At 53.8% G+C, this 70,616-nt stretch overlaps 1 protein-coding gene across 2 annotated transcripts; it reads right to left on the bottom strand.

Moving 5' to 3' along the window:
- Positions 1-3,470: 3,470 nt before the first annotated feature.
- Positions 3,471-39,501, bottom strand: FRMPD3 (FERM and PDZ domain containing 3). Of its 2 annotated transcripts, XM_086619588.1 has the most exons (15): positions 39,458-39,501; positions 33,614-33,771; positions 33,281-33,383; positions 32,855-32,900; positions 31,491-31,595; positions 30,341-30,448; positions 29,680-29,811; positions 29,011-29,130; positions 28,729-28,865; positions 27,828-27,951; positions 27,032-27,121; positions 25,334-25,513; positions 14,355-14,499; positions 7,090-7,911; positions 3,471-6,331 (listed from the first exon to the last, which is right to left on the bottom strand). In XM_086619588.1, exons 2-15 carry the CDS (start codon positions 33,762-33,764, stop codon positions 3,471-3,473), a joined length of 5,124 nt encoding a protein of 1,707 aa, XP_086475714.1. In that variant the 5' UTR covers positions 33,765-33,771; positions 39,458-39,501. The 2 variants fall into 2 exon arrangements, with proteins under 2 accessions (XP_086475714.1, XP_086475713.1); XM_086619587.1 differs by lacking the exon at positions 39,458-39,501 and having other exon boundaries at positions 33,614-33,764.
- Positions 39,502-70,616: the final 31,115 nt, after the last annotated feature.

The following is a 70,616-nucleotide window of genomic DNA, read 5'->3' on the forward strand; positions in this document are numbered from 1 at the left end:
TGCTTATGACCATTGTTTTGTACAGTTAAGAATAGCCACATTTCCACAAAGTTCTTAAAAAAAGACACAAATGCTAGTTTGGATATTAAGCTTAATATATTTAATCTTTCTTGTTTGTAAAACAAGACATAAATTTGTGTATATATATAATTTATATTTTTTTTATTTATATATACTATATACAGATAATAAAAAAGTTTTCCTCTGTATTAGACTGAGAGATTTATGGAGGAATGATAGAGGCATAACTGGGAGCTTGAAGAAACTCAGGGTTTCATAATAGGTAATTCATAGGGAAAAGAAAAACACGGCTCCCTGTCAGTCTTCAGCATTATAACAGGCTTTGCCCACCGTGGACTGAAATCCGAATTGGCTCTTCCACTGTGTATTTGCTACATGGTTCTTGAAAGCAGGAGGCTGTCCCCACAGCAGGATCCTCTCTGCCTTGGCCGCAGTCCAGGACAGCCATGAGCCAAAGGTTGTTATTGCACTCGGTAGAGGATGCGCATGTTAAAAAGCACATTGTGCATTTCCATAACTCCTATGGAAGAACGAGAGATTTTGAATGTGCGTATTTATAAAAAATAATAGAGATGGGAAGCGACTGATCATACGGAGATCCCTGATCATCCCCAAGCACTGGGGCAAGCTGGCTGGGTTTGACAACCGGTCTCACTCCTGGCACTCTAGAGGCCAATGCCATGATCTCCCTTTCCAGCTGGAGGTGGGTGTGATGGGGAGAAGCGCAGGGACCTCAGCAGGACCTGCTCTCCCCGTGCACACGTTAAGCGCAGTGGGTGGCAGGGTAAGGGCAATGCAATGTGTAACCTTGCATTTTTCTCCTCGCTCTGTTTTGGAAGGTGGGTGACTGCAGTGAAGCACCAATTAAGGCAGAATGATTGATTAGGTCTAGAAGCTACACTGGGAGGAGGAGAGGAACCTTGGGGTGCGAAGGGAAACAATTAGGAAGCATTTTACCATTCACCTGGCAGTGAAAAAAACCAATCCAAAAACCCCAACTCCAACTAAATAACAACCACACAGTACTAAATAATGCTTCTTATGGCAGTCAGTCTGGTGGAAACAGGAAAAGGACCCCAATGCCCTGGCAAGGAGGGCAGCTCCTTTGGCCAATGGCAGTAGCACTGCCTGGCTTGGGGGGCAAGCTGTGGCTCATGGACAAAGCTCATCTGGGGTTCCTCTCTAATGGGCATGATGAAAGGAAATAGGAGAGGGTTTGAGCTGAGCCTTGGAGGCTCTGGAGAATGGTGTGAAAGAGGTCTCTTCTCAGATGCTAGCCCAGCTTCTGGCTTGCAATTGTCAAAGATCAATCTGGGTTCCTTGCAGGCTCTCCAGTGTGGACACAGCCATCCAGCGGAGGAAGGGGAACACAGAATCATAGAATCAAAGAATCATTTAGGTTGGAAAAGACTCTTACGATGATCCAGTCTAACCATAAACCTAACCGCCAAGTCCACCACTAAACTATGGCCCTAAGCGCCATGTCTACATGTCTCTTACACACCTCCAGGGATGGTGACTCAACCACTCTCCTGGGCAGCCTCTTCCAATGCTTGACAACCCTTTTGGTGAAGAAATTTTTCCTAATATCCAATATAAACCTCCCCTGGCACAACTTGAGGCCATTTCCTCTTGTCCTGTCTCTTGTTACTTGGGAAGAGACTGACATTCACCTCCCTAGAACCTCCTTTCAGGTAGTTTTAGAGATTGATAAGGTCTCCCCTGAGCCTCCTTTTCTCCAGACTAAACCACCTCAGTTCCCTCAGTCGCTCCTCATAAGATTTGTGCTCCAGACCTTTCACCAGCTTCACTGCCCTTCTTTGGACACACTCCAGCACCTCAATGTCTCTCTCGTAGTGAGGGGCCCAAAATGAACACAGCATTCAAGGTGTGGCCTCACCAGTGTCGAGTACAAGGAGACGATCACTTCCTTAGTCCTGCTGGCCACACTATTTCTGATACAAGCTAGGATGCTATCGGCCTTCTTGGCCACCTGGGCACACTGCTGGCTCATATTCAGCCAGCTGTTGACCAACACCCCCAGGTCGTTTTCCACCAGGCAGCTTTCCAGCCACTCTTCCCCAAGCCTGTATTGTTTCATGAGGTTGTTGTGACCCAAGTGTAGGACCTGGCACTTGGCCTTGCTGAACCTCATACAATTGGCCTTGGCTCATTGATCCACCCTGTCCAGATCCCTCGGTAGAGCCTTCCTACCCTCAAGCAGATCAACAATCCTGCCCAACTTGATGTCATCTGTAAAGATACCGATGGTGCACTCAATCCCCTCCTCCAGAGCATTGGTTAAGATATTAAAGAGAACTGGCCCCAGTACTGAGCCTTGGGGAACACCACTTGTGACCGGCCACCAACTGGATTTACCTCCATTCACCACAGTTCTTTGAGCCCAGCCATCTAGCCAGCTTTTTACCCAGTGAACAGTACTGTGCAAGCCATGAGCAGTTTCTCCAGGAGAATGCTGTGGGAAACAGTGTCAAAGGCTTTACTAAAGTCTAAGTAGACAACATTCACAGCCTCTCCCTCACCCACTAAGCGGGTCACCTTGTCATAGAAGGAGATCAGGTTAGTCAGGCAGAACCTGCCTTTCATAAACCCATGCTGACTGGGTCTGATCAGCTGGTTGTCCTGCACGTGCTGTGTGATGGCACTTAAAAGGATCTCTTCCATAATCTTCCCCAGTACTGTGGCCAGATTGACAGGCCTGCAGTCCCTTAGCTCCTCCTCACTCGCACGCATTAAGCCCTCGCCTTTTGCACAGGCAGTGTCTCTGCTCAGGACCAGGGTACTGGTGCCTAAGCTGTGCGAGGAGAGCCTGCTTGGGTGACCTAGTTCTGCCCCAGGACTATGGCGTGCTGCCCATGCTAGGACAACTTCCCAGGCCCTCGCACAGCAGCAGGGACTCACACTCCAGAGATCCCTTCTGCTGCTATATCCTGTTGCATTTGTGGGCCAGGAAAACCCTGGAGTCAGAAGAGCTGTTTACATGGCAAGACACTGGCTTGGCTCCAAACTGCCCAAGTGAAGCCAGGAGATCTCAGCTCAGTTCCTGCTAACTCACTGTCCCACCATACACCGTGACAAAGGTCTTTGCACAAGTCAGGCCCAGAACCGCATGAAATCAAACTAGTGTGGAGATGGGATGAGTGTGCCCCCAAGTACCGTCACCAACAAGCCAGCATGGGGGAGCAAGCAGAACAGCTGCTTGGGACCCTTTACGAGCTGACTGCACAGCTTGCAACAGGGCATGAATTTACCCTTCAAAAATCCCACCAACACCACCATCCATTCTGCAGAGATAGAAGAGCGTTTTGGCTACTGCAAACCCTGGTAGATGTGGGCCTGTAGACACGCATCCTCACCAGAGCTATGTGATTTGAGAACCACCAGCACATGGCCTGGCACACACTGGCTTGTTGGTTTTCATAGCTGGCTTACTTATTAATCAATGTCTTTAGGGAGCGTGTGACCGTGCTCATGACAGTGGCAACTGTGGCTGACTGACGGGCGAGCTGCTCCACCGTCTGCTGGTGGCTCAGTGTTCTGGACGTGGACTCTTCCGCAGCCTTCAGGAGGAAGGTATAGTTTCTCACCACTTCCTCCACCTTTGTCAGCAGCTCTTGGCGCTGGGATTCTGAGCGCACAACGTACACCAGCCTCACAAATGTCTCGATGAGGCTGCTTAGCACCTGGAAGCTGCTCGTGATGGCAGAGAGCATGTGAGCCGGACTCTTGTCGACAGCTGCCACGCGGCGGCAGGACGCCCGAAACTCCTTGAACTTGACAGCAAGCTCTTGCTTGTACTCAGACAGCTGGGAGATGTAAGGTTTGCAGTCCCGGATGTCAGGGCTCACCACACACTGCCTCAGGATAGTCAAGAGCTCATTGGTGTCCAGCTGCACTTGCAGAAACCCATTGGGAAAGCTGTAGGCATGGCCTCGTAGGGTGTTGATCTTTGCCAAGCTCCCCTCAAAACTGGAGGTTCTCAAATCTATTTCCTGGGTCTGACTGTCATTGGGACTGCTACAAGCTGTTGCATCTAGGACCTGAAGAGTCCTGCTCATGACTGGGACCATCTGATTGTCCAGCTTCATTCCTGGGAGTATCTGCATGGGGATGGAATAGGACAGCTCATCCTTTTCACTCCCATCATCTGCAACATCGCATTTCCTGTAGTAGAAGCAGTATCGGATGGAGCAGCACTTCTCATCCTCCATGTCTTCATCCTGCAGCTCAGCAGGACTTGGATACATCTCCTCCTGGACAGAGAACACTGCTGAACCCTTCTGGTTCTTTTTCTCCTGTGCTATGTGGACATAGGAGGGCTCAGCCACTCCAGATGCTTCCTGGATTTTGCTTTTCAGAACAGGACAAAGGATGCTGGGCTCAAGCTCTTTCTGGGGACCTTTCTGCTTGGTTGTGTACGCGTTCTGGTAGATGTCAGAAGACAAGGATGTCCTATCAGTCTTATCTATTTCACTGACACTGTAGCGACGCAAGAGCTTCCTGTAGTGTGGAGCACGCATGCACTCCCCCTGGGAAGTGCACGTTGTCAAACAGGACATGCTGTTCTCTGGATCTGACCGGTAGTCTCTGGACTCTAAACTTGTGGATCGTATCCGCTTACCTTTGGAAGGGCTGCTCACGCTTGTCAACCTAATGGCTTCTGCCTGCTTCTGGTCATTGGTAACTTTTTCCCTCCCTCGCCTGTCCAGTTCTGGCATCACAAACGGGTTAGGGGGTGGCCTCACCCCCCTGCAAATCCGCTTGCAGTCGCAGCTGCGCCTTTGCTCCCTGGACATCCCTGGGACTTTTTGCACAGGACTGCTCCTCAGCTGGCAGCTGCAGCGCCCAGGGGCAGGAGGGTGCAGATAATCCTGTGGTGGGAGATCACCTTTGCTCTTTGGCTTGAGCAGTTCTTCAAGGAATTCCAGCTCATACTGCTTCACCTTCTGCAGCTGGGCCTGCCGCTCATCCGTCTCCTTCTTCAGCCGGGTCGGAAATGTTGCAGAGAACAGGTTCCTCAACCTGAAGGGAGCTTTTGGAGCTTTAGGTTTAGCTAGGACATCAGCTTCTTGTTGAGCCACCTCCAGGACTTTTTCTACTTTTTTGGAAGGCACAGTACTGATCTGCAGGCTCTCGGATCTGGGCACCAGCTGGATTGGCCCTTTAGGTTCCTCACTGGTGCTCCTGAAAGTGCTACCAGGTGATGGAGAGTGCAGATTGCTACTCTCAGCTTTCAAGCTTCTGGCTGAACTTTCCTGCTGCATTTTCTGTCCTTGGTTAGAAGGAACTGTGTGTTTTAGAAAGACGAGGCTTGTGGCTTCCCCACCTGCCTTCTGACCCGGCTCTCCACTTGCAGCTTTTCCTGGAGTGTCTCTACTCGCTTTTTGCTGGTAGCTTTTAGAGGCAAAAGTCTTACCGGGCATCGTTTCCTCACCTGCTGAGGTGAGGTGGAAAGCTTCAGCCTTACTGCCATGAGCTTCTTTAGGACTTGGAGAAACTTCACAGTGCTGCTGCGGAGATTGCTGCTGCTGCTGACAGTTGCATAATGTCTCTGCAGTTTGTGGACCTCCTTTAAGTTTCAAAGGCTTACTGCTGGCTGATGTACAGCTGCTGGTACTGTTCATGTTCTTGTCTTCTTTTGAGGCTGCTGCCATTTGGGGAGCGGAGCCTTTTGCATTTGCCACTTGCTGCAGAGCAGCTGAAATGATGGCTGGAGTTATACCACTTTTTTGATCCAGGAGAAGCTTGGAGCTCAGCTGGACCTCTTTGGGCATCTTCTCTTGTAGATCGTGTGCCTGCTCCCTGCTTGGGGCTGCTGTGGCATGCAGAGATACCTCAAAGGCAGCTTTTGTGTGACCTGCATCTTTGCATTCAGAGCCTGGTACTGGAGCCCCCATGTTCTGGTCATTAAGCTGAGGGGTCAGCACTGGCTGGACAGCCAAGGTGCAGCTTCGCTCAGCATGCTGCTGCTCCTGTTTGCTCTTGCAATTGGTAAGGTTGGGGCTTTGGTGAGAGAAAGCTGGCTTCAATGAAGGGCTCGGCTCCTGGCAGCTGAAGGGGTAGGGTGAGGTGAGAACAGCCTGGGCAGCACAGCTCTGGATTCGGAAAGGCAAGTCCTTTCTGGCCAGGAGGTTTTCTTTGTTGATGCGTTGAGCAAGGAAGTAGGCTGCATTCTGATGCTGCTTCATAGCAGAGACCATTTCCGAGACATCAGTTAGCTCTGAAGAGTTGGTTTCATGGCCAGAATCCAAGGATGACTCAGGAGTGATGGCAGCCAGGACAATAAGACCTGAGGAGGGACACAAAGAAAACCCCACAACAACACTCACACCTCCACGCGGCAGGAGGGTCCCAGGATCACAGGACACAGTATCCCATCAGAGAAACTTTAGTGACTTCCCGCAACTAAGAGTTAATGCTTTTAAAAGAGATCACTTGTCAGCACTGAGCTGGCTTGCTAGCTCAATTCAGCAAGAGCTCTTGGCCCAGGAAAAGGTCCTGGGAAGCTTTCCCGTGTTAGCGATAGCAGAGTGAGAGGGACATATCTGGAGCAAGAAGGAAAATTGGGCAACAGCTACTCTGCCACAGTGAGTAGGGCAACCAAGGTGGGGTGAGGTACAAAGGACTGTGCTGCCAGCAGGCTGGTCCCAGAGACACCGATCTGGCAGCAGGTTTGCCCTGTGAAGGACTCACACACTTGAAAACCTGGGTGGGAACCTGTGAAGACTGAGGGCCAAAGGTACCAGCTGAGAGGGGTCACAGCAGGGAGGAATTCATGCTCACAGTACTGGTTTGTTAGTGTCTTATCCCAGCATCATGGCATGTGGACCATGGCAGATACGGGATAACCAAGAGACTCCTTAAGCCACTGTCAGGGAAGGGAGTCCCACCTCAGCTTCTTAGAAATCTTCTGAGCAGCAGCTTGGCTGCTTCTGCTAGAGCCTATTGCCACAACTTCATTTTTACTAGAAGCTGCTCCACAATCACATATAGGATGGGAGAAGGAAAGGCTATAGGGAAAAATGAAAGTCATGGCCACTGAAATACCTGCTGTCTGCTGCGGTGGGGGATGCGGACAATCCTCTGAAGCAGCCAAGGCTTCCAGTGCCTGCAGGGTAGACACCAGGGCATCATCCAGCTCTTGGGCATGGTCTCGGACTGTCCGTGGTTGCACGTTGTCTATCAGTGTGACAGGGATCTCATCGTAGAGGATGCCACAGAGGTGTCGGCCCTGCTCCTGGCTCTGGGCAGCTGCCCGGCGCTTGGGATCGTCCTCATCTGAGCTGTTGTCTCGGAAGCCGGGAGGGGGGGCGGCGATGGCAGGGAGCAGGGACGTTGTCTCATCTTCTTCCTCATCGCTCCCGGGAGGGGGAAGTGACATCAAGTCCACCATATTGTCTCGGGTGCTGCTGGGCTTGCCCCCCTTGCATGAGGCCAGACGGCTCTTGATTGTAGCTTGGCAGGACTCGCAGTAGAAGTGCGAGGCGTTGCTCCGCAGGTGGGTGTCTATGGTGTGTGCCCTGGCCCTGCTCACGTGCCTGTCTTGGTCAAGCCCATCCAGGTTGTACTCATTAGCTGCCCCGTTGTAGCCTTGGCCAGAGCTTTTGGAAGTGGGATCAGATTTGGTCCTGGGACGAGTTTCCTCAAAAAAAATCAGGTTTTCATTGATATCCATCCTGCTCTCTCTTTCCTTCCTCTGCTCTCGCATGTGCAGGTAGCAAAAGCTGATGAGCTCCGAATCGGAAGCCCGGGCGGCTGGAGCCCCAGCTGCTCCGGTGCTGGCAGCAGAGCCACCCACCAGCCCGCTCTCTTTCTTTCCTGTGTGCCCTGCCACAGCAGGCCGGTGGAGGTTGTGTGCGTTGATGTAATCTAAACCAAAATCACAACAGGCACATTAGCAGCAGCACCCAGGAGAAGGGAAAACAGCATGGGGAAGCTCCTGCTCACCCTGGAGAAGCATCCATGTGCTCTCTGCCCTCCAGCCCTCGGCATGCCAGACTGCAGTGGGACATGCGTGTCCCCTGAGGCACCGCCAGGCCACCTGGCTAGTCTTTGAAAAACTACCTTCAGCAACCCGCTGGGCCTATCTGCCAGTAATGAGTGCACGAAGAAACGTCCTGCACGTGCAGATCACAGTATCATAGAATGGTTTGGGTTGGAAGGCACAGTTAAAGGTCATCTAGTCCAACGCTCCTCCAATGACCAGGGACATCTTCAACTAGATCAGGTTGCTCAGAGCCCTGTCCAACCTAACCTTAAATGTTTCCAGGGATGGGGCATCTACCACCTCTCTGGGCAATGTGTTCCAGTGTTTCACCATCCTCAGAGTGAAAAATTTCTTCCTTACATCTAGATTAAATCAACCCTCTTTCAGTTTAAAACCATTACTCCTTGTCCTATCACTACAGGAGTAGTAGTGGAAACTACTCATGTGTAGTGTCACTACACTAAAATGTTTGTCCTTATCTTCTTATAAGCCCCCTTTAAGTTTTGAAAGGCTATAGTAAGGTCTCCCTGGAGCCTTCTCTTCTCCAGGCTGAATAACCCCAACTCTCTCAGCTTGTCCTCCTCGGAGAGGTGTTCCAGCCCTCTGGTCATTTTCATGGCCCTCCTCTGGACCCACTCCAACAGATCCATGTCTTGTAGTGAAGACTACAGAGCTGGACGCAGTACTCCAGGTGGGGTCTCACCAGAGTGGAGTAGGGAGGCAGAATCACTTCCCTCGACCTGCTGGCCACGCTTCTTTTGATGTAGCCCGGGATACAGTTGGCTTTCTGGGCTGCGAGTGCTAGCTTGTTTCCAGCTTTTCGTCCATCAGTACCCCCAAGTCCCTCTCTGCAGGGCTACTCTCAATCCCTCCATCCGCCAGCCTCTATTGATATTGGTGGTTGCCCTGACCCAGGTACAGGACCTTGCACTTGGCCTTGTGGAACCTTATGAGGTTCACATGGACTCATTTCTTGAGCTTGTCCAGGTCCCTCTGGATAGCATCCCATCCCTCAGGTGTGTCAACCGCACCATTCAGCTTGGTGTCATCTGCAAATTTGCTGAGGGGGCAATTGATCCCACTGTCTATGTCATTGATGAAGATGTTAAACAGTACTGGTCCCAGTACGGACCCCTGAGGGACACCGCTCGTCACTGATCTCCATCTGGACATTGAGCTGTTGGTCACTACTCTCTGGATGTGACCATCCAGCCAATTCCTTATTCACTGAACAGTCCATTCATCAAATCCATCTCTCTCCAATTTAGAGAGAAGGATGTTGTGGAGGACCATGTCAAAGGCCTTACAGAAGTCCAGATAGATTACCTCAGTAGCTCTCCCCTTGCCCACTGTTGTAGTCACTCCATCATAGAAGGCCACTAGGTTGCTCAGTTGAAGCCATACTGGCTGGCTCGAATCATTTCCCTGTCCTCCATATAGCTTAGCATAGTTTCTAGGGGGATCTGTTCCATGACCTTCCCAGGCACAGAGATGAGGCAGGCTGACAGGTTGGTAGTTCCCAGGGGCCTCCTTTCTATCCTTTTTTAAAATGGGTGCAATGTTTCCCTTTTTCCAGCGACTGAGGACTTGACCTGACTGCTATGACCTTTCAAATATCATGGAGAGTGACTTTGTAACTACATCAGTCAATTCCCTCAGAACTCTGGGGTGCATCTCATCAGGTCCCATAGACTTATGTATGTTCAGAAAACTGAGCAAAAAAGTTTTTGAGTATTATTTCAGCCTTTTCCTCGTTTATTTTTACCAGTTTGCCAGTTGTGTTCATCAGGGTGGGTACATTTTTTTTGACCATCCGTTTCAGGCTGACATACCTATAGCAGCCCTTATTATTATTCTTCGCGTCCCTTGTCAAGTTCAGCTCCACCCATGCCTTGGCCTTCCTGACCCCATCCCTACACAATTGGGCAGTGTCTCTACACTCCTTCCAGGATACTCGTCCCTGCTTCCACTGCCTGTGCATTTCCTTCTTACCTTTTAGATTGACCAGCAGGTCTCAGCTCATCCATGCCAGTCTCTTGCCTTCCTTTCCTGATTTCTTACACCTGGGGATCGAGAGCTCTTGTGCTCTATGGAAAGCATCCTCAAAGACCTGCCAGCTCTATTCTGTTCCCTTGTCCCTGAGGGCAGTTTCCCAAGGGGTCCTATTGATTAAGTCCTCAAACAGATCATGGGCTGGAAGGGATTTCGGGTGATCAGCTTGTTTGTACCCCACCTCTGATGCAGGAAAACTGTAACTAAAGCAACTTTCATAAACAGGTGTGAAGGAGTGGAGCACATTCCCATAGGCAGCTTTGTATGCACCACACTTGCCCTGGCCTCCCCACCCGAGTGCGTGGGTCTCTCTAGAGGAAATGGTTAAGCTCTGAGGGATAGCATGTGTGTTGCCACCAAGAGCAGGAGGGGACTGCTGACACTGAATACCAGGGACCTTCTGGCTCTGAGACACCAAGCCCTCCCTGCAATAAGGAGAGAAGGGAACACTTGGAAGAGGCAGAAGGGAGAGGGACAGAGATTTACATGTGGACGTGGAAGGTGGCCAGTTCAAAAAAAGCCCACGTGGTATCAAAGAAGCTGACGTGCCTTTTTTTCCTAAATCAATAAAATCTGGATTGCCATTAACAAAGAGCTGTTGAAAGTGTTTAGTGAGGCCCTTAGGTGTGGCTGGGGTACAGCGATGATGGAGGCCAGAAGAGCCTAGAGGGTAACTGGACAGGACTTAGGCACAGTTGAGCTCCAGCCAGCAAAAGCCCTGTGACACACCGATGGAGCAGGCCACGTCCTCATGTGGTTTGCTCCATTGTCTCCAAAATGATTATGTGCTATAGAGTTTAATCATATAAATTTTATAAAGTTAAGTATTAATGACATTTCTGATAAGAAAGTATTGAACCTAAAGCTGTTTTTTTTTGTGAGGAATTAGATCAATGACACCATGGACCAGCAGCACAACTGATCGGTGCCCTTTTACTAACAACTTTTAGACATGAGAAATATTGTCCTGTTCCTCCCGCTCCATCTCCCCACACGTCTCTCTTCTAGACTAACCACAGCAAATGCCTTTAACCTTTCCCGACAGGTCTGTTTCCTAAATGTCTTCGCTTTCTTACTGCTCTGGTCTGGACTCCATCCATGCTGGCTACCTGCGAAAATGTCTTGTTTCTGTGCTGCGTTACAGCAGCAGGGAGCGGTGGCAAGATTCCAGTAGCTTTCTGGGAGGCACACCTGGGCAGAATCAGAGGAGGGCTGGCCAGCACAGTGGGCACTGAGACATGGGGATGCGGGTGCCGCATTACCGAGCCACCAGCTATATTCAGAGGGAACAGGGAGCAGCCTGGCTGCATGTGTGAACAAGGACCTTTAGCCTCAGTCTGCCAGTTCACATGTTACACGGCAAGAAGGAATTGTTGTCACCATTTTTGCATAACCATTTTGCACAAGCAGTTTCCTCAGGAGACTGCTAAACGTGGTGCAATATTGCCTTTCAGGGAGACATCCAATGTAGCTGGGCTGACTAAGTGAGACACCTCTCAGTCCCTTGTCCCTCGCTGCCCATGATCCATGCATTGCCTCTGTCTGTCTGGCAGCTATCAGATCAGGCTAGTTCCGAAAAATCCCTCTGCTCCTGCTGAGCTTGCAACAGCTTCCCCTTGCTCCCTTGTGTGAGGCAAGGGTCTGAAATATTGCTTGAACTTCTGGCCAGTGGTCCAGCCCTCAGGAGGGGCATCTGTCTGCATTACAGGTTGAACTGTGCAGCTGTGTGGACAATAGTTGCCAGGGGATGCAGGCTCCATTTTACCAAGTCTAAATTAAATAAAATAAATCCCAATTAAATTCATTAGCTCAACAAATTGGACAATTCGTCTCCCCAAACACACATTTGTATTATACTGTTCATCACCTGCAATGCTAAAATCCCAGTCAAAACAATATCTCTCTCACTTATGGACATACCAGTACTCAGATATGACAGCTGTGTGAGTGAACACAAGGCTGCTGCAAGCTGGGGATGTGTGTTCCGCGCTGGGCTGTGGTGGGGTGGCCTGGGCCAAACCAAAGGCTTTCCCAAAGCCAGACACCTCTGCTGGGTCATGCCAGCAGCCTGCCTCGCTGGCTGCCTATGCCCAGCTAGGGCCTGTTTGCTGAATGGGACCAAAACCCTAAAATCTATAATCCAGCTGCCGGATGCTCTGGGGAAAAAGGTCCTGATGAAGAGCTGAGAGCAACCAAGGGCACAGAGCTGCTCTGCTGACGATGGTTGCTGGTGGGAGCGGGAAGAGGAAGGGGCAGGGAGGTGAAGTGCCTAGGCAGCTCCAGCACGGCACAACCCTTCCTGCGGAGGGCAAAGATCTGGCATATGGCTCTGCAGGGAAATGCGGAGAGATGGATCTAACTGACAGCATCCAGACAGACTGTGCATTTCTAAAAATGTCTGAAGTTCAGCAAGAGACTTTAATGGGCCTCAGGGAAGAGGGATGTGCTCCTCCTCTAGGCAAAAAGCACGGACCAGGGCTTGATTTTACATTTAAGATTCTGGCACAGCCTGCCTGCAGCCTGGAAAGTCAAAGCCTGGGCTAAATTGATTCATCCCAGTGAGGTTTTCTTATAATTCCTCTAGAGATGTGCTAATTACCAGCAGTCCCTGCTCCCTATGCTCCGCCTAGCTCCTAACAGCTCAGCCTGCAGCTGTAGCGAGACCAGAACTATATGCAGACTTCGTTTTCTCAACACACACTAAATTCACTCCTTCTGAAGGATGCCTGAGTGGCTGGGATGAGTGCACTGGGTCTACAGGGAAACTGTTCCACTCCACTGGTCAGAGAGGTTTTCATTGCACCCCTGAGGATAGACCAGGCCATCCAGAGAAGGGCTAGCTCTTTGGTATGAAGACCATGGATCCATTACTCCATCACTGTCCTACCCACACTGTGACCTTCCCAGCACAGCCATGTGCCCCTTGTGTCCCTGTGGCCCATTTCAGTGTGACGTGACCCAAGGAAGGACCACTCTGATGATAGCCAGTTGAGCTGGAAACATCCTCCACCCATAGCAAGTTGTGACTAAATGTGTTTCTGTAGGGCACCCAGAGCAGAGACCACAGTGACAGCTGTCAATAAGAGGTGCAGATGAAGAAACAAAAGGAAATCACGTGCGTGTTATACTTACACCAACATCACCTGCTAGGTCTTTCCCTGGATTCACTGAGGTTGACGCAGATGCTTTCCTTATGCCTCTTGTGAGCGTGTCCTCCCACATGTGCTAAGTCCGTGGCTGGGTGACTACCTCAGAGGCACTAAGCCCCTTCCCAAGGATCCTGCTAGCTCTTGGCACTCCTCCCACCTCCCCATGCTAGTCCCATCTTGAGGAGGCAGTTTTGACACTCTGCCAGCTAAGCTGAAGACTTGTCACAGCTCTTGGAGCTGCAGTGTCAGTTGGGAGGTCTGGGGGCAACCTTTCAGAGCTAGCTGGGTTGGTATTTTGCCCATCTCCAGCCACTGATCCTGTATTTTATAATTCCCTATACAAAACATATTTGATGTGAACACTTGCATGGAACAACAGCATGCAGCTCATGGTTGGCTCTTGTCTGAAATCACTCTTGAGAATCATCCATCATTTTGAGCGTGACTCACACCTACAATGCATCCTCAAGAGCATCAGTGCCTGGGGTCACAGAACCTGTCTTTAGCTGTTCTGGTCTCCCACTTCTTCCACTGTGCCTAGACAGCCCTCTGCTCCATGCATCAGGCTGGGCACCTGAAAAGCTGGGACACCAAAGTTTCCTTCCTGATTTAGGAAATCAGCAGAGCAGCCGTGCTTGCAGAGCTGCCCAGATCTCCACCGATGAAGGCAGCAGCGTCCAAAGGCAGCAGGAGCACAGTCCCTAGCGGAGTGCATGCACCCACGTTGGTCTCCAGATGCCGGCCAAGGATCATGTGCTACAGCCCTGTTGCAATGCACGGGCTGCTCTGTGATGACCCAGCATTTAGGTGGCAGCATTACAGGTCTCTTCAAACAGCACCTCCTGGATCTGCTCTAGGAGCTGCCAGAATGACACCTGCAGCGAATGTTTAGGGCCCAAGCTGACACCACAAGTCAGAGCTTATCCAAAATGAGGACTTGTCTCCCTTCTCCTTGTTTTCTGGTTAAAAGAGGGTCTGCTGGTTCTGCAGGGGGAATGGGAGCAGGGGGGAGATGCCAGAGAAACCTTTCACCTTTCTAATGCTACAGAACCCTGGGTGGAGAGAGGAGGAGGAGGGGGACACTGGGGAAGGGGCTCACACAGAAAGCAGAGGCTGAAACGTACCTGCCTTGATAATCTGAGGTGGGAGTGGCTGGCTGGGGGCCCTGGACAATATCATCTTCTTGGAGTCCACCAGGAGACGGCAGTAGCCTGCGATCAGACAGGCGAAGTTGGTGGCTTCAGGCCACTCCATCAGCAACACCAACGGCTGGAAGGCAAGAGAAGCAAAGCACGTGAGGGCCACGCACCTCAGCTGACCCAGGACCAGTGCTCCAAACGCGTTGCACTGGGGCCCTGTTCTCATGTAACTGGTGAGGTGGCTGGCACTTTTAGCACCCACACAGGAAAAACCAGCCAGGTGCACATCCTTGCTCCGGATCACCCAAAAAACGGCTGTGCACAAGAAAGCACCTTGCTGCAGCTGTAGTTCCCACTTGCTGATTTCCCTAAGGATGATGAAGGAAGTGGAGCCCCACAGGGAACAGGCTGTGCATGGCAGGGCTCCTGAGCATTTGTCTGCGTGTCAATGCTCTAAGCCTACCTGCAAGCACCAGTTTAACCATCAGACCCTGGATCAGGCCCTGGGGAGCTCAGGGAGTTTGTGAAGTCTCCAGCTGCCAGAATCCCTCTTTCATTGCAGGCACCACATCACCCTCCCATAAACTAAGACATCTGCTTCCAGTAAGATGCAGAAGGGGCAAAAACTCATTACAAGCTCCCCCAGCAACCACTTTGAGCCTCTGATCTTATTTAAATCTAGCCCTTCGGAAAACTAAGTTTGTGCTTAGGAGCAGATGGTGTCTTCCCTTTTAGGAGAGCATTTATTTGCATGCTAAAAAAAGTCTTTGCTTTAAAGAGAAGAAAAAATCAGACATGATCTGTGTGCCACATATCCTGTGCACATATCACTGCACAATCCTACAGCAGACATTGTGACCCCCTGGCTCCTGGCTTGTCCCAAGGAGAAGGTTAGCTAGCCTGGGGAAGCTGTCGGGGGTAGGATCCACTCTTACCCGCCCAGTGAGGTCCCATGCACTGCTGGGATCTGGCTCAGTAGAGCAGCCTGCACCAGCACCGCTCGGTCGAGCAGTCTGTGCTCAGTCTGAGCCCCCAGCACTGCTCAAGGCAGATCCATGAGATGGAAAAAAACTTGTCAGTACCTTCAATAACGTTATTGCATGGCAGCTCTAGCCCTCATCTACACCTTTCACAAAGCACCTCCACTTAAAGCACCTTTACAGGGCTTATCTGAGGCAACTGGGAGACATTTAGCTACTGCTGTGGCTCAGGCTGCCTGTCCTGCCATGCTTGGTCTCTTGCACACTGACAGTCCTCCAGGACTCAGAAGAACTCGTTTACCACATCCAGGGCAAACCAAACCTGTTTTAAAAACCTCTTCAGCCTACACATGAAAAGCATTAAAGCTATTTTGGTTTTCTTGTTTTATAACCACAGGAGGTTCCTAGTACCCACTGGCCAGTTCTGTGCTCTGCTCAACTCTTGCTTTTTTAAGCCACCAAGCCAACTCTGGCAAAGGAAGACCTGGCCTTACAGCACATCACGCTCTGGACCTTACAACACAATAAACCTGAGTCGAACCCATCAGCCCCAGGCAAAGCCAAGCCATGCCAGCCCTGGCAGGTGCTGATTCCTCCTAGAGCCAGGGAGAAGTTCCCTCCTTGGCTGATGTGCAGGAAGAGAAAGGAAAAGAAATAAACCGATACAGAAGAGAAATAACCTGACATGCGAGCGTATTCTGATGAGAGGCTCTGCCCCTGACTGCTTGATGAGGCTCTTTCTGCATCATGGAAAATGAACCTGAGATGATATAGATCAAAGGGAAAGCATCAAGATAGAGAGAAAGAAGAGATTCTCCACATAGCTCAAAGGAAGCAGGCATGCAGCGGTGAGCGGGGTGACACCTCTTAGCCCAGCTCCAGTCTTGACATAAGTAATGAAAGGAAACCATGCGTTCCAGTTCTGCCATATGAAGCATCCTTAAAACAAGTGCCTTCTACATAGGGCTAAGCCTTCTTGAGTTTTTCAAGCCATCTGTTGAAGAAAGAGACATTTGCACATTTCCCCCCTTCTGTTATGCAGCAGTATGGGTTTGAGTGCTAGCAACAAGAAAGGAAGCAAACACCAAGGGGAGGGAGGCAGTGGCTGATGAGTAGTATCCACTACTGGGAGATTAAATTAAGAGGCCAAGGCAGGTTAAGAATTCACTTTGAAAAGGAAAACTAGGGGGATAGTTTCTACCATGTGCGAGTCACACGCTAGAGATTCACAGCTAGCTCTCGGGGACACCAAGGCTGAGTGGCACAGAGTCACGGACCTTCAGTGCCTCCCTACCAGTGCTTGCCATTCAGCCCGCAGTGCAGTCCCAGTACCCCAGTTGGGTACCAGTACCTCTGAGACCCAGCCCTATTGCCATCTTTGCTCTGCTTCAGGATGCTCCCACTCATCCAGAGATGGGATTGTAGGTTTGTGCTGGCAAGAAGCAGCCTCTGGATCAGTGCTCTTGAAGGGAGACAGGACTGAGACACGAGCACTCTGAGTGGTGTTTCTTGCTTACAAGTAAAACACACACAACGCACTGAGATGCTGCAAGCTCCCTGCCAGGTTTCCAAGCAAGCCCAGCCTCCAGACCCACTTTCAGCAATCAGTGTGTGGCATGCTGGGGTTAACTGTACCACTCTGCTCTGAAAAAGAGGAATCTTAATACTGATTAGCATTATAGCTTATCGAGGGGTCTTCGAAATTATTACTCTCGCATCCTGGCAAGCAAGCGGTGTGAGAGTTCTTCTCTAATTCTCAAGTGTTCAAATATTGTTATTAGGGATTAAATCACTTCAGGGGCAGCTTGAAGCCATCCACCTGCACTGCTGGCAGTGCTCCAGTGAGCTCCCCAGGGGCTGGGAGCCCCCGCTGCAGGGCCTCTGTGTCCTGCCGATGCATATCGGCTGCTCAAAAAGTTATCAAATGTGAGCAAAGCTGCTGCAGTCAGGCTGTGCATCTCCCCTGGCCTCAGTGGCTTCTCTGCTGCTCACTAACAGAGGTCTGGCTGCAACCCTTTCCCATGTGGCATTACAAGACTGGATTTCTCCCTTCCACCCACCCAGATAATTTTGCTGAGAGTGCAGCAGCTCAGCTGCCTTCAAGACTTCCACCCTGCTGCCACACGTCCCTGAAAGCAGCCAACAGATCTGAAAGCAACTTGTGGGGTCAAGAGGCAAAGAGGCAACACAATTGCACCAGCCTTGTTTCCTTGGGATACCGGGCTACAAAGAGGAGGTGTCAGGGATGGCAGCTAATGGAGACGTTATTTTTAGACGTTGGCGATCTTGGTCACCCTGTTCCACGCAGGCAAGGCAAACGAGATCTCATGGAGACAGCCAGGCACAGACGAGCTGAACAAATGTTTACTTTCTGAATAGTTGCATGAAAAATTTCCAATTAATATTGCTATGGGTTTTAGATGGTAGAATGGTAGTCTGTGCTTTAGGCTTCCTTGTGATACCCATGTCTTGCAGCAAACGGGATTGACCTCCTATCCTTCGGAAACATCCTGCAATGAGCAGTGAGGACTCACGCCTGTGCTCAGTATTGGCCTGGTCACCAAGGGGTTGGGGCTCATGCAGCATCCCTGCCTACCCCTGTGATTTTTTTAACTTACTGCTCAATCTCAACCAGACCTGACAAAAAGGCAGCAACCGGAAAAAGCATGAATCTTCGTTAAGTTTTCTAAACCCAGCAGTGTGGTAGAGCAGAGAGAATTCTGCGAGCAGCAAAAAGGCAGGGAAGGATGCAGAAGGAGAAAAACTGGTGTTGTTCCTCTAAGACCTGCTCCTTGCCCTCTTGGCACTGAATTTTTGGAAGCGGCCACAAAAGGCAGTACCTCTTTCCCAGCTGTTAATCGGGAAATGGTGTTAATCACCAATGAGGATCAACTTATTAACTAGGATAACTCCCCTGGTATCCTCCCGCCACACACTGATGGCATGTCTCATGCCAACCAGTCCATCCTCTTCATCTTCCTCACCAGCACATTCTTGCTGCAACAGCAATGGGGGCTCATACCTCAGTGGCCCCTGAGGTATGCCAGAGCAGAAATGCCTGTCTGATTTTTTGTCAGGGCAGCAGCATCTTTAGGATGAAAGCTGGTTTTACACAGAAGCAAACTTCCTGGGATAATCCTACTGCTCTAAAAATGCCAAACATCAGATTCCTAGTGGGACGGACAGGTAAGGGTTCACCTCTGACCTGTAATATGCCAAGAAGAAAAGAAGCAAATTTTAAAGAGAATGCTCTTTCTACATCTACATGCATAACACAAGTCTGAAATTATTGATGTTTTGATCTTTCACTCATACTGGTTTTCTAGATTTTCTAGTCCTAATGAGAAAAGGACATATTTTTCACTCAAAGTTTCCTGCTTGGCAACTAGTCTCTCTGAAAAGTAAAACAAAATACATTTATACTGGATATAAGAGATGAGTTTTCCATTAGCTTATTAAGGATATAGTGCTTTTTCTATTATGCCCCTTGGTTAAATCAAACCTCAATGTCCTTCTGGAGGATATTCTCTTGTTCAGACAAAGGTGAAGGTTTCATAGAAGAACGTCTGGAGGAAATTTTATGGCCAGGGTTATGCTAGAGGTTCTTAACAGTCCTATATTTAAATCAGTGTATGACCTGATCTATGCATGCTATAACCTTTAAGCTTACGTGCATTTCCTTTTAACCCTTCGTTTATGATGTGCTTTTTGTCTTACCCTGCTTCCTTTAATGTAGTGCAGTAGAATGATGGAAAATGAATTTGCATAATTTATGTTCCCTGTTTTACTTGAGGTGCACCACAAAGTTTATATTTAATAATATAGGCATCTGGGCCTCACAAGACAGCAGTCAATTTTCCACTTGTACATTGACCTTTCCTTCCCTCCCTTTAAGCATTATTAACTCAGCTCTATCAATACCAGGCTGCTTGTGATCAGGACCATTATTTCCCACGTGTTGATCAATAGACCTCCTGCCTTTGTTAGCAGTAGACCTTCAGGTTTCTGCAGCAGCATCTACTTCCTTAGGGTGTGAGCAGCCGCCACCTCTGCCGGGTGAACGCCCTCCTTGTTCCCTGCATGGTCCCACAAAACATCACAGCAGATGGAGAGGTACCTCTGTAGACTGTGAACTTGTAGATGTCTCCTTCCCCCCGCTTCGATGGTGGTGCTGGGTCCCAGGGAAGGTGCAAGTCCAGCCTACACCTTCCCATCACGCTGCAGCTACCACACTGGTCAGCTTTCATCTCCCCTCCGGGTCCTCAAAGTGCTCGTGCTCTTCCCTTGTGGGATTTCTAATAACCATAACCAGAGCCTGCCAGCACTTTTGGCATCCTCCACATTTCCTATTTGTTGAAGCAAGTTCTCATCAGGACTCCCAGGGTTGCAGCACCACTGGGCTGCACTCATGCCCACAGCACTGGATGCCTGAGGTCTGCTTGTTTGGGTTTTTTGTGTTTTTTTTTTTTTTTCATTCTGTTTGTTGCTTTTTTAAATAAACAAATCAAATCTGGCTTTGCAGGCTTGGAAACTCATCCTCTCCACATGTTGTCTGACTCTTGTTTCTGGCTGGCTTCTGTGTTTCTGGCTGACTCCCGACCTGGGTGCCCACCCGCAGCACTGTGGGCGGCACCGGGGCTGGCACCACACACTGGTATGTGCTTTGTTTTACATTCCACTAGAAAGGCTCTGCGAGGGGGGAAACCACATCCGCGCCTCCCACCCCGGGTGCTGTGCCAAAGGAAATCTCAATCCCTCCCTCTCTCTCCCATGAGATGACAGTGTTTCAGAATGGCTTAATGCAAATAAAGATGAATTTAGCTCAGGGAACCAGAGTTCCATCATCACTCCAAAGCCTTGCTTTTTGTGTAGGATAAACCTGAAGGGCTTCAGTCATTCCTTGCACAAGTGGGAGCAATGCCAGCCTTGCCTGCCCTCATCAGTTTGATGGGGCTCCCCATCGTTTCTGGACTATAATTTGGCAAATGCACATACAGCACCGGCCTCGGCACCCGCAGCGGATCCCTGTCACGCTCAGCTAGGGGAAGCACCGCTGGGCTCGGGGCTGGCTGTGGCCTCGCTGGCACCTGCTGCCACGGCTCCAGCAGGGAAGGCTTGGAGGCAGAGGGGTCAGCATCCCATCACCAGGGAGAGGGAGGGGCAGCCCATGGGCAGGACTTGGCTCCTTCCACAGGGAGAGGAGAAGGCGGCACCCCAGCTATGTACGCGGGCTTTTTATTTCCATGGTGCGCTGGGACCCCTGGGTCACCGACATCAACAGCCAGATTCCAGGCACAGCAGCAGTCAAGGAGCTTTCTGAATTAATTTTTCCTTTGTTTTCCTCTGTCGAGTCTTGATCTCGGCTAAAGTGTCGGCTGACTGCAGCCCCTGCTGGGAGACACGAAGTCAATTACCCTGACGTCTTTGATGGAATTGTGCTTGGCAAGTGGCCAGCCACCGTGGACTCCTGCCCCGCAGCCTGGCATGGGGACGAGGCACAGCTCCTCTGTTAAACTGCAGACACTTGTCCGGGCTCAGGCGATCCAGCTGCCCCCCCGAGCGTTCCTCTTTCATTCCCATTCAGAGGGCTTCGGCAGCTTTTTTGCCAATGTCAAGACTGTTAATAATAAAAAGCGCAGCAGCGTGTAGCTGTGTAAATCAGAAAGGAGAAATGCTCCACTTGAAAAGGCATTTCAGTAAGAACAAAACCTTTGCTTCCGCAGGAGCTGCGGAGCTGCACAGCCAGAGGTACAACCCAGTGGAGCCACTTGGCTGGATGTCAGGAGCTGGCTCCCATGTCCTCACGGAGCTGAGCAGCTCTCCCCATGCCTCCTGCACTGGGGAGCTTGGTGAACGTGGTGAGCAGCAGCCCCTCTGCCTCCTCTGTGCCCTATCAGTGCTGCTGGGCTTGCCCAGATGCCAGGCAGGAGATGCCGACACTGCCCTTCCCAGGATGCTGGGAGGTAGAAGAGAACTTTGCAGTCCTGCACTGTGGAGGAGGGGTGATACATGCCTGGAAGCCCAAATCTAAGCTGGCTCAGAAGCATTGGCCACTCTCTAATGCAGGTCTCAGCACTGCTGGGCAGCTGGAGGGGGAAGCCCCTGGGAGATGCAGGCCTATGGGACCCCCAGACCACTGAAAAGAGCTGCATTTAATGCACAAAGATCTCAGGAGACACCATGTGCCACCACCTTGTCCCCAGAGAATCCGTGAGCTCCAGAATCAATGGTGAAACTCTGGCAAGTCCAGAGCCCAGGAGGAAGAGCAGAGAAGTGACGGCCCCAGCAGAGAGGGGACTTTACCAGGTGGGAACGACCACACGATCCTGCAAAACACCTGCGTTGCTGAAGCACAGCTAGGGAAGCACTGTCCTGCCCCCAGCCACGTGCTGTGAACTTTCTCAGCATTTCCAGGCAAAGCTGCCCTGCTCTCTCAGTGGCTGCTGAGGCAAAACCTGCTCCTCTCCTCCCAGCAGCTCCCTTGGACATTGCAGGGAATAAAAATCCTTCTTGGACCCAACAGCAGAGGCCTGGGGCTTTTGTTCCTCTGTGCTGAGGTTGCACAGCTTCTCTATAAGGGGTCCTGCCAGCATTTGCCCCCACTCCTTGCCAACCTTGCAGTAGAAAACAGCTAAAGGAAGCAAAGCAGAGGCACCAGCTTTGGGTTTGTACCCCAAATGGGCTGTTTTAAACAGAAACTGAAGCCCAGGATGGAAAAGCTCCAAAACAAACCAATTAACTACCCAGTGAATAATTTACAAGACAAACACCATTTCTTGCCTTCCTGGACTACATGCAAATGGTTTATGATATCCTCAAGCCTGCTTGCTACCTGAAAATCTTGCCCAGCTCCTTCCCAGCAGGTACATCTGGGCTGTGGTTGCAGGCATGCAGTGGATAAGGACATTTGGGTGGTGCTGGCTTGGTCGAGGTGTGCAGACCTCCTGGCTGATGGCTACTCTGTGACCTGACCCCTTTTTTTTAACCCTTAGGATCAACTACATAACATCAATAAACTTGGCGCTTAGAAATTCAAAATGGCCTTTCTGCACAAATCCCTTAACCGTCACTGAACATCTGCCGTTTCCACAGTAACCCAGCAGGCAGCTGCAATGGGCCACTGCCACCCCACTGACTCCGGCTGGCTGACCCACATCCCTGCTGTCACCTGAGCTGCCCCAGCACCAGCATTTCGCAACACAGCACCAGGCATCGTGGGGCAACAGCGCCAGAGGGACACCCCCACCTGCTCTGCAATCCGCAGGGCTCCAGCAGGCTTCCAGGGGCAGCATGGATTTCAGCACAGGTCCCCAGAGCAGTTGGGACACTACTTTGGGCACAACCCTCTAATGGTTTACGACTCACGGCCGAAACAGATTTATTTGCAACCCAGGGCTTTAGCCAGCGACACGTTCAGTGCAATAGAATAACTGCAGAAAGCAGATCAGCACTGTGAGCTAACGATCTTTTTGTCTGCTTTTCTTAGCCTGCCTCATCCATTGCTGTCCTGCATAGGAATAGCATATGCCTCACTTTAGAGCAGACATTCTGGCTTTAAAACCCAGACCTTTGGGTAACAGTTAAATGAAGACAGATAACAGCAGGCTCTGCCCTGGCAGGGTGCTGCTGAGCCTGCTGAGGTTCACAAATGGGATGCTTGCTCCACTCCAGGCAGGCAGAGAGGCTTTCAGTGGCTGTAGGCAGCTGCCTGGAATTTCTTAGGGATATAAAGCCATCGTGCATGCACATGTGTTTGCGGGAAGTTGTGTGCGAGCTGCCTCTTCTCCAGCACTTGGCAGGCTGGATAGAGGAGACACGGGAGAAACTCTGCTCCTACAGCAGGTGGTTTTACGGAGTTGATTACTGCTGCAGAGCATGGCTGAGGGGAGCAGAACTGCAGGATGTGTGGAGAAGCCACGTGGGAATTGCCACCTAATTTATAGCCAATGGATGTCAGCATCACCTGCCGCTCCTGCGCCCAGTCTCAGCCACGCACTGGACTGCGCTGGGGGGCATGACTGCCCTCTCCCATGCCAGGGAGGGGATGGCAGCACCAGAGGGGCCCATGCAGCCTACCGTGAGCTGGATGCACTGCTGGGGCTGAGCAGTGCCATGTGGAGCAGAGCTAACGCTGTGCAGTACTCGCAGCTGGCAAGACGGCCGTGGAGCTACGTGACAGCAGGAACACACTGTGCTCTGAGTGCTTGCAGTGAGCCACCAGCAGTCAATCATGGGCTCGTGACCAGCCTATTACTCATGTATTAATATCGTGATTTATACACACATATCTGAGGGGTGCAGGCACCAGGAGGAACCAGAAGGGTTACTCAAAATGCAGATGATATCCCTTGGTTCTGCCAGCTCTGCAGGCAGTAAGGAGGAGAGCTGGTGTGCTCCTGCACAGCCCAGGCATCTGGAAGGGCCGGGCAGGGAGGGCTTCCACCTCCCAGGATGCAAGGGGGGAGGTTTGAGGGTTTTGAAGGGTAGGGACTTGGAGGAATTAATGAGCCTGGTGGGAAGAAGTGCTAAAATCCACCAGGAGAGGAGGTAGCAGGAGAATCCTAAACAAACCCACCATGATTACATCTGTGAGGCTATGGCTGAAATAGAGTGCAAGGAAAGGGCTGCAGAGAGGGCTGAGGCTTAGAGACCTTGCAGGAGATGAGGAAACACAGAGGCAGCCAGCAAAGCAGTGCAGCTTTATCAGCCTCGGGCAGAAAAGGGATGAATGGAGGGGCAGTAAAACTGACCAACAGCTGAAAGCTTGGAGGGCTTGTGCAGATACACCCTGTCTGCTGTGCAGCAGCATCTCCATGCCCCACAGTGGTCACAGCTCTGCTGCGCCAGATGTCATGGCATCCGCCAAGGTGTAATTTAGTCCAAACTTGATCCTAACTCTGTCCTGTTGAATTCAAGGTGGGAGAAGAGGAGAGGATGAGGCTTGGCATTTATCTGTCAGATCACCACCTCTCAGCTCTGTCCTTCCCCACGGGGCAGGAAAGAGCTGGGCGTGGGGAGGCAGTGAAACTGAGGATGCTCTGGAGCAGGCACACGGCTACATGTCCCAGCTTATTAAAAACCTGAGCAAAGGCCAATGGAAGATCTCCTTGGGATCTTGTGGCTGCTGGACCAGACACTGAAGAAGTCAGTAAAGCTCTTACTGTATTGCTCACAGTCTTGAAGGATTTGGGACCCAGAGATAGGAGACTGCAAGAGGTGAGGAGGGGTGGCAGTGACCATGGGGATCGACTGCCAGAACCAGCATTGCACCATGCAACACCTTAGCAGGAGATGGCATGATGATAACATACAGGGCCCAGGAGGGCATGTACACCAAGGAGTGAAAAGACTGCTTTGTGGGCTGAAGGGGAGGATAACAGAGGCAGCTGGCAAGATACCTGGAGCGGGGTGGCTTACTGGAGCCAGGGCCACCCATGTCCAGGGACATCCAGTGATCTCTTCTTGTACTCTGAGCCTGACACACCCTGTCCCATCATTTCCAGTTCATTCAACAATCCTGCTTGGCTTGACAAGTTCCACAAGTGCTGCTAATGCATGAAACCCCACCAGTCCCCTCCAGTACCTGCATCCAGCCCAGGTAAGGCTACGGACCGCTACTCTCCAGCCCTGCGCATAGGTGAGGCACTGTCCTGCCTCCAAAGAGTCTTGCTACCTGCCTGTCACCCCCATCTGCCTCCAGAACCCTGCCCAAACTGTTGGGTAGGTGTTTGGGTCATGGCCAGAACACCACCATGCCTGCACCATGCACCCTCCGTGTCAGTCTTCTATGGCACAAGGAGCCAGACAGGCAGTGGAGATGCTGCAGACCACACGCCCTGTGACCGTAATGTGAAAGGGGCTTTTGAGTCCCTAGAAATCTCCAAGCAGATGCTCCAACATGCACTTGTGTCCTGAGCCCCCTCAAAGGCGAGCACCGAACCCCCAACCACAGCCTCTGCACTAGCCCCTCTCCCTGGTGCCTACCTTGGCATCCAGGATGCTCGTCTCCACCCGGGCCACGCCCTGGTTCTCCCTGAACAGCTGGATCTTGCTGACCTTGCTGAACTCCGACAGCACCGTGGTGAGGTTGGTCTTCAGGTCGATGACGTGGCTAATGCCGTGCCGGGGTCCCACCAGAAGTGTGGTGGCTGGCTGCTTCTCATCCTGGTAGCATGGGCACATGGAGAAAGAGAGACAGATGGACAGGAGTGAATACACACCCTGGGGCTGCACGGGCTGTGCCTGGCTCTCTCCATGGAGCCAAGCCTCCACGTTGGCAGCTCAGCCAGGTCCCAGATGGCTTTTGCAGAGCAGCAGTTGAAGCTGGTGACATGAACCCTCCTCTCTGAGCCTCTCTGCAGAGCTGGCAACGGTGTGCAGGATGCCACTGTTTTATTTAAAAATAAAGCACTGAACTGACTGTCCACATGAAATATTCAGGCCTGCTGGTGTCACTACAGAAAAGTAAGAGCATGTTACAGATCTGCCTGATCTGACATTGCCTCTGAGAGAAGGAAGCAGAGGGGGAAGCAAATACATTTTTGAAAAGAAGAAAGACTAAAGCCTTGACTGAAAATAGAGATTTTTCTTGCTCTGGTCTGCCCAGGAAGGATGCTTCAAGCCAGACCTGGAGGTAAAGAGGAGCTGGGAAGACCAGTGCAGAAGAGAATAAGGGAATGCTTTTTACCACTTACTCGTGGTTCAACTCCTAGGCTGGCTCAGAGTCATTGCTTTGGTGTCAAAGATGAAAAAAAAAAGGCAGGGCACCCTGACTAGAGGTGAGTTGCCCAACGCTTGCACACCCAGGCAGTGTCGGAGGCGAGCTCTGACAGCTCAGCCCCAGCACCGACCAGACACCACGCGGTCTGCCTTCACCGATTTTGTACAAGCAGCCCTTTGAGATGCGTGGTGAGGAGCTCTGAGGTGTGGTGGAAGCAGAGCAGATCAAAGGCTGCAAGAGAGACAAAGCAAGGGAAACCCCGGAAGTGCTGAGACCTTGGGTGGGGGTAAAGGGAGGGATGGCAAGGAGGTGACTCTTACATGGAGGTCTCTGAATGGGAGGTGGAGCAAGAGGGATGGAGAGGTGAGCCAGGCAGCAGGGAGGCTTAGTGGGTCCACTGTTCTCCTGTTTGGCTTGGTGGCTTTCCTTCTGCTGTGGAGAAAGTGAGGTGGCTTGGATGAGGGGTGGTGATGCCTCTGATGGAGACGAGGGAGGAGGGGGCCATGGTAGTGACAGCTTCCTGAGAGCTCTCAAACAGTGGTCGGGCTGGACCACTGCTGATGGAGACAGTAAGGCCAGCCAGGCTATTCTGTTTATGGACAAGCGAGGAATGTGGTGGCCTTTACCACGGGTGGCTCTCCTCCAAGATGGATGGCAGGATGCTGCCACGGCAGGACCAAGCTATAAGGATGTGTCTGAAACTACTCTGACTTCATTGAGCAGGTCATCTCGTTGCCCAAAAGGCAGGCAAGAACAGAGCCAACCCTGACCCTGTGGAGCTGGAGATCTACTGTCAGTAGAGGCTCTGAAGGCTTTTCTGGATGGGCCAGGACCCCAGCAGGGCAGAGCAAGAGACTGATGGAAGTAATTTCTGTGGGACCCGCATCTCCCCAGGCTCTCCCCTCCAGTTCACACTCAGGATCAGTGCCAAGCACCTCCCAGCCCATCCTGAATTACCGTACCAGTCCCACTGTGTTGAAGAGGACCCCAGCAAAGGTGGGCAGCTCGTTCAGGATCCTCAGGTACTGCAGCTTTGCCTGGGCCGTGGAGACCTGACAAAAAACATCACATGGGTGATTACCACTAGCACAACAGGAAGAAATGCAAGAGACTGGTGCAAACCTGGGAGCTCTCAAGCAGGGGTGCATAGCGCATTGGTGGGCAGCTCAGGGCACGGGCTGTGCTGGCAGCAGGCCTGGGGGCTTGACATGGGGTGGAGGGGTTCTCCGGTCCCCTGCCATCCTGGACAGATGCTGGGAGGTAACTCAGAGCAGAGGCACAGCCAGGGAGGAGCCCAGACACTTGATGTATAACCCCCTTGGGGATGTATAATCCTCCCCAAGAGGTATAACCCTCCTGGGGGATATATAACCCGCTCCAGGGAGCTCTGATGGCTGCAGGGACCAAGGCAGTGGCTCAGCAGCCTCCTCCAGACCTTTCCAAGCCCAGAAGCAGAGATAATGATAAACATAGGCTTAACTGATGTGTGCCGCTTCAGCTAAGCTGAGAGCCGGCTCTTGGTTGATCTCACCCTACTGATCCTCGCTGCAGTCCCCAAAATCCAGATCAGCTCTCAGAAGTGGATTCAGGAGAAAAAGCAGCTGCCTGGCTGTCACCTCGGGATTTATCTCCCGTCCAAGGTGATTTAACCAGCAATAACAGGAGTCCCCAAGCAGCCAGGGACAATAGGATGGCTGGGGCAGAGGGCACGCTGCCGCCTCACCAGCCCTGAGCCGTGGCCACGCGGGTTGGGCTCACCTTGGTGCCGCCAGGCTGGTTCTGATGGGCTTTAAGCTGCTGTGAGAGGGATTTCCGGAGGCTCTTCTCTTTGATGAGCTGCAGGAGCGAGGGGGGCAGGAAGGGCTCCAGGCCCCACTCCTTCCTGTGGGGAGGGAAGCCTGCCTGAGCTGCCAGGCCAGAGATCCCACCGATGGGCAGAGAAGGCCAGAAACCAGGGACGCTGCCCGAGAGCATCTTCTTGCCATCGGAGGGAGCTGGAGCTGCACCAACACTTCCTTGTTGTTGCAGCGGGAGCAGGGGCAGACCCCAGCCTGGGTTCCCAAGGGGATGGGACCCCCAGGTGGTGTCACAGCCACCAGCACTGGGCTGGGGAATGCAGCGGTGCCACACTGCAGCAGAGCCCTGCTCCCACTCACCCTTTAAGGTTAACGGATGCAGGGCAAATCCCCAAACCTCTTTTGGGGTCCTCCCAGGGTGCCATCTCCCACCCTCCTCCCTGTGCACACTGGGCAAGGCCAGCCTGCATAGATAGACTCCGTATGGATTTAAGAACACCAGGAGCTGCAGGAGGGCTGAACCAGGGTTGCGCAGCTTGGTGATGGGCTGATATTAGTCAGTCACAGTGCCTTCTCCTTGCCTTGGATGCCAGGCAGAAAACCAGCCCAGGTTCCCATGGAAATGATCACAGCAAATATTGCCACCAGACCTGGCAAGGCTGCCATGTGTGGCTGGATGTCGGTGTGCATGGTGGGACCTGGGGCTGCGTGGCACTGCTGCCAAGTCCGTGAGCCACTGGTCAGCTCACTCAGCACCCCGAAACATTGCTGGGAGCGCCCCAGTTACACGAGGTTGTGAGCAGGAGTACAGCAGGGGACACAGAGGAGGGCTGCGCGGCGGGGTGAGGAGAGGGAGGACTCACTCCACGTTCTTGAGGGAGACCTTCTGGCTGGGGCGAGTGGCTGAGACGGTGATGTAGATGTGGAGGGCAGCCAGTCCCAGCAGCACCTCTGGCTTGGGGTCTGCGCCGAAGCGCTCTCTGATCACATCGTTGCGGCTCTGCAGGAGGGAGGAGAGGTGTCCTCAGCCGGCCATGGAGACAGGGCATCGGCCACCTGAGGGATGCCACCACAGGGCCCAGCCTGGGCAGGTGCGTGGGCCATGGGCACCATCAGCTCCTAGTTCTGAGGGGCAAGTCCCCTACCTGGATGTACAGGTACTCGAACGCTGCAGGATCCCGGCGTAGCAGCTCCACTGGGTCCTTGGGGAAGAAGCTCACACGGAAGAGGCATCTCATGTCATGGTAGTGTGTCCTCTGCACAACCTGTGGCAGGAGCAGAGGGGAGCGGTGAGCCCAGGAGCCGTGTATATTTGCCTGCAGGGCAGGAGACCCCCTCTCCTCACCCCTGGCAAGGGATTTGATTTTTCTCCTCCACATACCACCTGATCCTTTCATCCTGGGAAGAGCCCAGCCTTCCTTTGTGCAACAGCTTTGCCAGGTGCTGCAGGGGTTTATGCCACTGAGGCTAATGCTTTTTCCACGACCTCCATTTAGTCCCTGGTCCCGTGCATTCCCAGCTTCCTGGCTCTCCCAGGCATGCCAAGGATGTTCATGAATGCTGTCTGCAGCTGCCCAGGCTGGACCAGAGCATCTCCATGGTGCCGTCACAGTGGGATGGGTAAAACCCTGATCGTCTCCCTCTTGGGCCACCCTTCGCACCCCTGAGCCCACAGGACCATGCCAGAAGCGAGGAAAGGTTATACCACCCCATGGCACAACCCCGGCTGAGCCCCACACTGGTGGGAGAACAGCCTCCTTGTGCTCACTCACCCACCACAGCTGTCCCAATGCCTCCCGCACCCAGTGGCTTACGTGGGCCAGCGGCTGCTTGTCCTGGAGCAGCAGGAATTGGTGGCTCTGCTCCGGGCTGGAGTACTCCAGGACCAGGGCAAAGTGCTCGATGTGTCTCAGGGACAGGCGGTCCTGCAACGTCACCATCACGTCCTGCAAACGCCACGGACAGGCTTGGGTGCACAGCACTGGCTCCCTCCCAGGGTGGGAGCTGGCACCCCGCTGAGACCCTCCCTCCTTCCTGGCACCTGGGGCCGTGCCAGTGCAGGATGAGGCTCTGCAGTGCTGAGAGGGGCTGTTGGATGGTACCAGCCACTGCCACACAAAGTGACCTCAGCCAGACCCCCAGCACCTCGGGTAACACCGTGGTGTTTCAGAGCGGGGCTGCAGAGTGCTGCCCCTGGCAGGGGGACTCAAAGAAGCACCCATCCTGGCTGGAGGGCAGGCTCACAGCAAGGATAACAGTTCAGAGTGGGAGAAAGACCACAAAAACTCCATCCCTGCCAGCTGCAAAGCATGTCGCCAGGGAGGCAGAGGGGCTATCTATCACACGACAACAGTTCGCTGCTAGCCAAGTGCCGCTGCGGTGTTTGTGCAAGGAAGCAGGAGACAAGGAAAAACGGATCGGGCAGGCGGGAGGGAAGAAGCGCCACAGTGCCGTGGGGGGAGTGGAGGAGCCCACCTTCACAGTGGTTCGGCCATCGAACGTGAAGGATTTGATCTGCCCGTTCTCCAGGAAAACCTTCAGCACGTTGGGAATGAGGAGGAGAGCTTCTTTCTTCAACATGTCCTGGCACGTGGGGCCGGCAATGGGGCAGGAGAGGAGGACAGGGGGCACAGAGAGATGATGTGGAGAGAGAATGAGTGTCAGTGATGGAGCAGTTACAGCATCCTCCAGTTCTCTGGGGTTATGTGCTAAGAGGCACATTTCCCTTGAAAATCCAGCATCTCTGCTGAGCCATGGAGAAGCACAGAGCTGGAGCAAGTCAGAGCTGCCTGACAGATTCACCTTCCCAGCTCCCAGCAGCTGTGGTGGGAATGGAGCATCTCACCCTGTCCGGCACATCCCAGAGCCATGCCCATGGCTGTCAGCTGTCCAGAGGGGAGGTGATGGAGGAGGTGCCTCAGATCTGACCCCTCCTTTCCTGACCCGTAACCCAAGCCTAGCCCACTTCAACCTTGGACATGCTCTGTGCAGGCAGCTGAGTGAAGGCTGATTTTATTTAGCGAGAAGCATTTCGATCAGAGAGTTACTTAAATGATTTTCCTTAAAAATAGAATTTGCTACAAGTGCTTTACAGTTTTTTTTTGCGTTTGTTTTGTTTTTTTTTTTTTTGTATGCTGCTTAATAAAACCTTTCTGCAACTAAGAGGGAATGGCACTGGGCTGGAATGCTACTGCACCATAACAACTTCCATTGCCACGCACCAGTGCCCTGGTCACCCTACCGCACGCACAGATGCTCCTGCGAAGTCTGTGGCGCTGGGTTGGAAGCTGCAGACCCTTGGGGCAGGTGCTGGCACTGCCCAAATGTCACCCTTGTTTGCCCAGGGGGACTCAGGTGGGATCGGGTTTCCAAGGACAGTTTCTGGGGCTCCTTCCAGACAGAAGGACAGGGGAGGACAAAGCATTTTCCCCCCAGCACTGACCCAATGCCTGGAGTGTGCCCAAGGATACCTGCCCTGTGTGGCTCGCTGGGCCAGAGGGCTGCTCTCACCTGCAGAGCCCAAATCAGGGGAGAGGAGCCCCGTGGCCTCCGGCCACCTCCCGCCCCATGGCCCCGGGGACACCTCAGGGAGGTGAAACACAGAGGAAGGCAGGGAAGGACTTACTGGGTCCGTCTCGCCGACTGTCACCTGCTCTGAAAATCGGACCTTCACCGGGTTGGACCTTAGCTTCGCCTTCTTGGCTGCGCTGATGAAAGCAGATTTGGGAGACTGGAAAGAGAGCACTGGGTAAATCACCTGCCTGCCCTGGGAGCCGTGGCGTGGGGAAGGCCAGGCACTGGGCTGGGAGAAAGTCCCTCCAAAGCCAGCATGACAGTGGAGAGCAGAGTGAACCATGAAACAGGGTGTGGTGGGAATCAAGTCCCTTCACTGTGGTTATGCAGTGCTGCAGGCAGGGCCAGAGTGACAAGCAGCAGCCCCCGCAGTCACACCAGCACCCCCAACGTGACAGGGAGGCTGCACTCCCAGCAGGCACGCATGCCTGGCACCCCCTGTGCGGGCTGAGCTCCAGCAGACACAGCCAGGGCTCACCCAGAGGCACCAGCACTGCTTCGACGGGAGAGATGAGCTCCTCAGATGTGGGTCTGCAGCCGCAGGGAAGAGCCAGGTAGCTGGAAGATGGGAGATGGCAGCACCCCAGGCAGCCCTGTGAGATGTCTGGTGGCAGTGCTGGGCGCTGGGGGAGCCTCTGCCTGCACATGCTGCGGCACAGAGGTGGTTGTGCCATAGAGCCATGTGCGTCTGACGGTGCTGAAGGTAGCCGAGCTTCCTGTCCTGGCTGGTGGCCATCCAGGGCCAGGAGGAAAAATACTTTTTTGGAGCCTGGCACACACCTCCCTCCTGATGGCACAGCACTGGGCGGTGGCATCTCATTCCCAGGGAGGAGAGGAGCACAGGGGAGCTCTCACACTTATCTCTGTCACCAATATCGAAGGGCTCGGTAAAGCAGAAATGACGCCCTGCCACCAATGCTGCCTGCACGACAGTCCAATCTGTTCCAGTGCCACGGGCACTGAACCCCAGTGCACCATCCCTATGTGGTGCCAGTACCACTGCTTGGGGTCTGCAGCCTGGCACGCTCATCTCCCCAAGGAGTCCCTTGCCGAGCCCACTGGGAACAGCAATGGCATGTCCCTCCATGCCGCCTCTGGCATGATGGGTCACATCAGCAGACACACCTGATGCCTCAGCAAACCACATGAGTTTGGGGATATTCTTCCTTCCTCGCTCCAGCGAGGCAGTGACAAGGACAGGGAGATGGCTGCGTGTGCACGCTGACTCTGGGGCTGCGACAGATCTCAGACCCGACAGCCTGGAAGGGCCTTGGGGTGGTGGGACACAGTCCAACACCTCAGCTGAGCTGCCTGAGTGGTCATCTGGGGCCTCCAGGGACCCCACCTCGGTCTACCAAAGGCCACTTAAATCCCTTTCTGGATCCCCAGTGCTGGCCACAGCCCCGACTGTCTCACCTGGTGGGCGTGCAGGACTGTGAGGATGATGAAGTCCTTGGCCTTCCTGTGACAGAAAGGAGAAACGAAGGTGGGTGGGACCTCACGGTGGTGGAGCTCAACACGTGCATTTGGCTATCAAGAGGGCACATTCCACCCTCCTCAGCCCAATGGTGGCTGGGACCTTCGTGGGCTCCTCGGGGTGCTCGGTACTATGGCTGTGGGTGCCCCTCCAGTGCTGCCCACCCCTTGACCAGCCAGGCACAGCTACGGCACTTGCTCCAAGGCACTCCCCTTGCTGGGGCTGAGGCTCCCCCACACCAACAGTGACCACTGGTGACAGTGCAGCCTGGGGGTGTACACTGAACCCCGAGGCTCCAGTCCGGACACAGCAGCCTGGCACAAGCCCTGTCCCCTGAGGTGATGAGGGATGAGTGTTGTCCTCACCTGACAAGCTCGATGAATCTCTCTCTGGGGGCTTCACTCACGTCCTCATCATTGATGGCCAAGATCTGGTCTCCTGGCAGGAGTTTATCCTCAGAGGGGCCGCCTGCCAGGAGAGAGGGTCAGCCCAGGCGTCCAGGGGCTGCAGGGCTGGGGGGAAGCAGGAGGGTCTCAAGCACCCCCAAGGCATTTGCCGGTGTATGTGGCTGTGGAGGGCATCCCGCAGGCCCACGGAGGGGACAGGTAGGCCAGGGAGGGGTCCCACCAAGGGAAGGTGCCACTGTGCTGCCTGGCACCCTGCAGCAGTGTCCAGGGACCCGCCACCGCACACCCTACCTGCTGCCACCGAGCGCACCACCACCGGCCTCTCGCTGCCAGCCACAAAGCCAAATCCGTAGCGGGGGTGGCGCTGGACCGTCACCTGTCGGAGCGTGTCCGAAGGCAGCTGCCCACATTCCATATCATCGCCACCACGCTCCTCCGGCATCACATGGCTGCGCTGCGGAGCGGAGGGGCAGGCTGTCACACACCCATCACAGCTGCCCTCCCAGCTCATCCCAAGCCCTCTGCGACCTGGAGGGCAGCCCCATCCCACCTGCCTCCTGCGTCACCGCTGGCACTGCGGGTCCCGGAAGCTTGCTGGGAGATCCGCAGCCCCAGTGGTGCCTCTCAGTGCCCGTTCCTGCCACAGCACCAGCAGCTCAGGCAGGGGGACATTCATGGAGATGACACACCCCAAGGGTAAGTCATGCCATCCTCTCCCAGCACCTCGCTGTCCCATCCCTGTCCCAGCATCTCACTTCATTAAATGGGAGACCTGTGCGGGATAAACTCCTGGTGGTGTGACTGTGGCCATTACCTGAAGGATGCCACTGCCACGAGGTTCAGAACAGGTGGCAGCCCTGGCATGGCCGGAGTGCCATCTCTCTGCCCATTCTGCAGAGATTTAAGAGCAAACTCAAGGGTTGGCTTTTTCATGTCATGTAACACAGCTGTACAATATCAGAAATAAGTGGAAACAAGTTCAGCCAGTCTAAAAACTGGGATTAAGGCAGGCTTAGCCATGGCTGCTGGCACTACAACTGAGTCTCCACTGCCAGCCCCAGGACTCCTTGAAACACTAACAGCCGGAAGCCAGGAAAACCCAGCCTAGGGTAAGGTCATGCCAAACCTGCCCTTGGCATCCCAGAGCAATGCCAGCTGTGGCTCCAGGCCGCTTGGCAGGGCTGTGAGTTTGCTACCCGGGAGCAATCCCAGCACCATTGGGATGGCAGTGGAGCACAGCACAGACAGATAGCAACGTGCACAGCTGTGACCAGAAAAACAGTGTGATGAACGCACCATTGTTTCTGTGCTGCTCATTGCTTGTTCCTGTCCAGGCTATTTAGCCTGCTTAAAAAAGATCCTTCCCAGCCTTTTGGCCACACATGAATTGTTTTGTCTCTTATCAGTTTAGGATTTGATGCATCATCCATTTAATGCAATCTGTCTGCATTTCCAACACCCCCTGCCCATTCCCAGCACTGCATGTTGGCACCCATTGCAGAGTGAAGAGGGATGGCACATGGTGCCGAAAGAGGATGGGAGCTTCTTGCAGCTCTGCGACAGCACATGAGCAGCTTTGGGCTTGAGCACATCACTGCCAGGAAAGCCAGCCCTGATCCCCAGGTGACCTGTCTGAATAACCTTTAAGGAAGCAGAGGCTGGCCCTGGCCTCTTGCCTTGTCTCCCATAGGAGCCAGGTGGGCTCTGGGAACCAGGTGCCTCCACCCAGTGTCAGGGATACAGCGCTGGCTGTGGATGAGCTGTGCTCACCCTGACCCATTCCAGGTTCCCAGTCCGATGGGCACCCGTGGCTTTCCCCTCTCTCATGAAGCGGCACATGGCTGGAGAAGTAAAACAATGAGACCCAGGGAAGGGAACTGCTGAGGAGCAGAAGAGTGTAGGCATCTCCCAGGGTGGCGGGGGAGTCCTGCACCCGTCAGCGGTCCCAGCGGGGATGCAGCATCCGCAGGCGTGGGGTGCAGGGCCAGCTTCATCACCAGGAGAGCGCAGCTGCGGGGATGTGCAGGTGAGACCACGTCCCCTGCAACTGGCTACGCGCCACCTCATTAGCTGCTCTGCTACTCCCATGAGCATTTAAAAGAACAACAGCAATAACAACAACAAAAAAACCACACAATTCAATCAATTTTCTCAAACGAACGCTATCCAAAGCCATTGTCTGTGGCTGAAAAGGGGACTGAATGCAGCACTGCATCTCTGCACGCTCGGTATGGCCGAGGAGAATGTCTACTGTTTGCAGAGATGGAGCTGGCTGCCAAGAGACAGCAGAGCTGCCGAGTTGCTGGCTTCCCAGGTGATGCCCCCCCACTTTCATACCCCGCCCCCTCCCCCTCAAATGTCCGCAGCAGCTCCAGCCCCCACACTGAACAAGCCCCCCCAGTGCATGAACATGAGGATGAACTGCGGGGCTCGAGGCACTGGGATGCTTCAGAAATGTGCCTGAGCTCAGTGCGATTGTGCTGGAGAAACCGAGGCAAGAGTTTGCTCACTGAGTCACAGCCATCTGTCCTTTTATGTGCAATTTGGGAGTGGGTCTCAAACCACACACCCCACCCCAGCCCCCTCGCTCTGATGCCCAGGAGCAGCAGCCTCTCAGGCAGCTGAATTACCATCAGAAAAGCTTAGTGGGGAAATCTTCGCTGCTTAAATGGACAAAAAGAAAAGAAAGCACACCTCATTTCAGCCACAACCAGTTTGCCGTCCAGCGTTAAAGGGAAGAGGGGAATAAAGAGCTGGATACCGACAATAAAATTCCTTTACCAGGCTCTTAAGCTGGTCCTCTCCTGATAAGACTTCGATGCTTCAGAAGCATTACCAAGAAATTAAATAAAAGAGGACCAGTGTCCTTGTAAGCAGGACTTAGCCACTCCCAGAGAAGCAGTACTGTGCTCAGCAGCAGGTACGATTTGCCTTCTCCCAGCTGCAGCTCTGAACGTCCTTCCTGTGGCAGCTCTCCCATGCTGGGCTTGAGGCACGACTTGTGCTCGCCCTGGACCAGAGCAAGAGGTTGGAGAAAACCAGAAGCAGCAGTAGGTAATGCTCTCCCTAGTACTGGTAATTACAGCTCGGCTGCACCCCAGGACCGCAGGAGCCATTGCTTCCCTGAAGCCTGTTTTTTTGTGTTTCTTCTAATTCCTGGAGAAGTGCACTGGGCTGCAATCTCTCAGCCTCGCTCTTGCAGCAGAGAACTGGGTCTATAAAACAACAGCTGGAACTCAGCAGCTCTGCCTCATCATCAGCATTCAAACCCAGGCCCATCCCAGGCTCAGAGGCTGGTGTTATGGGCCATGCTGCTTGGAAAACACCTGCCACTGCCCTCGGTGGGCACAGACCAGTGGCCTCATCCCACCACAGGGAGCAGATGGCCATTCATGTCTTATGCCCCCACCCTGCCTATGTCCGTGCCTGCCTACTGCCCACCCCCAGCCTGAGAGGATGCACTGTGTCCCTTCATGTTCCGGGGACCACCATGGCACAAGGCCACTGAGTCACAAGGCCATAGGAAAACGGCTCAGCACAAGGTAAAAAGACTCGCCAGGAGAACCACCCCTGTGCCTGTCAGTACCAGGAGCCCACCACAGATGTGCCCTGCGGGGGGATGTCTGCTCCTCACCCAGCTCTTCATGGTGTCTTGACCAACATGGCATGAAGATATCCCCCCTCCTGGGGCTTGGGTGCTTATCTTCTGTGCTCAGAGCTCAGTCACTGATACAGTCATGCTCTGCCGCTCAAGGTAAGAGAGACATCAGCTCTGTCCAGTCACTCCCCACCACAATATGTCACCAAGGGATGTGCCTTCAGCTTCCTGAGCACCTTCAGACCTCTGTGCTACAGAGCAGGGCTGAATCCAGAGCCCTCATTCCCCTCAAGACAGATAAAGGCAGAGCAAGAGTTACTCAAAAGCTGACACGTACATTTTTACTTTCCTACTGTAATAAATCTCTGCTCCCTCTGAGGAGTGAGTTTTTAGTGCTTTTAGTGCTGACTGACCATCTCTGCTAGCGGGAAAAGCCACCAGACCAAACCAGTACCACCTGCCTGGGAGGAGTGATGGTGTCCACCTATCCAGGACACTCGCACCATTTCCAACTGCCTTTAAACAGGACAGTACCAGTGGAAACACTTCCTGCAGCTGAAGAAGGGCTTACGGCTGAGCCTCAGGATGGGCAGTGGGTACGGAAAGGTCTCGAGCTTTTTGTGGAGGGGCACTTTGCACAGATGGTGCTGCAAGGGTGGGTGCCAGCTCTCCTCCCCCTTCCTCTGCTGCTGTGAACACCCTGAGAACAAACAGAGCCTGTGGATTCCTGTCTCTCCTGCTGCAAAACTGAGCCCAGCTCTTCCATCTGCTGGGCTGCAGTTGGTGAACGGCTTGCGAGGCACGTGGGATCCTGAGCACGTGTGGCAGCAGCAGGAAAAGCTGGGGAATAGGCCAAGAAGTGTTTTTATGGGGAGCATATGGCAGCTCTAGCCTCGTGTGCTGGTCTCCATCTCAGACGGAGCCCACAGAGCTGCCAGGGCTTGTGGGGACAAAAGCAGAGCGGGCAGAGCTGGCTGGCGCGGGACCCACCGCAACATGAGTCTCTGCTCCATCAGCCCTGCACATCTGTGCCCAGCAAGCATCCAGTCACCCTGGAAGACACTGTTTGGACCATGTTAACATGTCAGATGTCCCCAGCAAGGGCAAACAGATAATTCCAGACCACTGCAAAGCTGCTCAGACACGCAATGCTCATGGAGGTGGCTTTTGATGGCCCTGGCTTGGCAGCTGTTCATGGCTGGTTGAAGTGAGGGTGGCTGGACTGAGGGGTGCCAGCCTGGCTGCGACTGATGTTAAAGGCAGCAGAACGACTCAGGCCTTCACGGCTGAAGTCTTTCATGAACCCAGCCTAGAGAACTGCAGCCTGCATATGGCTCTGCCATATGGCCCAGGACTTTACTCCCTGTGCTCCAGCTTGGATTTGCTGTCAATATTAGGAAGCAATTTAAAATCAGTAGAGCTCTTCAAAAGGATTAGCAAGGGTTAGTTAGCTTTACTGTTGGCGCTGGGTCTGTTCTGAGCTGGCAGGTACACCAGGTATCCTGCTGGTACAGACGTTGAGTGCCAGATGGCAACGGTTCGAGGGCAAAAGTACTACGGGCTTTCAGTGCAGGAACAAGCAGACGGCAAACAGCATACCCCAGTACAGCCAGAGCTGAGCTGCTGGAGAGGCCAGAGAGTGGCCAAAGGCAGCTGTAAATAACGAAGCAGCAGGTGCAGCCTGGCTCCGGACAGCAGCCGCAGCTCTCTGCTGCTCAGCCTGCAGCTTTTTAAATGGTCCTGGTATCTCAGCTAGAGATAAACATAGGCAGAGGGCAAGGACGGATGGGGGCCAGGTGGAAATTCCAGGACCTGTGATACCCCGGGGTGGCAGAGAGGGATGGAGAGGGGTTCAGCCCTCCAGCAGGGTGTGGGACTGGCCTGACCTGGCACTCAGAGCTGTGTCTTGGAAGGTGAGAGGGACCATTCCCAAAGTAATGCTGCTTATTAACAGAAAATACAGCATGAGCATGGCTAAACAAAGACCCAGCACCCCAATCTCCAGACACGCACAGGTCAACACAAGAGACAGCTTCTGCGCAGGGAGAGACTGCCCTGAAACAAGCCCTGTGAGACATAGCCAGAAGCACCACCAAGAATATGAAGCCCACCCCGGATCACACCTTCCGCAGGCAAACACAAACATCATCTTCCCCATCTAAGACTCGAGCTCTCCAGCCTGGAAAGAAAAGGAAGAGGGACTGTGATGGGGCCCTTTAAAACCAGCCTGACATGGGGCAGGGAGCCAGCATCGCCTGAGAACAGGAGGGCACCTGTGGAAGGAGGTTTAAGACATGGAAAAGGCAGGATTTTGCCACCCATGAGCCAATTAATCCCTGGAGCTCACTGCCACAGTATGCTGGGGAGGCTGTAAATTCAACTGGGTTTGAAAAGCAATACCAGCTACTAAAGCCAGAGACCTTCAAAATTCCCATGCTACAGCTCCCAAAACCTGGGAGAATTTAGACCAAGAAGAGTCAGATCAGAGCTCAATACCTGAGCCCCTGTCTCCAGCACATGGATGGGCGCGTACCCACCTGTGTGTGTCAGGCCACGGGCATGGGCTCCCCAAGAGGCGCGTGAGCACGGCAGAGATGGGACCCCGATGGCACGCACCCGAGCGTTGCTGCCAGCTGCCTTCAGGAGGTAGTGGGGCTCCAGGGCAGGCGCTTGGCAGCAGCACCGCAGGGCATCGGGTACCTGTGGGAGAAAAGGATGCCGAGTGTGAGATGATGAAGACCTCAGGGTGTCCACACACACAGCCTGGCTGTGCCCGCACAAACTGGGGACAGGCTGGGCTGCTGTGCAGCCTGCCTGAATGCCTCCCAAAGACAGGGGGTTGCCTCATTTGTGGGGGTTTCCACACTGTTACAGACACCATTCTCCTATAAATGTGAATTGCTTTCACCTGAGGGCTCCCACCATTTTCTCTCCAATTTTCCCTATGATTTTTGGCTGTTTAAGGGACTTTTGTTCTCCCCAGCTGGAGAAGCACTTTGCTGAGAAGAGGATCAAAGCAAAATCCTTTAGCAACAGTGTCAGGCCCAGAGGCTCGTGCTCCTGCGTCACTCAGCATCAGGCAGGGGAGCTGCACACTGGGGCTGTCAGCAAAACCGAGCTGAGCTGGAGAGCCTGGGCCAGAGGAGAGGGACTTGGGACAGGCAGGGTGGCCCTTGCAGGGCTCCAACCACTCTACCTGCAATGAGAGCTGTGGCGAGAGGAAAGTCTGGCTCCTCTCTAGTGCATTGAGTATCTGCCCTGAGCACGGGCTGCAAAGACACACCATGGGATAATTTTTTTAGGGTATTTTTCTCTCCCTTTGGGGATGTCCAAGCGGCTGGGCACTCATCTAGGGCTTGGGAGAAACTGGTTTCCAGCCTCCTCTGCTACCATCCGCCACGGTAACCGCAGGCACGTTACCTTCGTGCACTCTTTGGTGGCGCTCCAGCGGTGTCAGTGGGCAGGAGCCCTCCTCGCCCAGCCAGGGCAAGGCTGGGGAAGACGTTACAGGCTCGGCAGGGTTTTTATCTCTGTGAGGACTATAGGAATACAGTAAACAGTCAACACTGGACTAAAATGAGATGAACGCATAAGAGGATTAATCAGAGGTATGCAGCGATGGAATAAAATTCGCAGCACTTTTCTCCCCTAGTTGCATGACACTTCGACTACGTGACAGGAGTGTGGAGCCTCTCCTGCAAGAGACCCCAAATGCATGCAGCATGTCCCCAGAGCCTTGCGCTCCTTGGGGACCAGCTGTGGCTGCTGCATGGCATGGCTGCTCCTCTCCGGCAGCGAGGCAGCAGGAGCACGGCTCCCTCCACGCCTGCCCAGGCACCAGGCAAGGGATCCCCTAGCTGCTCGCCTTGCTCCAAAGGATTTGCAGGAGAAGTTTATTGCTGCACACAAAGTCCAGAGGGGAGTTAAACAAAGCAGGGAGAGTTACGGATCCTTTACATCCCATTAGTGAGAGGGCACAGTCTGCATCCCCTCCCAGGCAGCAGTGAGGAAGATTCAAGGAGGCTGTCAGCCCCTCTCTCCCAGTGCCACAGAAAGAGGCTTGAAAATCCAATCAAGCACTTTCCTTTGGGCCCTCATGTACCCCAGGACTTTCACTCTGAATTACAGAGAGCAATTTGCTCAGCTGATGACTTGCTGGAGGTTTTGGGGACTGCCATCTCCACTCAGCGCAGCACAGAGCAGGGAAGGAGCCAGGTGGAAGGGATGCCAACAGAGGCAGGACTGCAGAAGTGACAGCAACACCGCCAGCCCAGACGGCTGCTTGACAGTCCCTGGGTGCAGAGGGAGCATGAGTTGGACCCATTAACTCACCCAGCAACTCCCAGTATGGTCCAGCAACCCACAGCTCATCCCTGCCAGCCCGTCCAGGGTAAGAGCTTGCCTTGACATAGAGGTGGCAAATCCTGGCGCACTTCTGGCAGCATAAGAGAGAAGATGAGAAGGTCCCCCCGAGCTATCACAGCACTGGCCCACGAGTTTTCCTGCATGGCAGCGGGGACTGTTGCACCAAGCCCCCGATACTGTCACGAGCCTTGACCAGCGCTACACAGGCACCTGTTTACAGGAGGTGACAAACACAGCATCACTGGGTCTCTCTCCACCCCTGCCTTTTCTGGGAGCCCTTTCCATGCTCCGAGGCTCACTAAAGCTCTTGAGCTGATGCCAGATAAAGGCAAAACCATTAAAAAAGGCAAAAAGCAAAGGAGCAGGGGGAGCCTTTGAGCACGATGCTTTCAGCCTGAGGCTGCCAGCATTTCTAGAAGAGAGGCTTAATTTATACTTCTTTATAATCTCTTTATAACCCGCTCTGAGCTCTGCTGCCTGTGCCAGCGTGCTCCCAGGGGCACAGGGCGAGGAGGGGACCCTGCAAGCTGCAGCAAGTGGGCTTGCGAGTGCGGTGCACCTCCGAGGTAGCCAGGTTTATATTTAGAGACACACCTGCTGATGTGTACTCTGTTTCTACATGTGTGTGTACAAACACTGCACCAAACTAGCAGCCTCAGGAGAGCGTCTGTCTGTTTGTCAACAGGAGACACACGCGTCTCTCCAGCCACATGTCTGCTCGCCCACAAAACACCCAAAGGTGCTCACCTGGGGAAACGGTGCGGGCACGGGGATGTGGAGCTGCTCCTGTGGTGGCACAGCCTGAAAAGTGTGCCCCAGGGTCCCCGTGGGATGCATGCAAGCACCCTTCCCTGTGGGATGCAGGTACATACGGTCCCTCGTGGGATGAAGGCACCTGGGGTCCTCATGGGATGCATGCATGCATGGTCCCCAGTGGAACGCTGGCACCTGGGGTCCCTGTAGGATGCAGACACACACAGTCCCCTGTGGGACACAGGCAGGGATACTGGGAATGTCCAGGGGATCTCCCTTCCACCAGGGCCAAATACCACCCAAAAGCTACTGCGTGCCCACAGCACACATCCCTGCTGCTCACTCACCAGGCTGCCTGCCCACTGGCACACGGCCCCAGTGCTCTGCCAGGGCTCCCACGCAGCACCCAAGGTCACACTCGCCTGGCTGTGGCAGAAGCACAGATGCCAGTGCAGCCTTTTGGTCCCTGGTGTACCAGATGGGACCAAATTACCAGCAAGAGCGCTCGTTACCGCTCGTTACCTCTCCAGCACTCGTTACCGACACACTGTGCGGGTGCCCCTGCCGCCTGCAGTGTGGTTCTGCCCATGCCAGCAGGCGCTGCTCTGCGGGGCCATCGCGGTTCACACGCGCCACAGCATTTGGAAAGCATCAATAATGCAGAGAAACACCCCAACAGGTTTCTAAACCAGACTAAATTATTTATAAATGATTGAGGTCATGAGTTTTCTTCCCTTGTCAGATGAGGGTGAGCAACAGCTCAGGCTGCTGCTGGCAGGTGAGCTGCGACCGCCCCAGACAGAGCTGGCACGCTGGCCATGTCCCGCGCACGGCTCCTGGTGGAGATGTCCATGTGGCTGCTGCTGAAGGCATGGTAATGCTGGCAGGCATCTACGCACTCAGCTTCATAGCAGCAAACCTCAGCACTCCTGCTGCATAAGAATCTGATGATTTTCTGAGTTCTTGCTGTAGTAATTAGCTTGATCAGCCCATGCAAATCAGTTTCTATTTGAAACCAGCCTTATTTAATGGGAGCAGCTCAGTATTTGCCTCCTTAAGTTTTCACACAGATCAATCTTCCCCATTTCATGTGTGAAAGGCAACTGGTCAGGGAATGGTTTCACCTGTCCCAGCACAGGACCCAGCTCGGTGTTTGCCAGCAATTTTCCGGCTTCATTTCTCACACATGAGTTGATATTGTTTCCAGAAACAAAGGGGCTTAGGCTCTGAAAACCCATCTCCTCTGGCAATGGATTATGTCGTTAGATTGTTCCAATCATTTAGAGGAGCGTTTGGATAACTGAATTTACACCATTTTGCCCTTGGTGTCAGTGGGTTCAGGAGAGCCTCTCTGCTGTGGCCTATTTCGAATAGGCAAATCAACCACACACAAGGAGATTCATTTTGTAAGCTGCAAGCTGAAAAAGCAATGCCAGTTCTCATCTATTTCTGGCTGACATTTTATTTAATAGGCTATTCATTTGCCCCGGCGTCCCCAGCAGCAGTAACAACTACCTCTTCAACCTCCCATAACTCACCACGAGCACCTTTCCTGGGAGCCAAACCAGGGGTCCTGGTGTCTCAGCGGGATTTAACTCTCCTGATCCCCGTGGGAGCATGCATATTCTCTGCCTGGCAGTTAATGAGCCCTCGGGGCAGGGGTTCCCCTGATAGCTGTGTCCTAGAGGAGGCTGATTGCATTAGCAGTGGCGAAGGCATTAAGCCAGCTGCCCTGAGCTGTTCAATGCTGCATCCTCAGCGCTGGCTCCAGGAGCCTTGAGCACCCCCATGTCTTCCAGCACTGACTGATAACCCCAAATGCACAGATAACCCCAAGACCTCATCCCCCAGGCCTGATCCTTCCAGGCACACAGAAGCCTGAACTCCCTTCAAACCACTGGGACAGGGTCCCCCTGAACTCCTTAGAGAGCCTGGGCTGGAGCCCAAGCCCACTCACGCAGACTGGGTCTGTGCTGCACAGACCTTCCCCAGCTCCACGGACCCCGGACCAGGTGTTTTGGCATGCTCTGCCCCAAGACATGTACAAGCCCACCAGCCAGTGAAACCCCTGGGATGCACACAGGTCTGCTCTGAGCCCCTGCCCAGGGCCCACAACCCTCTTGCTGCCTGTCCTGCTTGGGTTTGTCTCACTCCCTTCTACTTCTTTTCTGTTCATCTCCAGAGCCCTCCTACAGTGCTCCCGGCTGATCTGCAGGGGCTTTAGCTCACTGTCCCCCAGGCTGGACTTGGCATCTCAACCCTGGCCAGGGCAGGTACAGGGAGCAGGTCCCAGAGGCTGTGCTCCCAGTGCTCCCAGACCAGGCTTGCACAGGGCAGACACTAAGCCTAAATGAGTTTTGCCACAGGGAAGAACTTCTCTGGCAGAAAGGAAGGGTGATGTCTGGAAGGGTGTCTCAGCCCTGCACAGAGGGGACAGGGCTGCCAGGAGGGAGCTGGGCAGCAGGGTGAGGAGCTGTCCCTGGGAATGGAGCGTGTGCTTGAAACAGCCAGCTGCCCTGGGAGACCAGAACTGGCACAGCTCTCCCCACCAACTGCGCTGTTCTCCTCTTTTTTTCTCCCTCTTCTTTTCTCTAATTTATCTTTTTGACACGTTCAGTGATGCTCCTGCAGACTGAAAACAATAGAGACAGAGTTTCAGCCAAGGCAATTTCGGAGCTGCATCAAAGCTAAAATAACCCAGGCATGGAGCAGCTGAGCAAAGACATCTCAGTGAGGGGGGACAGAGCAGTGTGGGTGTCCTGTCCCCCTCCACAGCTCCGACTGCCTGGCTGGCTGGTATAGGGGACAGTGAGTCCCACCCAGAAGCTCAGTGTCTCGATTTCCTCTGCTTGCCTAAAATCCCCTTCTGGCCCTGGCAGCATCATTTCTCCCCTCCCATGGATGCGAGCCTTCACCCCAGCGCAAAGCCAGTCTTCACAGCTGCAGCTAAGTACCTATTTGCCTGACACACCGGTGCTGTACTCTGCATAGCAAGCACCAGCTTTTGCTTTCCTGACCTTACAGCCCTGCAGAGCAACCTATATCTTCCAGGTAGAATTTTTTTTTTCATACACATGCTACGCTGCTGCTACAAAGGAGCTGTGAGGGATGGACAGACAGGTGGGGAGAGGTGGCTGATGAGCTGATTTCTGCCAAGCAAATATCGTATCTGGACTCTTAAAAAGGAACAAGACACAATCTTCAGCATGACTCAGCCTGCAAATGCATGCTGCTTCCCAGCCCCACCGCTGGGACTGCTGCATCCCTATGGCTCAGACACTGTCCGACGAGGGAGTGGTTCATGGCTGCTGCCCCAGCACCCACCTCAAATGCATCTCACAGCCAGGACAGGAAGAGCCAGGCAGCTCCCGAGAGGCAGACAGGCGGTGCGTGTGGAAAGGCAGTTGGGCAAAACAGGGGCTGATGCTCTGCAGCAACGAGCTGTGTGTGGCTGACATGTTACTCGGTCTCTCACAGACCTCCTGAAAGCAGCTGTCAGAGCCTGTCTTGTTCCAGCTCCCTGCCTCTCCAAACACGCCGGTAATTTTGCTTTGCCGTGCATGTTCCCAGTTTGTTTCTCTCTGAGAGTGAAAGGGTTTGAGCACTGGGAGCCTCACTGGTCTTAGAGAGCATCAAGAGTACCCAGCAGAGCAAAGAAATGGAAGGCACAGGACCACAAGCATCCCCCTGGGCTGGTTTGTGATGGCATCTGGCATCCCAGAGCTCCTGCAAGAGGGACAGTGGTCTGTACAGGACGTTGCTCGCATCCTGGGTCAAGTTGAGGGGGCTGGGGAAGGCAGAAGGGGATATGTCCTTCTGTTCCTGTGTTTTACATGCGAAACTCCACATTCAGCTCCAGGGTTAACTGGGGGGGCTGGGCAGGATCTGCCTCAAGCACCTTCTCTGGGTGAGCCCCACATGAGCATCTCCAGTTCCTTCCTTCCTAAAGCAGCTCCCTGAGCCTGGCAGAGGTCAGTGCTACCCCAGCCCCAAGAGCCAATGCCATCCCCACCCGCTCCCCAGCCAGGGCATCATGAACGCCATATGCAGTGGCAGCTGTGGCTCACCCAAATGGGTGCAAAACCCCTTGCTGGGGCTGGGTGGGAGCGAGCCCCAGAGCAAGTCACAGCAATGCTGGGCTCCTGCCAGAGACGTGAATCTTCTAAGGGAGGTACTCAGCATCACTTCCTCAGACCAGGGGGATGTTAGACCTCCCTCCTCTCCACCCTCCTCCCAGCCGGCTCCATCTCCATCTCCATCTCCATCTCCATCTCTCTGGAGGATACAGCCCAGTGCCGATTAATGTGGGGCTGAGCATCTTCCTGAGGACATGCAAATAAAACCACAGCCCTTCTCACTCCTTAAACACGGGGGAAAGAGTTCCCCACACTGCCTGTTTATGATAAATGCCATAGTGCGGAAGCCAAAGAGTGACAGCTCTGAAGATGGCATGTCAACTCCGGCTGTCCCAGGAGGACCTGTCAAACTGTCACACAGCATTAGCTGCAACACTTTACTGCACGGTGCCCTGCAACCCACACCACCACGGGCTGCGGCACCCCTGCTGTGCCACAGCACTCAGAGCCCCCAGGTCCCTCCGTTACCCCTCTGGGCAGCCCTCTAGCCAAGGGGCGCCAGCCACCACTTTTGTCACTTGGCCCCTGGCATCAATTCTGCAGCAGGACACCCACGGCCTGCTGCTCACGGGCTTTGCAGACCATGACAGACCGATGGGAGCAGGCTGAAACAACCAACTGGCTGCGACTTGAGCACCTGCTCCCCATCCCCTCCCTTGTCCATCCCACCTGCCCATCTGCGCGCCTGAGCCCCTGCGGTGTGAATAGATCTGCCTACAGCATCACTACTTTGCTTTCACTAAGAGGGATTGAAACAAACTCGTTTGGTGACAGGTCAGACCTGCTGCTGGGCAGTGGCCGAGCCTCGGAGGAGAGGTGGCACTGCCCAGCATGGCAGCAGAGGCTCCCTAAAGCACTGTGCCCTTCACACCGGCCACGTTAGCATTTGGAGAGCACTGCAGGGCCAGGACGTACACTGCTCCTCATCTGCAAGTGAAACCACTGCCCGGGGTCTCCACAGCTGTTGCCTTGGCACTTTGGTGAATGACAATTGGTAGCCACTGGCAGGAACACGTCAGATGACTTTGTCTGTCCTGAGTCACAAGAAGCGGGATGGAGAGATGAAGCTGGGCCTTGGGAGCTCGCCTCCCCTTCCTCCACCTTCTGAGACCAATGCTTTGAGGCAGCAACCAGCTCTGGCAGCTGTGAGACCAGGGTCAAGCACTGCTGGCTGTCTGGGCACCAGATGGGCCACGGATAACACAAGGGGCAGCTGCAGTCCCGCGAGGCCAGTCAAGGAACACCTCTCCCTGACACTCTGAGTTTGGCTGAGAGCATCAAAATCACCCCCCAGAGACGTCAACAAGGAGCCACCAGCCTCCGCTGCCTCCTTGGCTTGCTCCAGGCACAGCTTCTCCCATTTCCTACTTCACTGTCCAGAATAAAATCCTTCTGCTAGCCTATAAAAAAGGTAATCAAAATGATAACAACAACAATCAAACTTTCTCAGCAGATGAGCCAGTTGATCCTTAATACCTCCTGGCTCCCAGCAGCTCATTGTCACTGGGAGATGTGAGCTACAAGCTCTATCCTGGTGATACGATGGACATCCATCTGGGAAAGCTGGGAGGCTCCCAGGGCAAGGAGTGGGAAGAGACACGTAGAGGGTTCAGTTCAAGCCCTGGAGTTGAGTGATGACCGAGGCAGTGGCCAAGCCCTCACCAGGGTGGAATGGTTTCCATAACAGCCCTATGCAGTGGAGCACAAAGGATGGAAGGCCACCAGGATGGGTGGACAGAAGGCCACCAAGGCAGATGGAAGGAAGGCCATCAGGACGGGTGGAAGGAAGGCCACCAACCCAAAGGGCATCCTGGGAGAAGGTCAGTCACAGCCCTGCAAACTCTTCCAACTCAGAAAGCCACCCACTGGGCAAAGGTGCCCTGGGAGGGAGGTACATACAGGACCTCAGGAAAGAGGAGCTGGGCTCCAGGCCCATCGTCTTGGTGCTAGTTTCATACAAAACAGTCTCTCCTCCTGCCTGTTAACCAGGCATGGTAACAGTCTCTCTACAAGCCCGAAGGGTCACAATGAGGTTGGAGGGGAGCAGGCAGCCTGCCTGGCTCCAGGGGAAGATGACTAGCACAGACCTCTCTCCTTGTTGAACATGCTGGGATGCTCTGGCACCCTATGGGCACTCGGATAGCCAGCTGCTCTGAGCTGGGGAGGGAGCTGAGCCTCTATTCATGCCTGACAGCTGGCAGGGAGCTGCATGGGTGCCAGGGAGGAAGGAGACCTCACAGGCTTCCCACTTGTGCTCAACCTCAAAACCAATTATCCTCGTTGCAATTGAAAAGGAGGAAAGACAAAACTCTCTGACTCAGAGCACCTGCAAATCATGGAGCCAGTGCCCACAGCAGAGGAAGAAGGAGCAGATCTCCCGGAGGCACAGCTCCAGCCTATTCACATATTGGGGACGGTTACGCAGCAGCACTTCCAGTAAAGACAGGTAGTACCACAAATCTGCAGGACAGGGATAAGAAGCTCCCAAGCCCTTGGTCACCTCCTTACAGCCACACCAGTCCTGCTGCTGCAGACATGGTGGCCGAGGTGTTTCGGTAGCTACAGGCAATAAGAGGCTCAGGGTCTAGAGGCAGTTTCCAAATGATGCCCTAGGGCCTCTGAGGCAGAGACTCAGCAATACTGACTCAGGGATGCTTCCCAGTCTCCTCAGAGTTGTGGCTGGGGACATCGCTTACACCCTGTGTGGGACTGGGAGATGGGAGATTTATGTGGCCCAGCTGCTTCACAGACAGGCAGGAGCAGGGCTCTGCAGCCAGATCACGCAGGAACTGGGAGACCTGCAGGTGTTACACCTGGCCTTTGCTCTTCATGCCAAGCAGAGCGATTCCTGGGGAAGAAGTCTGTGCTGAAGCTTGCGTAAAAAACCGGCACCTTCTCAGCAGAGGAGCCTGCAGAAACTGTGGTTGGCACACGTGAAGTTCAAGCCATTTCCACAGGACTCGCTGTTGAACAAGGGCCAGGTAACCCTTGAGCAGGTAGCAAGGGAAGGCATTGCCAGAAAGAGATCTCCTCTGAAGAGCTGAGACAAAGCAAACCCTGGCAGCCTCCTCTTGCAGAGCCAAGGGATGGGAACTCAGACCGGAGCATCCAGCTTCTCACACACAGCCACGATATCTTTCTCCCTCCCCCGAGGAACCCACGGGTCTGGGACCCCAGCTCTCTAGGCAACACTCCCTTAGCTCAGACCTGGGTTCTCTCTGGGACTAGATGATTTTGACTGAGGAAAGCACTTAAAAAAAAAAAAAATCAGCATTTTATTGCAGTTAAGCATCAGTGAGGCACACGCTATGCTGTGTCGGTTGTGATCGTACAGACCCTCAGGTTGACGACCACAGCTAACGGAGCGGGAATGCTGCTCGTGAGGTCTCTTCTCTGTGTCTCTACCCCAGGGAGGACCAGGTATCTAACGCCTTCTCAGAAACAGCTCTCTAATCAGTAGGGTTACAGTAGGAGCAGACCTAAAGCTCTTCTGTTCAAGTTCTCTGTACAGCCAGGGAAAAGAGGAGTCTCACAAGAGCTGCTCAGAGGTGACGCGGCAGCAGCTAGGAGGAGAATAACCAGCTGCTCCACATGTGGAATACAATTCCATTAAAAGGAGTTTAAAAAAAAGCAAAGCACAAAAAAACAACTGAGCACTGAACCACTTCAAAGCGTCCTCTGTCTAACTTGAAGAAAGGATCCTCTGCCAGTGAAAGCCCCCAGCCTGGGAGATGTCCCACCACCTACCCTGCTCGTGAGACGATAACAAGCTGCTTCCAGAGGGGCTGCAGAGAGAAACCTCCATGGGGTCCACGGAGTCTCTGAGGCAAGGCGTTGGGTGCAAAGTGCTTTGAAGCCCTACCTGGTGCAGGAGGTATCGCTCACCTCCCCTGCAAGGAATCAAAGCGGGGAGTCTGCAGGGTGTGGGGCAAACACTCCCACAGTGTCCCAGCACCCCAGGCTCACCCAGCCTCAGGTTTGGCTGCCTGGGGATGGGGAGTACCCTCCATACCCTCTGTCAGAGATGGGCACTGGGCTAGGCAAGAACTGCCAGGAGGAGAGGGCACGGACTCCACCACAGCCAAGCCCCCACGCCCCACACGGCCAGAACACTTCTTCAGGGAGAAGGACCAGGAGAGGAGCCACGAGGGGTTGTTAACTGGGCATCCCACTGATGGGAAAGGGAATTAAGGGCTTCCCAGAGAGATTGGCACTGGGATCCAAATTTACCAGCATCATTCCTTGGGGATCACGAAGCCAACGTAAACTCCTGGGAGATTAAACCTGAGGAGGACATCAAACTAGCAGGGAGAGAGGAGAGGCCAGTACCGTAGGAGGGACAACGATTACAGAATTACCTGCCAGCCTTTAGGAAGATAAATGACATGAGACAATACAGATAAACCAAGACTCAAAACAGCCAGGGAGACGACTGGTGCTGGGACAGAAGCAGCCTTCACTGCCTGGCTGCTGGCAGCACACGAGCAAGGCTGGAGGGCAGAGAGGCAATAAGGAGGAGCTGAGTTGGCACAGCAGAGCCACGCCGGGAGCGACACCAGCACAGGGGAGCGGGGACAGGCGCAGCGCCCCGCTCCTGCCCAGAGAAGGGTGGGGGCACAGCGCCTGGCGCGCACCAAGCCTGGTGCTGCCAGGAGCCTCAGCCGCTGCTTAGCAGTCCGGTCAGGCACACTGATGCCGCCCGGGCGTCTGGAAGAGGATGCGCTATTTTTCCTCTTGCAGTCAGAGCTCAGGGATGGTTTAACCTCTGCACCGCAGGCCAGGCTGGTTTTTGCATTGCTGCCTGTCCCAGATGCACAGGTGTGCCAGGACCTGTGGACAGCATGCATGGGCCTCACTAGAGCAAGACACAGAAATAATCCAAGACCAGAACAGGCTCCACTTCCCCATGTTTAACGGGCAGCAAACCCCAGCACCAGCTTGCAAGCCTGCGGAGAGCTGGCTGCCTGCCTCTCCCGGAGCTGGGCACTTCCCTCGCTCTCCACCACATCCCAGACCACAAGCAGCCGCCTCCTCACAGTCTTTCCAACCTTTGCCAACACTAGGCAAGACCAGGCTCAGCTGCTTTCCACTCCAATGCAAGCTGCCCAGTTTGCCACTCCAGGTGCGGGGTTCCTGCCACCCAGTCGGCTGCTTCCCAGCTCTCCTTGGCATGGGGTGGGCACACACCCTCTGCCCGGGCCTCGGGGACAAGGGCCTGGGCTGCCCGTTCAGCCGCTGCCGTTTGGAGACATCGCCTCAGTCTCTTGGAAACACTGCCGCGTGGGAGCTGCCGCTCGGGGAGTGAGTCACACTGCCGGGCAGGCGCGGGCAGCACATGAGCGTGCCAGGCACCGGCCACCGCTCGCCCCCTGAGATCCCTTGCTCTCCCGGGTGCTGCACCGCGGTGATGCGGCGTGTCCCCATGGAGCAGCATCTCCTGTGGCTGGGTGACAGCCCCACACCGCCCACCCTGCTCCGCTGCTCTGGTAGCTGCTAAAGCACTGCCAAGCGTTTCCCAACAGCTGCCTTTCCATGCCACGGCATCAGGGAGAGAGGGAGCAACCCTGGGAAGGCAGCTCCTGCAGAGATGGAGGCCACGTGTACCACTGCGTAGAGGCATGTGGTGTGAGAAAAATCCTGTCCCCCAGCTTGGAGGCTCTGGAACCAAGGGGAAACTGAGGCACAGGTCAAGGAAGGGACTTTCAGCAGGATATCACTGACAGTGCAGAAGCCCGTGGGCAAAAGGTTGCCCTGAGCCTCCTCGCACCGGGGGAGGCATCCCTTGAGCCACAGGGCAGCAGTCCAGCCACCCCCCTTTGGGGACCACCTTCTCACCTGGCCTCAAAGATGGCACAAGCTCCCCAAAAACTGATAGGATGATAAGCGCCTCTTTTGAAAGGGAGCAATTACCACAAAATACAGATTATGCAAATACCTTAGTTACCAAAAAGATGCTCTCTGAATGCTGAGTAGGAAAGAAAAGAGCCGTGGAGAATGAAAATTCATTTAGCCAAGAGCTGCATCACATCTCTTCGAAGCACTGAAAGGCAGAGGGGCTTCCCTGGGCAGAGGGACTCCAGGAGGCCACCACAGCCCACTGACCATCACATCAGGGACAGAGATGGTGCTCAGCGTTTCCCTTTCCTCCCAAAGCACTTCAGAGCCGTTAATATCACTCCTCTTGGAAGAACGAGGAAACTGAGGCACAGAAGGAGAAGGCACTTGGCCATTAAGACCCAGCATGTGGAGAGAGAGAAGAGGTTAAGGTGCTGCTGCCAGGATGCCCCAAGACAGGCACGGAGCGGGGCACCTCGCTGCTTCCCACTCCCCGACAAGTGCTCCCAGCAGTGGGTATTCGTTGCTGTGGCATGATGGGTTGGACCTGCCAGAGACAGCTTCATGTGGAGCAGAGGTGCTGAGAGAGGCAACAAGATCACAGGGATGGGGAAAAAAATGCTACATGGGCTACCAGGATGGGCTGGGACGGCAGCAGCCACAACGACAGGCAGGAGGCTGGTTAGGGGAAGGCTAAGGGGGAACCTGTAAGTCTTGATTCAGGGACTGCCCTGCCTTGGCACATGTTCGCCCTGATGGAGGGCGATGCACACAAGACAAGGGCCATCAGGCAGCATGGCAACAGTGGCACCGTTTCACACCTGACCACCAAACTTCCCCTGGTGCAAGGCGGGTATAACAGAGAGCTGATACGATACTGCCATGCCATAACCACACAGCATCCCTGAGCTGCTTCTCACAACGTTGCTGGAGCCATCAGATCCTCACAAGGGCCTGAGCTCACAGCACCCCGGTCCCTGCCCTGCGTGAGCTCACCTGCCTTAGCAGCAGTCGCTCGCCAAGTCCCACTGATGTTGCACAGGGAGGAAGGACAACTCATGACGCAGTAAAAGCCAGCAAAGCCAGCCGCGCAATGCTATTTCCTATCCCTATGGAGCAGGGAAGCCATAAGTCAGTGGGAATGCTCTTTGCGTCATTCCCACGCACCAGTGGCAGGCAGATTTATGGTAGCGGTGCAGGCACTGCCACGCCGCGCTGGCAGCCCAGCATCCCCTCCCGCAGCCAGCGACAGCAGCAAGTCCCCAGTGGGAGCGTCTCTGTGGGCAGCACCGGTGGCCCTCTCCCACCGCCAGTACTGGCTGGCGAGAGACAGCGAAGCATCTTCTCTGGTGTTCCAGGGTGGGTGGGCACTTGTGGACTTTGCAAAACCAAGGTGCCCACCCACCTTGGAGCACCGGAGAAGACACTGCACTGCAGCAGCCAGCCCGCCGCCGGCTCAGCTGCTCCCGACAGCCTGGCTGTCCCAGCATGGGGGAACCCCGTGTTGCAAGGCAGCCCTTTATGCTCCTGGTCCTGCAGGAAGACCCTGCCCTCCCTTCTCTTGTCACAGCCCCTCTCTTTGGGCACCTTTCCAGCCCAGCCTGGTGCAGCTATTGCACACATTTAGCCTGGATCAGTGGCTAAACAACAGCCAGCCCTTCTGTTTACCCAATGACTCCTATCCACTCAAGAAGAGGAACGAGGAGAAGGAAAAAAGACCTGTGGGTTGAGATAAGAACTACTTCATCATTGAAATAAAAATAAAATAAAAATGAAAATAATAACAACAATAATAATATATACAGACAAGTGATGTACAGTGCAGCTGCTCACCACCCCTTGGCCAATGTCCCATTCCCAGTCAGCTATCCCAGAGCAGAAAAGTCCCAAAACCACAATCCTGATAGAGAGAGTAGGCCTCGGGAGCAGAACAATGAGCGAGACCTTCCAGGGGCAGCAGCCATGGGGGAAGAGAGAGTGAGAGTGACAAGAGGGGGCAAAGAGAGCTCGTCCCCAACAAACTTTCCAGTTTATAGCAAGCATGACTTTATACGGCATGGAATACCAATTTGTCAATTTAGGTGTCAGTCTCGCTGGCCTAACTCCCCCCAGGTTCTTGGACATCTGGGACGTTAGTAAACACAAATTGAAAAGTCCTTGAGCACTTATGGACACCTCTATACCATGGCTGGCTAGAGACTAAAACAAAGCATCTAATTAACTTTGTTCTCACCAAATTGGGTCCTGCAGTCTTCTTAAAAAAGGAACTTACTTTAGAAATTTAGCTTCTGTGAATAGAAAATTGATTCTGTCCCAGAGAAAGCAGGACACACACATGGGTGGTGCCACACATACGTAGACAGACCACTGGCATCACTTACTCAGGAGGTACGTGGCTCCTCCGGTGGTTGCCCTGGTGCCGGTGGCTGCTGTGGGGGCTCAGGCAGCAGGACAGGGCCAATCCAAACCAGCATCAGCAAGAGCTGCAAAGTCAGCTGAGCCTTTTCCATTTTCAGGGTGAAATGCCTTCCTGAGGATCAAGACTTTCCTCACTTGGACCATGACAGCAGCTGCCTCTTCAATCAAAGATTTGAGTGCCCCAAAGATACTTCCAGAATCCAGCAGTTTCTTCCCACCCCCAAGCTGAGATGGATCTCACTCCAAGCTGCTCCACAAGCCCCTGTCCTGCTGCAGAGCCCCTTCCCAACACTGCCTTGCCCTCAGGCAGGTCCCTCCACCACAGAAAGCTGTGTTTGGCCCCTCGGCAGCAAACAGCACAGGCACTTTGCAGATCCTCCGTGACACCAGTAATCCCACCTGCTATCGATACATCTCCTGACTACTCTCAGTTAGCTCTAACTTACTCTTTCCCAAAATCAAGCACCCTGTGCTCTGATGGGGGAGTGAGGGCTTGCTGGAGGAGACAGTCCACCCAGCAGGACTAACCTCAGTTTCTGTACACCCGAGGTAGCACAAGCCTGGCCCTGACTGCTACATGATGCTGGAGACCAAGTGACTGGGAGGCAGCGCCTGGTCTCTCCTCCCTCCCATCCAGCACTCCACTCCAGCTCGCTTCAGCATCCTGCAGGCTCCTCCAACACCTTTCTTGCCCCAGCAACCCCACCAAGCCACTCTGAGGCCCCCAGCCCCACTGCTGTTGCAACCCTGCACCCAAACCAAAGGACGGGTTTGACAAGTTGCCAAGCCTTTATCTGAACATGGAGCCGTAACACACCAACTGTGGATGGTTGGAGGCAGGGAGGGTGGCAGATCCACTTGCAGCATTGCTGGTGCTGCGAGAGCAGGACGCTGCACTGGCACACTGGCACCGCATGGCTTCACACCAGAGATAGCTTATGGAGGAGTGTGCAGGTCTGCCTGGTGGGATCAGAGCTCCAGCCTCTGGCACGGACAAGGCAGACTTGTTCCGGCTGCCTGTCACCTCCCAGCCACGCTCACTCCCTTTGCCAAAGAAAGGGCTTAGCTTTGGGGATCAGAGCTCACACGCTGGTGAGCCCCAGCGCGGGGTCTCTCCTCCCTCAGGCTCAGGCTCCCGGGAGCTCAGAAGACCTGGAAGGAGCCCTGCTAATGCTGCCGGCCTCTCCCACTGACGCCAACTGGCCCCAGGGAAGCATCTTGGCACTCCTTCCCATGCTTTTGCTGATGGGGATGAAGGCAGAGACCCTGATGTGCCTCCTCCTATGAGCATACAGCAATGCTACGGGGCGGGGGGGGGGGGGCTTTTTGCAGACAGACAAAGCCCTCAGCTGTCCACACACCGCCCATATCCCCAGGCCAACAAGCTGCAGCCTGTGTTTTCACTACCCTCAGGAAAAATAGCTCAGGCATCGAGGCGGTAAGATCCCCTGTGTTGTATGTGAACTTCCCCAGGCATCATCACAGTTCTTTGGAGATGTTTGGGGGTATTTGCAGCCAGCCCACTTAGAAACACTCATTGCCCATATAATAAAGAGCTGCTAGATCACTCTTGGTCCCTGGCCAGAGCACAGTGCAGGGATCTCTGTTTGCCCCTGGGATGGAAGAGGCTTGCACAGGGCCGGAGAGCCACTGGCCCTGGTAGATACTATCCAGACACCATCTCAAGTCTCCCCCAGAGAGACCTAGGTCCAACCTCAGCAGAAGAGAGAAGGGATGTGACAGCCAAGGTGGGCTGGTTCTACCCACTGATGGCAGCACGCTCCTGCTGACCTCCTGGCCCACCTCCCACCAGCACCGTGCCAGCCTCCCAGGACCGTGTGCAGCAGTGGAAGGAGCATTTCCAGCTCGTGTTTGTAAAGGAATGGAGGGAGCAACCTCCAAACCACTCCCTGTGGAGGAACAGATTTCTTCAAGTGCCTGCAGACAGTGCCTTCCTGCTGCTCTCTCCACCCCAACACAGTACTGTGTGGTAATTCCCAGTGCTGAACAGTCCATGGTCTTTGCATGGGCAAGACCCTCCAGTGCAGCCCAAAGTCAACGGGAATAAGCAACCAAGCAACAACAAAGATGAAGAGAGGGGGATGGATGCTCAAAGGTGGCTGCAGACAGCAACAGAAGAGGGTGCAGGATGCAAGGGAGCATCAAAACAGTGGAAATACAGAGCAGCAGAGCAAGGACATATGTCCTGAAAGAAGCACTTAAGCTTCCAGAGAGGAAGCGCACAGCACGTGTCCTAGTTTTAGCTGGGACAGAGGTTTTTTTTTAACAGCTAGAAAAGCTCCATGTTTTGGTTTTACTCAGAGGCTCACTCTGAGAAGAACGCTGATAACAAGCTGCCAAGGACTTTTCAGTGTGCTGAAGGGGAGGGGAGAGCATAGATGGGACAAGGGGGACACGATTCCCCTTGTGATTTGTGTGGAACTTAAGACTGCGGGCCAAACTGGCCAATTAGTATTCCATATCATGCAGCGTCATGCCCAGTATAAAAGCGAGCGTCAGCCGGGAAGAAGGGCTTTTGCGCTTTGGCTTTTGCGCTTTGGCTTTTGCCGCTTTTGCTCTTTTGCGCTTGCTGTGTTTTTCGCTCTATTGCTTTTCTTTTTTTTTTTCTTTCCTCTCTCTCTCCCAGTACTCCCACTCTCGGAGTACTATCTCTCCCTCTCTGCCCCTCTCTATTTCGAGGCCTCGCGTTCGTCCGGGATTGCAGTTTCGGGACGAGACGGGCTTCACATACGAGGGGGTGGTGAGCACCTACATTGTATTAAATCATCTGTATTAAATCACTCTTATCTCAACCCACGGGTTTCCCGTTTATCCTTTAATTCTCTCCCTCATTCCTGGGGGTGGGGGAGGGGGAGTGACCGCTGTGTGTGGGGGGGGGGCGGTTCAACCTAACCCACGACAGTCTTAATTGGCGCCCAACGTGGGGCTCGAAGGGGTTGAGATAACGATGTTGCTGGCCAGAATGCTGTTTGTTATCCTTGCGTACATGTTACCGGACATTCATAATTTATTGTCTTATCTACCCTATATGATGTTAGGTGGAATGTTTATGCGGTTTTCTGGCTCTGGGTGTTGGACCAGCATGAAAAGTATGTTATCGGTAATTAAGGGTCTTGCTATACTGTACGGTGTAACTCTGATAAGATCGTCGGTGCTGGGACCGGCTCAGTCTTTGTATTCAGCAGTGCAGAGGGGGATGGTGATGTGGAGCTCGTTTATTAATTTTGAGCATCACCTGGCGGATATCATCGCCAATTATACCGGTGACTTTTCATTCACAAAAGCTTATGTTGATTTTGATAATGCCGAACATCATTGGAATAATTTAACCGGTTTGATTGTCCTGCAAGGTCTCCTGAATATATGTTTAATTATCTATATATTCAAAATCAATCAGCCATTTAGGGGTGTATATCAATTTATTTCTCGGGTTATTGTGCTTGCCATCTCAACTCCCATGACAAGCACTATAGCTACTCAGACTACAACTGTATCAGTTGCCCCCGTAAGGAAAAGAAAATGTATACAAAAGTTAGACGATGAAGAAGAGGAATCAGGGCCATCACAACAACCAAATGAGGAAGAGCAACCAGGGCCATCAGAGCAACCAGACAAAGAAGAGCAACCAGGGCCATCACAACGATTGGCGGAAGAGCAACCGAGGAAATGTGTGCGAAAGTCAGAACGCAGAGGAGGAGGAGGTGACACGTGCTGAGGAGGCTCCACCTTATAATGAACTATCAGACAATGAGAAGAAATACACTCTGTTTACGGACGGATCCTGTCGCCTTGTAGGAAAACATCGAAAATGGAAAGCTGCTGTATGGAGCCCTACTCGACGGGTCGCAGAAGCTACCGAAGGAGAAGGCGAATCAAGCCAGTTCGCAGAGGTGAAAGCCATCCAACTGGCTTTAGACATCGCTGAACGAGAAAAGTGGCCAATGCTCTATCTCTATACTGACTCTTGGATGGTAGCAAATGCCCTGTGGGGATGGCTACGGCAATGGAAGCAGAGCAGCTGGCAACGCAGAGGTAAACCCATCTGGGCTGCCCCGTTGTGGAAAGACATTGCTGCTCGAGTAGAGAAGCTGATTGTGAAAGTACGACATGTAGATGCCCATGTACCCAAGAGTCGGGCCACAGAAGAACATGAAAACAATCAACAGGTGGATCAGGCCGCCAAGATTAAAGTGGCTCAAGTGGATCTGGACTGGCAACATAAAGGTGAAAAATTTCTAGCTCGTTGGGCCCATGATGCCTCAGGCCATCAAGGAAGGGACGCCACATACAAATGGGCTCGCGATCGAGGGGTGGACCTAACTATGGACACTATTGCAGAGGCGATCCATGAATGTGAAACGTGTGCTGCAATCAAGCAAGCCAAGCGGTTAAAACCTCTTTGGTATGGAGGGCGTTGGTTGAAATATCAATATGGAGAGGCTTGGCAAATTGATGATATCGCACTTCCACAAACTCGCAGTGGCAAGCGTTACAATGGTGGAAGCGACCACTGGATTGCTGGAAACCTATGCTGTGCCCCATGCCACCGCCCGGAACACGATCTTGGGCCTTGAAAAGCAAGTCTTGTGGCGACATGGCACCCCAGAAAGAATTGAGTCGGACAACGGGACTCATTTCCGTAACAATCTTATAGACACCTGGGCCAAAGAGCATGGCATCGAGTGGGTATATCACATCCCCCATCATGCACCAGCTTCTGGGAAGATTGAACGATATAATGGATTGCTAAAAACAACACTGAAAGCAATGGGTGGTGGAACCTTCAAACATTGGGATACGCATTTAGCAAAAGCCACCTGGTTAGTCAACACTAGAGGATCTGCCAATCGAGCTGGTCCTGCGCAATCAGAACTTCTACGTACTGTAGAAGGAGATAAAGTCCCTGTAGTGCACATGAGGAATATACTCGGGAAGACAGTTTGGGTTATTCCTGCCTCGGGTAAAAGTAAACCCATTCGTGGGATTGCTTTTGCTCAGGGACCTGGGTGCACTTGGTGGGTGATGCAGAAGGACGGGGAAGTCTGATGTGTACCTCAAGGGGATTTGATGTTGGGTGAAAATAGATGATAAAATGAATTGAATTGTGTGATATTAATTGCTGAATAACCCTGTCCCTGCATACCATCATCGCTATGGTTGTCACATTGTACTAATGTCATTATATTAAGAATCATCCAGGTTAATGAAGAATGAACTTCGTCAGAATCAGAACCGATTCCCAACACCCAGCAACTTCTTTGAGATCAACATCTTCAACCTGCAGACAGCGGCTGGATACACCAACTACGAGCTCCAGGCGCCACACGCAACAAAGACTACATGTCATCCGTTCTACCGACTGAGCGAATTCCTCGTCATCTTTCCTGCCCTGAGAGACTGCTACAACAGATGAAGACACATTTAGGAGGGATGACCCATGGCTAAGGGAATAGTATATATGTAAGGTTTGAGCATGACGTGCATGGTATGGAATAAGGGGTGGATACTGTCCTAGTTTTAGCTGGGACAGAGGTTTTTTTTTTAACAGCTAGAAAAGCTCCATGTTTTGGTTTTACTCAGAGGCTCACTCTGAGAAGAACGCTGATAACAAGCTGCCAAGGACTTTTCAGTGTGCTGGAGTGCAGAAGCACGGCGGGATAAGGGGAGAGCATAGATGGGACAAGGGGGACACGATTCCCCTTGTGATTTGTGTGGAACTTAAGACTGAGGGCCAAACTGGCCAATCAGTATTCCATATCATGCAGCGTCATGCCCAGTATAAAAGCGAGCGTCAGCCGGGAAGAAGGGCTTTTGCGCTTTGGCTTTTGCGCTTTGGCTTTTGCCGCTTTTGCTCTTTTGCGCTTGCTGTGTTTTTCGCTCTATTGCTTTTCTTTTTTTTTTCTTTCCTCTCTCTCTCCCAGTACTCCCACTCTCGGAGTACTATCTCTCCCTCTCTGCCCCTCTCTATTTCGGGGCCTCGCGTTCGTCCGGGATTGCAGTCTTCGGGACGAGACGGGCTTTGCATACGAGGGGGTGGTGAGCACCTACATTGTATTAAATCATCTGTATTAAATCACTCTTATCTCAACCCACGGGTTTCCCGTTTATCCTTTAATTCTCTCCCTCATTCCTGGGGGTGGGGGAGGGGGAGTGACCGGCTTGGGGGGGGGAGGGGGGGACGGTTCAACCTAACCCACGACAGCATGGCATGGACCGAGGATGGATATCCGCACAGGGAGATGGACTCACCAGTTCCAAGATGAGAAGAGCACTTGCTGTAGGCTATGCCACAGCTGGTCAACGCTGGGGAACAGATCTGCTCAGAAAAGGCCTCAAAGGTGGATGGAGGCTCGAGACACAAGTTCTTTTGCATCCTCTGCCTCTGTCCCAGCACCCAGCTGAAGAGCTCGCAGTTCAGCAGGGCCCTGTACTCAGCCCGCCCGCAGCACTCGTCGGAGCAGGCTGGAACCAAAGCTGGCTGCAGTCTTGCTGGGTCTCTGGAGGCATTTCAGCTGAGACATGCCTCCAGATTCGTTAAAGCACTTATGATATGAGGGATGGCAGAAGGACACTGGCTACCCCACATCAGCTGCCCTCCCGCAGTCTTTTTAGCGTTGCTCCTTTTAATAACTCCAGCTAATATTCCATGCTTCTACCAAGGGTCCTTTTAGACCAGCAGCCTCTGAGTTGCTTGGGAACTGTTTGCTGCAGTGACCAAAGCTGCTGTCGAGAGGACTTGATGCCAGCCTGCTTCCTGGCGCTGCCAGCTCTGGGAACCCAGTGGAACAGCCACGCTTCCTTTCCTGGCATGCGCTGGGAGCCGGAGGACGCAGAGAAGAGATGGGAGCAGCTCCGACACGCACCGAGGCCGAGAGCGCCACGAAAGGCTCGGGGACTGCAGGGCTTGTTGGAGGACTCAGAGATCCCACGGCTGCATGTCAGAACATTTCCGGCCAGAGGGTATGGGTGAATTTCCAGACCAGCATTCATGGAAAACGTGCTTGCCCTCACCAGATTTATTTGGCCAAATCTGGACATTAATTCAAATCTGGACATTTCATCAAATTCAATCATTAAGAAGTGAGGGAGAGGATTTTGCTTTACGGGCGAGTCTCGGTGCGGCCTTAATGGTGAAGTCATTTACCGACACCTCCGTAATACTCTATGAATAATTAGGTATCTCTTCCAGTTTAGAGTTTACCATAAAATGCTGCTACAGTTTTGGAGACAGTACTTTTTTTTACACTGTAGCAATGACAAAAAGCATATTTTATTGCAGGAATGGCAGTGTAAGTATATTTATCCATTGGCCAGGATTCTGTGATATACTTTCCTCTCTAATGGCTGTACAAACATGTATACATCCCAGATTTATACTCAGATTTTCCATGCTTTGCTTTTTAATTTACATAATATGTGAAATTTTCTACATAAAATGGAGAAGAGCACCAAGCCGCTCCTGCCAACCCGCCTGCCTGAATTCAGCGCTCCCTGCGTCTCGCACCACTCCTGTTTCCCTGCAATGACAATGCTCTATGGATCCTGCAACTGTCTTTAGGATCCCACCTTTTAGCTCGGTGCTGCTGGAGAGAAGGAAGGCCGAGGGGGAGGTGGGTGAGGACCTCAGGGCCAGCTCAGCACAGGAATCCCCAAGAGAAGAAACGTGAGGGGCGCAGGTTCTGCCAACGCTGGTGAAATGCATCTCCAACACCATCCCACCTGACATCTTCCTCCATCACTCTGGTGAAGCACTACTTTTTTTTTTTTTTTAAATATTGTGGAATTAGAAGTCTGATTGATATGAATATGTAACAACGCTGCTTTATTAATAGCAGTTGCATTATCAGTTCGCTCCCTGCTATTGGCAGGAGATCTGGGACAATATGTGGTTTGAAAACTAAAGAGAAATGTAACCCGCAAAGGCAGCGGCAGCAAAATAATTTCATTCCTTTTCCCAGTGAGCAGGCCAGGCTGACACAAACACGATGGTCACTGATACATCACCATTGCTCTTTCTGCCCAGTCGCGGGAGCAGGCACTGGGACGGCTCCACGGCGTGGATGGTCCCAAGCACACCACTCAGCCATCTGCAACAGGATTTGCAGCCAAGACTGCCAGCACAGGCAGGAGACACCCTTTCAAGCTGGGGAGCGCCACAGCCAACTTTAATTTCCACAAATTGAGGCCATTCGGTATGGAGCATCACGCAGATCTCCCTGGCACGGGAAATAAACTCCCTTCACAGTTTGCTTTCCTTACTCCCCCCATCACCACCCTGGAGGCTTGAATGAAAACAAGATTACAAAGGAGATTAGATTGGACATATTTCTGATGTGCTATTTTAGCTGTAAATTATGCCAGCTTCATAAAACCCCAACTGTTCTTTCTGGAGATCGCTGCATAGATTGGCTTGCTCAGATGAGGCGACCGGGTGCTCACTGCGGGCAGGAGTTGTCTGGAAAAACACTTACGGGGTCCAAACAGTAGCAAGATGCTACAGCGCTACGTACATATATGCACACACACATATATGCACATATACACAGGCACAACAGCACCCAAGAACTTCCCATGCCTGTTGATTAGCTAAACAGTGACACACACACAGAGGTCTTTCAAGCCCCCATCTGCCAGGCTTCGCCAATCGACCCTACGGATCATCTGTGTCGTTTCAGCTGCCTGTGCCACTGCAGCTGACACTTTCCTCAGCCCTGGCTAGTCCCAGGAGAGAGCAGAGCATCAGGCAGCACAGTCTGAAGCAAGGCTGGATGCAAGGCATGGGACATGGGGCCACGGTCTGTCATGCCACACGGAGCGAGCATGAGTTAGCACGCGTGGCAAGGGGAGCGAGGCTTGCTGCTGTGGCAGCCCAGGGCTGGGCAGCGGAGCTCTGCAGCATCGACGCAAAATGGCCACGGCCTGAACTTTGCTACGGCAAACCTGGCAAGAGATTTTGCAATTCCTCTCACGAGCATCACTGCACCTTGGCTGTGCTCCACGACCCTGGAGGACAGAGCAGCCAGGCTCCCAGCACACGGTGCTGCTAGGGAGAGCCTAGCAGCGCTACCCAAAATTAAAAGGACAACAGCTCGGTTCACACTCAGCTCCAGTCCCCAGCCCCTCCCCTACAGTGCTACCAATACCTGCTCCCCCGACGCATTAGGGGCTGCCTCCACGCCGTGCTCGCTGCCTGCACTACAGAGGTGCGCACGGTGCAGGCAGCCAGGCAACGGAGACCTTGAGCAGAGTGCCGTAACTCCAGCTGCTGCAAGCACTCTGCCACCTCCGAGGGACAAGAGCCACTCTGAGCCCTGAGGAGATGAAGCCAGTGAAGCCCCCGCAGCCCATGGGAGCCCTCTGCCACCCATTCCCCATTACCTGGAGGGAGACGGCTCAAGAGCGGCAGCACACTTGGCCTTTCCCCGAGCAGACACGGCAGCGAGCTGTCTCCTGTCACACTCCTACGACTCCACCTGCTCAGAGTTGAGCCTGGTCCCACCGCGTTTCCTGCACAATTCGGCTCACAGCCCGTGCCGCCAGCTCGGGGAGCCACACACAGGAAAACCCTCCCTGGCAGGACGGGTCCAGCCTGTCTCATCCATTGCCCTCTCCACCGGGCAATGCTACAGCAGATTTCACTTTGCACATCTGTTCCAAGTCTCCCACATAAAGAATCTCTGCAAGATCAGTGACCTTCGAGAAGACCATGCAATTTGTGAACAGACACCTGCATGTTGTCTCCTAAGGAAGGATATAGCATCCTATCTGCAAACCAAGAAGCAATGCAAGCTGGCAGAGGTGTTTGCATCACAACATCATGTATATGATATAATATATCATACCATGTTGTATCCCAGAGACAGACAGATGTGAAAGGGTTCATACCCAAAGACCCTGGGGTGCCTCACCTTGCTTTCCGATACGGAGCTGCATCTCCCTCACGCAGACACACATGGATGTCCTCACATGCAACATGCCATCTCCACACGTTACACCATGCCTTTCACCACCGGAACCTGGCACGGGGCTTGTCTGCATGTATATGCATCTATCAATACCAAACCAGGCTTCCTAGGCAATCAATAATGCTATTTAAGAGATAAATCTCACTATTGACTGGCTGCTGAAGCCAGCTCCTGATTAATTTAAGAGAGAGACAATGGCAAGGGAGCACAGAAGTGTTCCCAATGTCATTGGGCATCAGTCCTGCGTGCTCAGGCTGTGCAGGCTGGGATGGATTGGGCTGTCTGTCTCTGCGATACAACAGCACAGGGCTGTGCAGGAACCCATCTTCTAAGGGGGATGCAACTCCACTGCCAAACACCTCCGTGACCCGAGACCAGAGCCTCGGGTCTCTTTAAACCCAGCAGGGACCACAAGATATAGCTAGGCAGATACACGCTGATTTTTACACACTGAGGATCCGTGCACCTTTCAGGAAGAAAAGACCCATCTGTGAACATGGACAAGCACTTGCCGTGCCATGCACAAATTTAAACCAGACATTGCGTTCCTTGAGTCCAGATGTGGCTGTGCTGGATTTGAGGCTCCTCCACCATCCCACACCCAGCTTTGGTGTTTCCATCGTCAATTTGAGTGGGTCAAAGGGGCTTGTCGGCTGCCAAGCCCTCAAAGATGGCTCCTGGTCACCCTGTCTCTGGCCTGGCTGCAGGAGAAGTCTCTGCTGTGGTGCACGTAGGGCCTCCTCCAACCCACATCCGGCCCTCCATTTTCAGGAAAGGACAACTCCCACCAGAACAGGTCAGAGCATGGGATAGGCAGAGCTCACCCAGCCTCGCAGGAGAAGGCTGGGAAGGAACCATCCCTCTCTTCCCTGTGGAGAAGAGCCATCCCTTACAAGCAGTCAAGGGACAACGACAGATGGGAAAGCCCTCTGAAGCCAAAGGACAGCACTGCCGCACCAACAAACTGCCACTGCACTGCCCAGAGATAATATCCAGCCAGATAGAGACTGCCAGCCCTCCAAGCAGCAATGATCTGAACAGACTCCCAGCAGGAAACACGAAAGACTGTTTTAGGTAGGCTGAATCACTTGGAAAAAGATGTGTCCTTCAACAATCCAGGGGCATCTTCCAGCCCACAGTGCTCGAGGCCACCACCTCCCTGAGCTGCATGACTTGAGGATGGATGGTGCCACATTTCCTTCCACATTTCCAAACACTTCTCCCTGGCTGATGTGGATCCATGCCTCTGTTCCCTAATTTCAAAGATGAAGCAACCCAACAGCATCAAGTGTTGTGGATGGGTACTGGATGGGGAGGAACACGTCCAAACACGCCTGGCTCTGCCGGGGAGCAAAAGGCCCTATTACATCAGCTCATCTCCCTCCTCCTGTTGCAGGCTCTGAGACATCACCGAGCGATGCCATGGATGAGTGCTGGGAGGGGAAGGTGGCATTGAAAAGCATCTCAGCCCCAGGAGATCCAGGCTGCTTTCTAACCCAGAGCAGGACAGATGGAAGCAGTCCTGCTGCCCCAAGCTCCAGCAGTGATGGGGTGCTCGTCCAGTGGAAGACCCTCAGCTGATCTGAGCCTTGTTCCAGCCAGGCTAGAGGCTCCTCAAGGCAGCAGCCAACTTGATCATTACATAAACACATTTTTCATTACAGAAACATGGTGCCTGTGGGCTGGAGCTGCTCTGGCAAACGACACCGAACTCACAGGTACGGATCAGGAGAAAGGCTTGCTGCTGATTTCAGCAGGAGGGGGTGAAGGTCCGGTGCTGAGGACTTGAGGCTTTATCCTTCGGTGCGAGGGAACAGCTGCCAAGCAAATGATAAAAGCATCTTCCTGGTATCATGGGACTGCAATTGGAGGCAAAACCCCAGCCCTGCAGACCCATGGGCAAGTCCCAGAGCCCTGCTTCCCACTGCAGCATGCAGGTCAGCTCCCACGAGCTCAGGCGGTGAAGCAAAACACAAAGGCAGCTGGTGCAAACAGCACCTTATCTCCTGACTGCTTCCTGCTTGGGGAATTCTCCCGTGCTAGACTGGACTTTACGCTTCTAGGCTTCAGTTCAAAGCTCGAAGTAACTTACTTCAAGACAGAAATGAGCTCCAGAGCTTGCTACAAGACTCACTACAGGCACACTGTTGTTTACTGCAGGTATCAAGCCGCTCTCCTGCCTCAGGAAGGTTAAGGCCCATCGGTCTCTGTCCACCCTAACTCAGTGAGTGGCACCCCTTCCCTTGTGCCCAGCACCCTGCTCCTTGGCTTACAGGGAGAGACCAAGCCTGAGCCTGTTCCAGTTGCATCCCCAGTGTGCTCCCCACACCCACCACTGTACAAAGAGTACACTGTACAAAGATGCGGTTTTGTATCTGCTCCACAGGCCCTTCCTTAACAAGCGATCCCAATTCCCCTGTGCTGGGAAAGCCTCCTGGGAAACCGAGTCAGCTGCTGGCAGCCAGCAGCACTGGCCTCTGGGACAGGATCAGGGACTTCACGCTGGAACAAGCTGCAACAGCTGGGACTGCTGCAGGGACAGCCCTTGGTGCCAGCGGTGCCAAAGCCCTGGGCAAAGGCGGACACGTCTGACCACGAGGCACTAGCAGCTCAGTGTGACCCACGCTGGAGCACCCAGCCAGCAGCACCCCATGTCCCCTTCATGGGTGGGTCCCGCAGTGATTGCCAGCAACAAAGCTGAAGTTGGGGCTTCGACGCGGTGCTGCAGCATGACAGCGGCTGTTGCCATGCCAATCCAGTGGGCAGTCAGCACACTGAACAGCCAAACCAGGAAAGCAGCCACGCTACTGGAGATGGACCCACGCTAGGGTGCCCGGGGGGCTGCTTTCCCCCGTAGGTTCCTGCAGCAGCATCATACAGCCCGAGGATCTCAGCTGCTCTCGGCTGATGCCCTCACCAAGCACCAGGCACTGCTCGGCACACGCAGCCCCCAGAGCCCGTTCCCCACTGCAGCCCTGCACCCTCACACCCCAGCCCCAGCACCCAGCTGTTTACAAACAGGAGCGCTGGCTCAGCTCGTCTGCACTGCTCCGGCGGCTGCTTGGCAATAGCGGTGCTGGAAGGAGGGGAACAGCATGTCAGCAAATACAAGGGAAAGTTCAGCATCAGGGGGTGAGCACGGACGGCAGCTGGTCCTCAGCAAACAGCCAGAGAGTGGGAGGCTGCAGGCTCAGCCGCACATTGGTGCTCAAAAGCATGGGGAGAGGGCACTGTCTGGGCAGACGATGACTGGAGGGGATGTCGGAGCAGTCCCTTCTTAAAAAAAAACAAAACAACAAACCAAAACAAACAGACTATAAAAAAGCCAAGATTTTTTTTGTTTGCTGCTCAGGTTCAGCATGAACTCCTCACTGCAGGACGACATGGATGCCAGCAGCTCACGCAGGGGCATGGATGAGTATGGAGGGCTGCTAAGCAGAGGGAAGCACCCTGCCTGGGTCTCTGCCCAGAATGAAGGTGGTGCCAGCCCTCCCCTGCCCTTAGCACCTGCCTCCACAGGCTCAACATCCCTTGGGCCTGACCCAGAAGCGCTCTTGCCCTCGAGGTAGTCCTGTGCCCAGCAAGGCTTTCACCCACGAGAACACACATCCCAACCTGCCCCACTGCAAACCAGCTTTCCTCTCCTCTACCCTTCCCTTGTAGACATGGGGAAACTGAGGCATGGGAAGGTGGAAGGTGGCACACAGCTCACTGGTTGAGAGAGGAGAGGAGAGGAGAGGGAGAGGAGAGGGAGAGGAGAGGGAGAGGAGAGGGAGAGGAGAGGGAGAGGAGAGGGAGAGGAGAGGGAGAGGAGAGGGAGAGGAGAGGGAGAGGAGAGGGAGAGGAGAGGAGAAGAGAAATGTTTTTGAATCACTCTTCCCCAAAAGCAAGCCACATCTCTCCACCAGTCATGCTGCTGACAAGGAGGAAAACTCACCCCATCCAAATTGCTCCAGAACAGGGAACTGAGGAAAAAAACCCAAAGAAGCCCCAAGCCAGGAGCCAAGTGCATTCGTCTCTGTTCTTTCGGCACAATCAGCCACGATCCATGCCAGCGACTGCCACGATACCAGACTAACACCAAGAATGTCACCACCCAGGAGAGTGCCAAGGTGACCTGGGGGGCAGCAGTGGGGCTCCCTGCCCTGTGCCCCACTTCCTCTGTGCAGCCTTGCCGTTCCCAGGGACCCCGCGATGGGGAAAGACATCTCATCTGAGAGCAGCGCTCAGCAGCACTGATGTGATTCAGATCGTGCGAGCCCCTCAAACCAGATTCCCTCTCCCGTGCACCATGGTGCATACTTCCTGCAGATACACCATCTGCGGGCCACCGAGGCTGTCACAGGGAGATGGGGCAGTGGGACGTCTGGGAAGGGGATACCCCATCACTGCCCTGGCACCTGTAGAAGGCCACACGCGTGTCTCCAGCAGACCCTGCGGCCCGGGCTCTGGCAGGAGGACGAGGCAGAGCCCTGCTCCAGCACCTCCACGCTACTGGCGGCTTCCAGGCGCCCAGAGCCCAGGGAGCTGGGCATCCCTCCCGACACGCCATGGGAAACGCAGAGCCGCCTGGCATTAGCGTGCTAGAAAGTGCTGGGGAGAAGACGTCAGGCCTCCAGCCACCTCGCGATCACCTCGCTCCAGCCAGCGCATCCCGGGAGGAAGCCAGCTAACTCCGGCGAACTGGCAGCAGCCGAGACGGAGCGCAAGACCGACGAGTCTCCCTGCCGCCGTGCCCCGCAGCATCCCAGCAGACACCCCCTCTCCCCCCGGCACAAGGGCTCACCTGGGTTCCGCCGCCGCCGCTCCCTCCGTAACCCCCGCGGAGCCTCAGGCAGGCGGCGCGGGCGGGCGGGGCGGCGCGGCGGGCGGGCAGGGCAGGGCACTCGCAGCCCCCCGCCGCCGCCGCCCCCATGGCCCGCCGCCGCCGCCCTCAGTGCTCAGCCAGGAGGGGCCGCCGCCTCTGCTGCCTCCGACCCGCGGCGCCCGCCCCCGCCATGCCGGCCCGGCCCGGTGCTCCCCGTTCCCCTCGGCCGGCCGGCGGCGGCGGGCGCTGTGCGCGGCTCTGCGGGGCGAAGGCGGCGGCGTGGGGCGGGGCGGGCGGAGGCGGGCGCCCCAAGGGGGGGCTGCGGGGTCCGCCCGCCTCTGCCCGCCCCGCTTGGGGAGCCGGCGGGCATCGCTCCCCTTCCCCTACCGGCAACAGTCACCTTTGATGGGTACCGAGGACCTGGACTCCATCAGCGGTCACCGGAGAAGAGCCTCGTCCACCTCCTCACGCCCATCTGTCCAGTCCCTCCTGCTGGGTGTCCCCCCGCAGTCCCGCACCTCCGCTCTGCTCTCTTTCCCCTTCCAAGCAGACTTGGGCGCCTTTCCCACCGCGGCTGGGTGCTGAGCCCGCAGCGGCGGAGGCTCCTTCCCGCGCAGCAGCCCATTTCAGGGCCACCGCTGCGCCCGCCCTGCTGCCTCTGCAAGCCCCTCTGCCTGTGGCACTTTTCCTCGAATGCCACTTGCCATTTTGTTATCCGCTCATTCAACATCATGAGGCGCTTCTGCAGTGCTCCCTTGGCTTTTTTTTTTCTTTTTTAATTACCTGTAGACATTATGTATGATGTGCAAACATTGACACCTTACTCTTCAGCCTCTTTTCCAAATGCATGGGCTTGTCTGCTCACCCATCTGTAGGTAACTCCATGGTAACCTCCCTCTAATCTCGGGGGGGGGGGGGGGGGGGAGAATCAACAAAAGCTCTTAAGGAAGCTGTGTTATCAGCACATAAAAGGAGGTTTGTGTGCGTTTCTTATTAAAAAATTGGGAAACGAAGGCTAGGAGGGAGGTTACCATGGATTTGGGGAATTCAAGTACACTATTAGCTGGATAACATTCTCGAGAAAGGATGCTAATAGGTTTGCAAGTCACGATTTCCTCCTTTGAAAATCTGACCGACTTCCATAATATTATTTTCCAAATCTCCCCTTTCTATTCTTTATTGGAGCTTTGAGAAACTCATCTGCTCTGTACAGAAGTTGGACTTGTCTATAGTTTCCTGGCTGTAAGCTTTTACAAAAATTGCAGTCACGTTTGCTGCCTCCCATTTGTACGATACCAGTGCTCGTCTCAGCAGCAGGGTACCTTGCCCCCTTGGTAGCTCAGTAGCTCCATGCTGCTCTTCCTCCAGAGCCCTTAGGGAAATCCTGCCCAATCCT

This window comes from Tauraco erythrolophus, chromosome 13, assembly GCF_009769465.1.
Source record: "Tauraco erythrolophus isolate bTauEry1 chromosome 13, bTauEry1.pri, whole genome shotgun sequence".
NCBI classification, from domain to species: Eukaryota; Metazoa; Chordata; class Aves; order Musophagiformes; family Musophagidae; genus Tauraco; species Tauraco erythrolophus.

What these genes read in the sequence shown, in the direction of transcription:
- FRMPD3 (XM_086619588.1), bottom strand. Translation starts at nt 33,764, where the DNA reads ATGCCGGAGGAGCGTGGTGGCGATGATATGGAATGTGGGCAGCTGCCT. An exon ending in ACCAGCCTGGCGGCACCAAG is followed by an intron (nt 27,122 to 27,827) that starts GTGAGCCCAACC and finishes GTTTTTTGTCAG; the next exon opens with GTCTCCACGGCCCAGGCAAA. An exon ending in ACCTCAGATTATCAAGGCAG is followed by an intron (nt 7,912 to 14,354) that starts GTACGTTTCAGC and finishes ATTTTGGTTTAG; the next exon opens with ATTACATCAACGCACACAAC.